Source organism: Homo sapiens, chromosome 2, assembly GCF_000001405.40.
Source record: "Homo sapiens chromosome 2, GRCh38.p14 Primary Assembly".
NCBI lineage: Eukaryota > Metazoa > Chordata > Mammalia > Primates > Hominidae > Homo > Homo sapiens.
Genome location: NC_000002.12, coordinates 53,477,131 through 53,549,219, shown reverse-complemented (window position 1 = coordinate 53,549,219; position 72,089 = coordinate 53,477,131). Strand labels below are relative to the sequence as shown.

General features: G+C 40.3%; 3 annotated features.

The window, feature by feature from the left end:
* Positions 38,539-39,051: an enhancer, noted in NCBI's record as "OCT4-NANOG hESC enhancer chr2:53737307-53737819 (GRCh37/hg19 assembly coordinates)". NCBI's record gives its function as "activates a minimal SCP1, AML or CMV promoter by ChIP-STARR-seq in naive H9 embryonic stem cells {active_cell/tissue: H9 hESC(naive)}" and the evidence as "EXISTENCE:reporter gene assay evidence [ECO:0000049][PMID:30033119]".
* Positions 39,052-39,565: an enhancer, noted in NCBI's record as "OCT4-NANOG-H3K4me1 hESC enhancer chr2:53736793-53737306 (GRCh37/hg19 assembly coordinates)". NCBI's record gives its function as "activates a minimal SCP1, AML or CMV promoter by ChIP-STARR-seq in naive H9 embryonic stem cells {active_cell/tissue: H9 hESC(naive)}" and the evidence as "EXISTENCE:reporter gene assay evidence [ECO:0000049][PMID:30033119]".
* Positions 62,298-63,117: an enhancer, noted in NCBI's record as "H3K27ac-H3K4me1 hESC enhancer chr2:53713241-53714060 (GRCh37/hg19 assembly coordinates)". NCBI's record gives its function as "activates a minimal SCP1, AML or CMV promoter by ChIP-STARR-seq in naive H9 embryonic stem cells {active_cell/tissue: H9 hESC(naive)}" and the evidence as "EXISTENCE:reporter gene assay evidence [ECO:0000049][PMID:30033119]".

Here is a 72,089-nt window from a genome sequence, read left to right as displayed (position 1 = left end):
AATGTGCAGGTGGTGACCAAGGATGGGTCACCTTGCTGTTTTGGAAAGGCCAGATCTGGTCCAACCCACTGGAGAGACCCATTTTATTTTATGGCATATAGCTGGTTGGGGACTGGGAGCTATAAAACTTCAGGCTGTTTTCTCTCCCAAAAGGCACATCACAAGTAATGTAGCAATTATAGACTTAAAGGTACATCATTTTACAAGGAGGCTAAGAAGAATTATATTTAGAGTTGGGAAAAAAACAGACTCCTTTGGAAAGTTTGGTGTCTTGTCTGAGCTTACTGAATTATTTTCTAGGTTCCTGGGACAGGAAAGTCAGAAATGACTATTCTCATTTGAAGTATCAGGATTAAATATATTACCATGTGTCTCAGGGCCAAGTAAAGGACCTGCATAAGAATGTACATGTTTATGGATTAATAATGAATGTGTGAAGGAATGAATAAGTTTCTGTTGTGGAATAACTGATTTCCAGTAGATATTTTCTCTCAATCCCATTAAAGATTCTTAACTAGAGTCTAGAATTCCTTTGGAATCCATAGATGGGTTTCACAGAGCCTGAGACCCCCAGAATTATATTTGAAATTTTCTGTGTATGGATATACATGAAATTTGTCTGGTTAGAGCTGTGCTATACAATATAGTATCCACTAGCTATGTGTGTTACATATACACACACACATATATATATACATATACACACACACACACACACACATATATATATATATATATATATATATAGAGAGAGAGAGAGAGAGAGAGAGAGAGACAGGATCTTGCTCTGGCACCCAGGCTGGAGTGCAGTGGTGCTATCATAGCTCACTGCAGCCTCAATTGCCCAGTCTCAAGTGATCCTCCTGCCTCACCCTGCCATAGTGTTGGGATTACAGGCATGAGCCACTGCACCTGGCCTATGTATGCTATTGAGCACTTGAAATGTGTCTAATGTGAATGAAATAGACACCAGATTTCAAAGATTTACTACAAAAAGGGAATAAAATATCTCCTTAATAATATTTTATACTGATTACATGTTGAAATAACTTAGGTATATACAATATAGTTTTAATATTAATTTAGCTTTTTAAATGCGGCTTCTTGAAAATTTACCATGATATACAACTCACATTATATTTTTATTGTATAACACTGCTGTTTTAGTCTGTTTGTTCTGCTATAACAAAATACCTGTGACTGGGTAATTTACACAAAATGGAAACTTATTTATCACAGTTCTGGAGGCTGGAAGTCCAAGATCAAGGTGCTGGCAGTTTCAGTGTCTGGGACGGCCTCACGTCTTATTACTATCATACTGGTGATTAAGTTTCAACATACGAATTTTGGAGGAGACACAAACATTCAAACCATAGCAACTGTATTAGAAGGTTTATCTCTTTCCTAAGTCTCAAAGGAATCTGTGACCAGATATGATTAAGAGTCATTCTAGGTGGTTTACATCTGACCTAGGATCAAGCCACATCACTAGATGTTCATATAACAGGATCACATTATCTTATCCACTGGAATTACTTCACCATGGGAAACTATTGCACTTGTCATAATAATATTGTTTAGACTATTGTCCGTTTATCCATTCATTCAATAAACTTGCAGATACTGGTATAGGCCCTAGGGTACAGCAATGAACAAAACAGAGGAAAATTCTGGTCTGGGGGAACCTACATTCTAGCTGGTGGTAAGCCAATAAACAAAATAAATATGTGGTATGTTAAAATGATGGTAGATGCTATGCAGAAAAATAAGCCGGAAAAAAGGGGGCAGGAGTGCAGGGATGAGAATGGAGGTTAGCAATTTTAAGTGGGATTGTTGGGAAAGGTCCTATTGAAACAAGGACATTTGAGCTAGGACTTGAGGCAGTGAGGGAGTGAGTTGTGTGAATTACAGGGAACAGAACATTCCAGGCAACAGAACAGTAGCTACAAAGGCCGGAGGCAGGAGCAGTCCAGACATATTAGTGTAACAGCAGGACAAGGCATCCCCTCTGTAAAACCACACATAAATTTTTTTTGTAATACCAGTCCTAATTTAGAACTTGGTTTTTCTGTGGAACTGGGATATTGTATCCTCTCTGGTAACACACATGTATGTGTTGCTGAATAAAGTTTTCTCTTTCTTTTGACTCTCAGGAAGCTTGGAAGAAACTCGATGGGTCATCATGAACTGAATCCAATGTATCTGTATTTTTGTCTTCGCCTTGCTTTGTCTTTCTGCTTTAGTTTGTATTTCCCTTGAATTTCATGCTTTGCCCTCTTATTTATAGTTTACCATGAATTTTGGTATATGCATCATAGGAAGCCATTCCAACTGCTTGAAAGAAAGAGGCAGTGAACATTTTGGGAAGCAAAACCCTGTCAGTGGCAAGATCCATAATTTATCACTGTTAATTCACCCATTCATTCTACAAATTTAGCAAATGCCAGTTAGGTGCTACTGACTGTGGAGTGAAAGTAGCTGCCACATGTAAAAACAAATCCACTTTTAGATCATTGTGACTTTAAAAATGTGTTCAGTTGCTGGCTGGCTCACTCACACATTTGTGGCTTTATATTGTAATACTATTGTGGGTCTGTTGAAGGTTGAAATCTGATTGTAAATCCCTATGTGAAAAAGCTCTGTAAAGTCAGTTTTCTCTCTTGATGTGTTCCCTGATGGCTGCCTGTAGAGCTTCCATAGGCTGCATTCAGCCCTTGGGTTTGGGGCCAGCCATCCTTTCAGATGACCGTCAAATTAATACAATCCACATTTCTCTTTCCAAAGATGTTTGTACATCTTTCATGGAGACACTAGGGACTCCTTATCACATGCTAACACTTTTTAGCATTTTTGAATTTGGTGGCTTTTCTTTGGTAAGTGTAGCAGATGGATTGCTAAGGAGTAAGGCATATTTGTCACAGTGGGTGGATATTTTCTGCGTGGACATTCTGCATTTGAGATTAGTTTGTTTCTTTTACTGTTGTCATCCATGCATTCCCTTCTCCTCTTCCTCAGTAACTTGGGCATATTTTTGTAGACAAAAAGAGAAAAAATGATGACAGTTTTGGGTTTGCAGAATCTCTGAGGTCATTTGTACCCAAAGAGATAAAAAAGTTTATTAAGTGTGCACCTGCTGAGGTACTAAAGGGAAGCAGAAAGTGCTTGTCCTTCATCTTTATTCATGAAGCCCTTGAGGGTGATGGGAAAGGAGACTGGCAATTAGGAGGCCAAGCACACTTGTAGACAGTCAGACTGTGCAGACACATTTGGGTTGGCGAGTCCTGGCTGCTTCTGTTCATGTGCATTCAGCGCTGTGCCAAGCCGTCTACCTTGGTGTGCTCTGCATTATTAATCTTTCATAAGGGCACTTATTTGTATGCTGCAGAGGAGGCCAGGTTGGCACAGTCTCATCTCCACTGAACCCTGCCTGTTCACTGCTGTGACACCAGGGCTCCCAGAATGATGCAGAATTGAGCAAGCACAGCTGAAAGACAGCAGATTGTCTGAAAGTAGGAAAAACATGCGTTTAGTCAATTTTAAATTAAGAGGCTTTGTTTACATTTTCTCAGCTCCTTTTACAGAGTTAGTCAAATTTTAGATTCCCTCCAAAATTAAACAAGTGTCAGGAACAGATGGTGGGTTTATTTTACTTCATTCAACCTGCTCAAAGAGTGTGAACTCAGAAACAGATCAGTGTGACACAACTTTTCATGTTAAATTGTCAAAAGAAAGCTTAATGTATGACTCCCTCAAAGAGAATAATTTATATGCATGTGAGGTGATAGCCTATGGGTTATATTGGTCCTGACCAGACCTGACATTATCCTCTTGTCCTGAGAAGACAGGCTGCTGGCAAAGCCTACTAAATAGGAACGTAGAAAGTCAGGTCTGGGCTTGTATTAATAGTTAGTTCTAGCTTATATTCTATCAGCTTTCACGTTGGGGAAAAGATTTAGTAAATCTCGATATTATGGCTAAAATGAAATGCTTTGATGGTGTCAATGATCTCTGAATTAATGATTCCAAGTTTACTTCCCCTTTCAAGCCAATTTCCGGTGGTCTTTTGGAGTTAACTTTTGTGTATCTTTTACAACTGCTGTGATCTCATTGGCGGGAGCAACGGAGGGAAAGCCAGTCTAATAGAATTTCAAACACGTTGAAAATCTTGTTTTATTCCTTCTCATTTGAGCTTGCATTTGAATTTGGGCAAGGCTGACACTGTGGGAAAACATAAATAATTTGGACAAAGTTTCACTTGTGATTCTATAGAAATACTTCCTCTCTTTTTATAGATATGAGTAATTGTTTTTCAATTACATAATCACATAATCACATTGGAATATTTTCTTTGTTTTGGAGATTCTTGTCATCTAAATGAGGCATTCCATTTGGAAACTAATAGTGGTTAAAACAGAGGTAATGATTTTTTAATGGGTAATTTGAGTCTCCATTCTCTACTTCCCACCCTTTCCCCTTGATAGCATATCATGAGATTTTTAATTATCCAGATAATTACTTCAATGCTCCACTTAATATTGCATTTGCAGAAACATCATAGTACGTCAGGTTTTTAGGTAAATGTCTGAATACTCCAAATCTGCTCCACTTGTTTTACTCTGTTACTAATGTAAAATGACTGTGGAAGTCAATTTCTAATTAAAAATAGAAAAACAGCCAGATCAATAGATGCCCAGTTGCTTGGTGTTTAGTTCAGACTTTTCCTAAACTTTCTGATTTCTCATGGAACCTAATCAGATGATGTTCTTTAGCTACGCAGCAAGCCTTCAGTAATAATTTAACTTAATAAGTTGCCAGATAATTCTTATGTAAGGTGAGTGACTGGTCAGATGTTCAAAGCTTTTCTTAATCTTGTTGTTAGTATCGATAAGCCTGTGACAAGCATCAAAAATATAAAGTTGGACCGGGCACAGTGGCTCATGCCTGTAATCCCAGCACTTTGGGAGGCCAGGGCGGGTGGATCACCTGAGGTCAGGAGCTTGAGACCAGCCTGGCCAACAAGGTGAAACCTTGTCTTTACTGAAAATACAAAAATTAGGTGGGTGTGGTGGCGTGTGCCTGTAATCCCAGCAACATGGGAGGCTGAGGCAGAAGAATCGCTTGAACCTGGGAGGTGGAGGTTGCAGTGAGCCAGGATCGTTGCACTGCACTCCAGCCTGGGAAACAGAGTGATACTCTGTCTAAAAAAAAAAAAAAAAAAAAAAAAAAAAGCAAAGTCCATGCTAAAGAAATATCTTCATTAATAATAATAAAAAGAAAATACTTACTAATATTTTAAAGCATGTATCCAGGGAAATATTCTCATTGGTCATCATCATGGATTTGCTGGGCAATGTATGCATTTTTAGTACTTTGTAGCATGCTAAAGTAAAAAGATGTAAGATAAATGGCTAGTGGAGGATATTCCTCTATGGAAAGACTCACCTGAACATATTAATAAAGTAATTTATCACGGAATGATTATGTGTATTTCTAATTACAACCAGTTGTGTATGGCCTGTCCTCAGTTTGATATTTATTAAGAGTAAAAGAAAATGAATTTCTTAATTCTTTTAAGAAGGAAAAAATAAAGAGCATCAAAAATAATTAGCTGGCTTGTACTTAACTTTGAGGCGAGCCCAAGACATGATATACAAAAGAAGTAGGTGTTTCCTAATTACAGTGGTCCCCGTTATTGGAAGGAAATATGGTCCAGGACCCCCAGTAGATGCCTGAAACTGTGTATAGTACTAAATCCTGTATATACAGTATGGACTATGTATTTTTAATCTGATAACTGGGATGGCTACTAAGTGGCCAATGGGCAGGTAGCATATACAGTGTGGATAGGTTGGGCAAAGGATAATTCATGTCTGGTGGAGGGTGGGGTGGAAGACAGAACAGGATGGTGAGAGATTTTATTATGCTACTCAGAACAGCACAATTTCAAGCATGCAAATTGTTTATATCTGGAATTTTCCATTTATTATTTTAGGACTGCAGTTGAACATGGGTAACTGAAACCTCAGAAAGTGAAACGCTGGATAAAGGGGGATTACTGCATTTGCTTGCCTAATTATGAATCTGGAGTCCATTATCATTAAACAAAACTTGATGTTCAATTCATGGATGTAAATACACTACACTGTGTGTGTTCATAATTGACATTTCATATATTTTAAGCATTTACCCTAAACAAAAGTTAGTAATAACTGCCATTTTCTGAGTTGCTTACTCTGTACAAGATACTGTCTTAAGTGTCTATGGAATCCTCATGGTGGTTGTAGAGACTGTCATTTTATAGGTGAAGAAATCAAGGCTCAGAGCAGCAAAGACACTTGTCCCAAGTCACACTGCTGGTCAGCACATTGAACTCAGTCTGTCTGGTTGTATTATGCTGCCTCATTGGGAGTATAATCCATGATAGAAAACTTACTTTAAATTTGTTTACATAGTAATATAGAGTTTTACTTTTCTTATAGTTAGAAATAGATAGGATATTATTATTGAGTTCTGCTTGTCCCCATTTAAGTTTTTCTGAAAGTGTCAGCCTGTTTTGTCAAAGTTGCTAAGGCATCCAGTAACTTTTCTCAGCTGGTAGAGAAGAGTCAAGGGAGAAGCTAAAACTTCTAACAGGATACTGAAAAATCAAATTAATTATCACAAATATCTAAAAATCCTTAGAAAAAATGGTAAACTAGAATTAAAAAGTGGAAAAACAATAGATGTTGGTGTGGATGTGGCAGAAGGGAACACTTACACTGCTGGTGGGAATGTAAATTAGTACAACCTCTATGGAGAACAGTATGTAGATTCCTAAAGAACTAAAAGTAGATCTACCATTCAATCCAGCAATCTCACTATTGGGTATCTACCCAAAGGAAAGTAAGTCAGTATATGAAAAAGACACAGATACATACACATGTATGTCTATAGCAGCACAATTCACATTTGCAAATATATGGAAGCAACCTAAGTGCCTACTGGCCATCAAGTGGATAAAGAAAATGTGATATATAGAGACCATGGAATACTACTCAGCCATGAAAAAGAATGAAATGTCTTAGACATACAGAGTGATATAATGGACTTTGGGAACTCAGGGTTGGGGGAGGTTGGGAGGTGGTGAGGGACAACAGACTACATATTAGGTATAGTGTACACTGCTCAGGTAATGGGTACACTAGAAGTTGAGAATTCACCACTATAGAATTCATCTATGTAACCACAAACTATGTGTACCTCAAAAGCTATTGAAATTAAAAAAAAATGGCAAACTGAGTTATAAATTTAAAAAATCCAGTAAATTTAAGTGAAGTAAAAGGAATTAAATAATATTTAATTAAAACAGAATTGTTTTTAGACAATTATCAGTTTAAAGATGATTTCTCCTAGCAACTGAAATCTCAAGCATTTTAAAGGGGTTTTAAAATGGTGACTTATAAAAATTACTCCACATACTTAAAAATCTCAGTTTCCTTCTGCAGTTGAGCAGCCTTCATATGACAATTTGCAAATGGGCTCAGATTTTTCCCTATGGATCTTGCTATACATTTGTAGCAAGTTTGTTAGGGAAAGAACAGGATAGAATAACTTTTCACATTATTCTCATGTAGACATCATTTTTTTAAACTACTTTAAACTTATTTGATGTTTTGGAAATGTGAAAGATAAGTAGACAGATTAAGCATGGATATTCAGAACTTTTGGAGGAAGTTTAGTGATGACAGTGATGACAGTGTTAAAATTATATATGTTCTCATCGATAAGATTCAAGATGGAGAGAAGATTGCTTTTGGCATTGTAGAGGTAGCCATGAGGAAAGGAATGATGATTTAGGCAAAATAAAAATATATCAACAAATTTAAGAAAAATTTGGGCAGTTCTTTCACCAGAGATTAACACAAGGAAGGACGTGGTCATGTACAATTGGCTCCAGATTGCAGCAAGCCCTGGAGGTCAGATTGAATCCCATTTTGACTCTGGAAAGTGATTTATTGAACATCTACCATGTGCATCTGTTTTATTTTAGCAGATACTGAGATAAAACAGTAAGGAAAATGTGGAAGTTATGCCCTCAAGGATATTTTAACCCAAAAGCATATGTCAGGATAAGTGTTGAGAAACTGGTATATACACATACTTCCTTTACATGCATGGAAAGGAAGAACAGAAATATGTGGAAGGTCACACATATAGACAAAAAGAAAGAGGAAGAACCAAAATGACCTATCTGGACACTAGGCTTCTGTGGGGACAGAAGCTCTGTCTGGAGTTTTCAGCTCTGTCTGGAGCTTTTAGCTCTGTCTGGAGATGAGCTCAGCTGAAGAAAACTGCCTCCCTCAAAATCATGTTTACTCAGTCACTGACCTCTGTGCAGTAGCCAAGTAACACTTGAGTATAAAGACCTGGCTCTCTTGCTCCAACTTAGGACAACTTAGAAAAGCCATCCCAGCTCCAGAACTACTTGAGGGGTAGGTAGAATTCTTTGTTGGTCCTGCATTGAAGCTTAACTTCTCCCTCTGCCCAAATCCACCTCCTTTCCTATGTTTCTACAAGTGTTAATCCCAACAGCTCTTTTTAGTAAACATACAGGTTGCCAGTCTCCATCTCACCATCTTCTTTGTGGGAAACCCAACCTGTAATAACTTCTTGGGTCTATTAATGACACTGCCCTTCTTTTCAGCTCCTCTGCTTCTCTGTGACTCTCTTTCATCTGCCATTCTCTTTGTTTATTTGTCTTTCCCTTGTCTAGTCACCCTTCTTTTTTTCTCATGCTCCTGTCTTTCACCAAAATGTATGCCTAAAATGTTTGTTTTAATTGTTTAGTAGTGTTTATTGTACTCTATTTTTTAAAATAATTGTTTTCTATTTATTTCTTTCATAGTACACTCTCCTTTCATTCCTTCTAGTTTCTCTTCAAAACAATCTACAATCCAACACACTCTTCATAAAAAAATAAACAAAAAATTAGCCCAAATAAATGACTGAATCTCATTTTTGAAATTACCTATATGGCCCTTAACTAGGGTGACAACATGAGTATATGCTGTTGTCTCAGTACTGTATATTTATTAATAGCACTCCTCTTCACCCTCAAAAGTGTCCTGTTTTAGATAAAAAACTGCTTAGATATTTTATTTACTTTTAATGGAGTTTTGTAGGTTTCTGCTGATTTGCAATTGGAAAAATGCTCCCCTCTTCTAGTTTAGGTGGCACATTTATTTAATAAAATCTTAAGAATGAAGTCAAGGTTTATGTGTCATTATCTCAACCCCCTCCCCCCCCACCCCAGTACCTTTGAATTGATTCAGAAATAAGCCCTTTTGGAATTAAACACTTGAAATGTTGTGTAAAAATTTTGATTTTAAACAGTAACTCAAGAAAGGATGCCAACAGTCTTTTTATTAGTTTGGTACTTTCTCTGAAGATTCATTCCTGTTAACCATACCCACAGATAGGTTCATTGAAGAACTGCTTCACACATTAAGTCCAAAGACAAAATTCATTCATTCAGAAAAAATCCATTGAGTGAGAACGATGGCCAGGTCCTGCTCTTTAGGCGTATAGTGGTACCCTTGCTCAAGCAAATAAATGCATGAGAGCATTTCAGATTATGAACAAAACTATTCATGGGATAGTGAATAGTTGGGATCCCATGGGTGGGATGGATGTTGAGGGAGGGCCTCATGGAGGAGGGGGCATTTCAATCGTGACCTAAATGTCAAAGATCTAAATGTAGAGTGTTCCCAGGAGAGGGAAGAGTGCATACAAAGACCCAGAGGTGGAAATGAATGTTTGATTGGAAGGCAGTGAATAGATGGCATAGTGCAACCAGTGGGCCTGGTAATGTGGAGCCCTTCTTGGATTTTATTTTGAGTAGTTTAGAAAGCCATTGGGATGCTTTAACCAGAGTGTGACATAATGTACTTTACATGTTTAGATCATCATTCTGGCCACTGGGTGGTAGATGGACTGTAGTGGGGCAAGAGTGAAAACTGAGGGACCAGTTGGGCTCTTGCAGGAATCTCAGTGATGACGGTGGCTTGGATCTAGGTTGGGAATGGAGGACATGGAGCCAACATGACTTGCTGCTGGGTTGGAAGTAGGGAAGAAGAAAAACTGAGGCTTGCTTTAGACTTCTGGTTTGAGCAGCTGGTAGGTCAGATAGTGTCATCATAATGAGTTGAGAAAGATTGGAAGAAAGACTAGGTTTTCTTTTCTTTTTTTTTTTTATAAGAGGGGATCTGGTTAAAAAAAAAAGAACTATTTTTGGGCTGTTTAAAATGTTAGATGTTTCTAACCAGATTTTAAATGAGATTTTTCCTATTGTTTTGGGATTTTAACTGAAGCCCAAAGCTGAGGACAGTAGGTGACCATTGCCCCCATTTTAAAAACAGATGTTATACACACCCTCACATGGCATGTTAAAAGGTGGCTGAACTAGACCTGAGCTTGCCTCTAGTATCTGACAGAGAGAAGGATTCTTTAAAGGTGGTCCATGGAAGTAAGATGCCCTTCTCTTTTTATGTGTTTTTTTACCCCACAAGCTGAGAAACAGACTTCAAGACCCCCTTAGAGAGACTGGAGATGTTTGCCAGAAGGAGGGCACTAGCTTGCTCTTTGACCATCAATAAATCAACTTTGCAAGTACTGTATTCCTTCATCTGTCCAAGTATTCTAGGCTGCAGGGTGAGAGGAAATTGGGGACTTGTGCTTGTTGTGTGTTATGTTTATTATCCTACACTTATGTATACATGCATTGCAAGATATATCTTTTACTGACCCTAACAGAAATTTCAGATTGAGTAGGTAAGACAGAAATGCAAATGGTAGGTATTCTTATGTAAAATCAATGGTGGAATCTTAGCATTGATAATTAAACCCAATGTCTTGTCTTTTAAATAAGATAACTGAGGGCCTCAAATGCGAATTGACATGTCCTAGGTTTCAATCCATTAAAAATGCAGCCAGGACCAGAACCCAGATATCCTGACTCTTGGTGATGGTTCTTGCATTAACTCTTTGTTAAGATGGAAACAAAACAAATTTTCACTCTTTTGTGGGGGACTATTTAAACCAATTCTTTTAGAAGTAGGCCAGTAATGTGGGTAAGAACAACTCTTTTTTTTTTTTTTTTTTTTTTTTTTTTTGGTCTTTTGCCTTTTACTCATTGCTGAGAGACACTTCTTCTCTCAAATCTTTAAGTTCAGAAATTCTCTGAGATTTTGGTTTAAGTAGGAAAAAATAGTTGAAATACTACTGATTCACTATTGTGTCTTCCCCTTCCTCCTCATATTTCTCTATGTCCTCTCCCTTACATCCTCATTTTTTTTCCTTTTGTTTTGCTGGCAAGCTGCAGAACCTCACTGTGTTAAATACCTTCTTCCTAAATTATGACTTAGCTGCCCCTTTCATGGAGAAGAGAAGGAAATAGCACGTGTGTTTCACCATTACAGTGACATATTTCCCTTGGCATTGTATTTAATTAGATTATAGTGAATGTCATGCTGTGTGGTGCTGTGTTTTATTAAGGCCAAAACGTGGTTCCATGATAGAACATGCTGTAAATCCTGCAGTGCAGTACAACACAAAATTTGTAGCAACACCTGTGTCTGCTACATCATAGAGGGTAAATACGGGCCAAAATGTCTATGTAAGGGAGGAAAAAGCCAGGGAAGGTGCTATTATCCAAGTAAAAAACATTCTCAGCTTAAGGCATAAAATCTAAGTTTATGATAGAAATTTTCAAACTTTATAATATTATCAGAATGAAGCATTTCATTTTAAGCATGATCGTCTCGTGCAGGCAGTGCTGGAAGATTGAGGTCACTGAAGGATTCGGGTATTCATTTGTTCACTTGTCTATTTGTTCAATACCTATTTGTTGATCATCTGCCTTTTACATAGCACTGAGGGGATACAAAGCTTGTTTCCTTCCTCAATGAGCTTGCCCTGCGGATCCACTTGTGAGCCTTATTTTCCTTATCATTGAAGTGAACCGTGGCTACAATGATACAGCTTTCAAAAAAGGCTCCATTGCAACAAATGTTTGTTGAACACTGGCTGGCTCTATGGAAAGAATTAGACTGGATTCTATCTATGTTCTAGTCAGAGCCTTAGCTGTTTCTTAAAATGAATATTTGCTCCCCCCGCTGCTTATTTTCACATTTTCTTCTTTTGCCAAATATAGGAACTTCTTTGTGTGTGCCATGATTCAAACTAAAGAATAAGTGGACATTTTAAATCTGAGGTTACTTTATCCATTGGCTCTGCTTTATCTCCTTCCTCCAGGCCTAATTTGGTACTCATATGGAAATATGCCAAGAGATAATAAAATGGCATAGGAATAAGCCACTTGTTGGAAATGTATTACGCTCTTCATCCAAGAACATCATACTGATTGCTGGTATCTATGGAGCATACTCTGATTTTATGTAGCTCCTGTTCAGTCCTGGGCTGAGCCTGCCATTCACAAGCCAGATTTGTTTTGTATCTGATGCTATCAAGAAGTCAGGGTGAATGATGCTTATTGCTGTGTGGAAGTTCTCAGTCCAGAGGACAGACTTTCCAGGAGATTTAAAATGAAGCACTGAAAGGCACACAATGTAACCACTATTTCAGGTCTTCTCTATCTGAAACCTTGAAACACATGAAATGGGGTTGGGTTGCTAGGTAGCACCTGTCCTGCCAAAAACTTTAACGGGCTGAGGATTTTTCCAAATGAGATAAAATCTCGTTTCCTTAAAGGGCTGGTTCTGCTCTCCTAGAATGTTTCTGGAAAGGCACCTGGTAGCTCTCTTCAGTGGAAATTATAGGAACTAGACAGTTATCACGACTGTTTAGTGATGAGATGTCATTGCTTAGTTAGTAGGATGACAGAGTTTGAGCTAGCCAAGCAGTGAGTCCCGTTGAGGTTAACCTTGGTAGATAAAGAGTAGAAGTTCTTATATTCATGAGAAGTTCAGACCAGAAGATGATCTATTGCTGCAAGCAGACACCACGAGAAAGAGGAGTTACTGACAGAATATGATAAATAACAGCTAGATTATACATGAGAAGAGGCTTAAATCTTTCACAAACTAATGAATAGATGACAATGATAGCTCAGTCAATGCCGATAAATAATAAAAAGTTGGCTGGATAGTGGAATATGGTACTAATTTGTGCACCACTCAGCATATGAGATTAAAAAAGTCAAAGAGTCAAGTATATGTAACATTAAATATGAATGATTAAAATGAGGATGCAATGAAGTGAAAGTCAAGTCTGTATGTGCCATAAAATATGAACCTACAGCACCCACAGGCATTTTTTTTTTCAGTCTCTTGGAGGATCAAAGTGTACCTGCCTCTGAAAGCAAATGTGTGTATGTTTCTTACATGTGAAAAGAGTCAGTATAAATAAAGAAAATTTAAAAATGGACAGCATATTCAGAAAGAATTGGTAATGTGACTTTTGATTCTGAACATTTGGAACATTGTGAGCAGTATTGATATTTGGCTCTGAGAATGAAAGACAAAGAACCAAAGAACAAAGGGCAGCCTGAGCTGGCAATGGACGAGAGTGGAATAGCAGATAATGAGGAGAGTAGTACAGCTAGACACACAGGGCCTTAGATGTCTGGGAGGATAACGGACGGGAAAGGACACAAGCAGGGCAAAGAAATGTGAAATCATGGCGCCTTTGATGAATCTTTTCCCTATCAGTCTAGGTACTCTGTAAAGCAGACCTAAAGAAATAAAGAAGCATCATCCAAAGGCCTGTCTTTGAGTTTCATTAATGATGACATGACAGAAGACAAAACATCCACATCCATATGCAGACTCTTTGAAAACACTGATGAGTGAGATGTCATTGAATCTTTTAGTGCTTATTAAATTGTATGGAATAGAGTGTTTCTGTTAGATGGAAAAATGTATATCCAGCTGGTTAAGAAATAAAGAGACAAACTAATTTGTATTAATCCAAGGAAAACCACTTGTCTGCAACTAAATGACATGGTGGTTAGAAGGGGTCTTTCTAATTAGTCAAATAAGAGCAGCATTGCCCATGTCTGGATACCCTAGCCTTTCTTCATATGTGTAAATTCCGTCACCTAAAGACAGATGTGAATAAATTTTGTCTTACAAGGATGATCAGAGAAGGCCCTCAGGAGAAAGAAAATGTTTAAGTATGGAGAGATAGGATGCTATTACTGCTATTGCTTAAAAAGTAAAATTCTAGCTAATCAATCATTTCTGTTCCTTGGTTTATCATTAGGTAACCAGTTTGGAAGAGTTTCTTTCTTTTGCCACAAGAAATTGGGTAGTCAGAAGTAATGATGATTTCTGTATACAGTTGACCCTGGAACAATGCAGGTATTAGGGGCATTGACCCCCTGCACAGTCTAAAATCTGTGTATAACTTTTGATGTCTCCCCTAAAACTTAACTACTAATAAGCACTGTTGACCTTAACAATGACATATAGTTGATTATGTTATCTATTTTGTATTTTATATGTATTATGTGCTGTATTCTTACAATAAAGTGTGCTAGATAAATGAAAATATTATTCAGAAAATTATAAGAAAGATAATATATTTACTATTCATTAACTGGAAGTGGATCATAATAAAGGTCTTCATTTTTGTCATCTTCACATTGAGTAGGCTGAGGAGGACGACAAAGAGGAGCATTGGTCTTGCTGTTTCAGGAGTGGCAGAGGCAAAACAAGTGGAGGAGATAGAAGGGGAGGCAGGAGAGGCAGCCACACTCTGTGTAACTTTATGGAAATACATCATAATTTTTCTGACTTTTTGCTTTTTCATTTCTCTAAAAATGTTTCTATAAGGTACTAATCCTTCTTCAATCCTTTGCTTTAGTTTTGGTGCCTGTATCATAGAAAGGTCCATGTTGTACAAGAAGTTAAAATCAGTCTTGAATAATCAGAACCCTTCTGTCAGGTTGTCTGATGTCATCTTCTTTTCTGGCACTGCTTTTATGTCTTTTTCCTCGTTGTCTGGCACTGATTCAGAAATGCTCATCTCCATCAAGTCCTGTTCTGTTAATTTCTCTTGTGTAGTGTCTATTTGCTTTTGAATTTCTCCAACATCCGTATCTTCAAACCTTTTATACCCCACTTTTTTTTTTTTGCCATTTCCACAGTCTCTTTTGTGATTTTCTTCATAGGCACTGTCAGAAAGCCTATGAAGTAATGAACAACATCTGTATATAGTTTTGTCCAGCAGAAAGTTATGGCTTGGGCTTGAAGGATTTAACTTTTTTTTTTCTATAACAACAATGGCATCAAAAGTCCTGGAATCCTTCCAGATTTTTATGGTGTTCTCTCTTTCAGGTTTCTCTTCCATATGCAGAAAACTGAAACTGGACCTCTTCCTTACACCTTATACAAAAATTAGCTCAAGATGGATTAAAGATTTAAATGTAAGACCTAAAACCATAAAAACCCTAGAAGAAAACCTAGGCAATATCATTCAGTACATAGGCATGGGCAAAGACTTCATGACTAAAACACCAAAAGCAATTGCAACAAAAGCCAAAACTGACAAATGGGATCTAATTAAATTAACAAGCTTCTGCACAGCAAAAGAAACTATCATCAGAGTGAACAGGCAACCTACAGAATGGGAGAAAAGTTTCTCAATCTATCCATCTGACAAACGGCTACTATCCAGAATCTACAAGGAACTTAAACAAATTTACAAGAAAAAACAAACAACCCCATCAAAAAGTGGGCAAAGGATATGAACAGACACGAACATCTATGCAGCCAACAGACACATGAAAAAATGGTCATCATCACTGGTCATCAGAGAAATGCAAATCAAAACCACAATGAGATACCATCTCACACCAGTTAGAATGGCAATCATTAAAAAGTCAGGAAACAACAGATGCTGGAGAGGATGTGGAGAAATAGGAATGCTTTTACACTGTTGGTGGGAGTGTAATTACTTCAACCATTGTGGAAGACAGTGTGGCAATTCCTTAAGGATCTAGAACCAGAAATACCATTTGACCCAGCAATCCCATTACTGGGTATATACCCAAAGGATTATAAATCATTCTACTATAAAGACACAAGCACACGTATGTTTACTGAAGCACTATTCACAATAGCAAAGACTTTGAACCAAGCCAAATACCCATTAATGATTGACTGGATAAAGAAAATGTGGCACATATACACCATGGAATACTATGCAGCCATAAAAAAGAATGAGTTCATGTCCTTTGCAGGGACATGGATGAAGCTGGAAACCATCATTCTCAGCAAACTAACACAGGAACAAAAAACCAAACACCGCATGTTCTCACTCATAAGTGGGAGTTGAACAATGAGAATATATGGGCACAGGGAGGGGAACATCACACACTGGGGCCTGTCATTGGGTCGGGGGCAAGGGGAGGGATAGCATTAGGAGAAATACCTAATGTAGATGATGGGTTGATGGGTGCAGCAGACCACCATAGCACATGTATACCTACGTAACAAACCTGCACGTTCTGCACATGTATCCCAGAACTTGAAGTATAGTAAAAAAAAATTTTTTTAAAGAAAAAAAAAAGAATCATTTTCATGCAGTACTGTGTGTAATGAGCCTTAAAGTCGTTAAGAGCCCCCGACCTGAATTAGAGATGTGTTTGGGGGCAAGTATACCACATTTTTTCAGTGTTAAACTCATGGGGTTCTGGGTAGCTGGGGGCATTGTCCAATATCAAAAGAACGTTAAAAAACAGTCCCTTACTGGCAAGGTACTTCCTGACTTCAGGAACAAAGAATTGATGGAACCTATCCAGAGAAAATGTTCTCACTGTATAGCCCTTCTTTTTGTACAACCAAAAGACTAGAAGCTGGTGTTTATCTTTTCCTTTCAAGTCTCAGGGGTTAGCAGCTTTATAGATAAGGGCAGTCCTGTTTTAAACTCAACTGCATTTGCACATAACAGTAGAGTTAGCCAATCTCTTCCTGCCTTTAATCCTGGTGTTTGCTTCTCTCTCTCTCTCTTTTTTCCAGAGTAGAACACTTTTGTCTGCATTAAAAACCTGATCAGGCAAATATCCTTTCTCCTCAATGATTTTCTTAATGGCATCTGGGAACTTGTCTGCTGACTCTTGTTCAGCAGAAGCTGCTTCTCCTGTTATCTTGACATTTTTAAAGCCAAACCTCTTTCAAAAATTATCAAACCATCCTTTGCTGGTGTTAAATTCTCCAACTTTAGATCCTTCATCTTCCTTTTGCTTTCAGTTGTAATATAATGACTTCATTTTCTTCTCAAATCATATTAGAGTCCATAGGCGTGCCTTTCTTATAGCAATCCTGCAACTATATAAAAGCTGAATTTTTAATACGAGATAAAAATGTATGTTGCAAAAAGTACGAGGTTTTCGTGCATGCTGGTATAGCTGCAGTGAAGGTGTCACAAATTTCCTTTTTGTTTTTTACATCGGTCATTATACTGGCTTCATTTATCTCCAATTTGTGAGCATCCACAGCTACAGACCTCAATCTATGGTACATATCAAGCAATTTAACTTTTTCTCGTAATGTCATGACTTTTCTTCTTGGGAGCACTTCCAGCATTACTAGTGGTACTACTTCATTGCAATAGCAAGAGAAGGCCAGGCGCTGTGGCTCACACCTGTAATCCCAGCACTTTGGGAGGCCTAGGTGGGTGGATCATGAGGTCAGGAGTTCGAGACCAGCCTGGCCAACATGGTAAAACCCCATCTCTATTAAAGATACAAAAAATTAGCTGGGCATGGCAGTGTGTTCCTGTAATCGCAGCTACTCGGGAGGCTGGGGCAGGAGAATCCCTTGAATCCAGGAGACGGAGGTTGCAGTGAGCTGAGATCACGCCACTGCCCTCCAGCCTGGGTGACAGGGCAAGACTCCGTCTCAAAAAAAAAAAAAATAGCAAGAGAAGGTAGCTAGGAAATAATTGCAATAATATGAATTGTACTACAGTTACATTCATGCAGTTATGATTTAATACTACACCTTTATGTTTGTTTAAATTTCTCTTGACTGCAAATGGCACCACCATGTATGGTCTGAAGTGTTTGTGTGCATATGTTTTGATAAATTTTAACTTTTTATAATAGATTTGTGTATATTTATGGTAGTAAATGATAGACTAATATCTACATATATTTTATGAATTTATGACTTACCTAACTTTTTCTCAAAAATTTTAAATATTTCTAGGCTACAAGATTCATCTGCAAGTTTTCTCAAATGGTGGTAAATCTCCAAAAATTTTTCAATATTTATTGAACAAATCTGTGTCTAAGTGGTCCTGTGCAGTTCAAACCTGTGTTGTTCAAGGGTCAACTGCACATGATAAAGCATCCAGCAGAGAAGTGATTCAGTTCTTCATCATTTCCCACCTTCTGAGAGAGGACTTGAGTTCAGAATGCCGACTTCTGTCCCCTAGTATTCTTTCAGTAGTTAGTATCTCCCTTTTCTCAGAGGCAGAGATATAGAATGATGGGAAGGTGAAAGGAAATCCTGGCTCAGGGAATACAAATACCTTTTTCACTACTCTTGATAAACCTTAACAACCCATCCTCCTTAGAAAACAAAACAAAATTTCTAGCACTGAGGGTACACAAAAATACCAATATGATGTGTACAGGATAATGCCTCATCCCAATCAGAGGTCCACTTGTTATTGTGTTTGTTAATAACCCTTTATCTCTTAGTGTTATAAACTCTACTTAAAACTGATTAAAGTCTCATTCTTGTCAAAAAAACAAAACAAAACAAAACAAAGAAACAATCAAATAAACTATTTTTGTCATTTGTGCAGGCAGGGGAATCTTTCTCTTTGAAAGAGTGTGTTGGCTGGCATTACCAAGATTTGATTCATCTGGTGTCCCTGGGGAAGCTGGAAGCTTAGATTCTTAGGAATGACAAGAACCACAAAGGGTAGTCTGGTTGCCCTGAGAGAATATATTAAACCATGTATCAGGAACTTAGATTGTCTGTTCATGAATTTGTTTATTCATTCATTTATCTATTCTTGTAGGTGTTAGGGCAATAGTGTTGAGTGAAATCAGATGTGATTCCTGTCCTCATGGAACACTAATTCTAGTTGGGGAGATAACATATGCTAAATAACTAATCACAGATATGAAGTATATGACTATGGTAATAATGAAATGCTCTGAAGGAGGGCACCAAGTTTTGTAAGCACATGCAATGAAGAAGACAAACCTAGACTTGTAGGTTAGGAAAGACTTGATGGAAGGATGAATGAAAGTTAATTTGATGAGGTGGAATGGAGGAGAGTGTTCCAGATGGGAGGAGTCTCATGGGCATCACCCTATGGAAGGGAAAAGATTTTCTTAAAATTCTCCAGACACAATACTCGAAAGAGTAGTTTCTGGGGTTCCCTACTCCATGAAATCCTGGCTTTATTATTCACTAAGTGAACATTGCCAGTTAGTTTCTCTAAGCCTCAATTCCTGAGGAAAAGATTAAAAATGGTAAGAGATAAAAGTATCGACTTCATAGGGTTGCTTTGCATTAAATAAGTGAATGCATGTAAACCAGAAGAATTTGTGGTTCATTCTAACTAATTGTCAGTTATTTTTATTACGTGACAACATTCTAAATTTGCACAGTTTTCAGAGTCGGGAAATTCTTTTTTTGTGAAGTTTAAAATTTTATCAAAGTAATACATATACATATTTGAAGAGTCAGAGTGTTACACAGCTTGTAATGAGAAACAGCTGACCGGTCATCTTACAGCCTGATATTTTGCATTCCCAGGAGGCAACTGTTTTTCACCTCCACGTTTCTAAATAAAATGCTGGTACTACGACTTCTTGAGTTTTTAGTTTTCGACATTAGCTACTAACTTTCTTTTATGTAAGACAAGGATTTAACCTACCACATATGCTGGAAGTAATGACTGTTTCTACATATAAGATACGTAGAAACTTCTCTCCTCTTGCTGTATTTACAATCTTAAACCTATGTTAATGTAAATTCAGTGAGCCAGGTAGTATACTATTATCAATTTTGCTCCCTTTATAAGATTTTGTTTTTCTCAAAGTTAATAATATGTTTTAAACTTATATATTTGCTTATTTTTCTATGTATGAATTGCTGATTCAACCCAAAGCCCTCCTCAGTTGTGCATAGCTTATCTCAATACATTTAAACATATTAGGCCATCTACCAATTTTGTTTTTTTGAAAAAAATCTCCCCTAGAATTTTGGGTCTGCACTGATCTGTACTGCTTGATCTTTAGACCTGAGGCACAGCTGTTATGTTGCATTGCATCTCCCTTAACCATCGTGCCGAGGCTCTCTGTCACTTTCACTATTCTCTGGCTTTCCTTTTTTTTTTTTTTTTTTTGAAACAGAGTCTCGCTCTGTCACCCAGGCTGGAGTGCAGCGGCATGATCTCCGCTCAGTTCAAGCTCCACCTCCCAGGTTCATGCCATTCTCCTGCCTCAACTTCCCGAGTAGGTGGGACTACAGGCGCCTGTCACCACGCCTGGCTAATTTTTTTGTATTTTTAGTAGAGATGGGGTTTCACCGTGTTAGCCAGGATGGTCTCGATCTCCTGACCTCATGATCCGCCCGCCTCACCCTCCCAAAGTGCTGGGATTACAGGCATGAGCCACTGTGCCCAGCCTTCTGGCTTTCCTTTGATTATGTTTATCATCCATTCTTATTTTTCTCTTTCATTTTCATTTCATTTCATATTCCAGTACATTCCTGAGAAAAGGTATGCGAGAATGAAAAATTTTGAAATGTTGAATATCTGAACATGTCTTTATTCTGTCTTCACACTGAATCGATAATTTGGCTGGGTATAGAATTTTAGGTTGGAAATTTTTTTTCCATCGTTATTTTAATGGCATTCCTTCATTATCTTTTACATCTAGGAGATGATGTTAAGAAGTCACTGCCACACTGAATTATTTTATTTTTATTTATTTATTTATTTATTTATTTATTTAGACAGAGTCTTGCTCTGTTTTCGAGACTGGAGTGCAGTGGCAGAATCTTAGATCACTGCAACCTTCACCTCCTGGGTTCAAGTGATTCTCATGCTTCAGCCTCTTGAGTAGCTGGAAATAAAGGCACATGCTACCATGCCTGGCTAATTTTTGGTATTTTAGTAGAGACTGGGATTTCACCATGTTGCCCAGGCTGGTCTCGAACTCCTGAGCTCAGGCAATCTGCCTGCCTCAGCTTCCCAAAGTGCTAGGATTACAGGTGTGAGCCACTGTGCCCAGCCTGATTTTTGATCTTGTGTATGAAAATTGTTTCTTTTCCCTTCTCTGAAGACTTGTAGTATTTTCTCTTTGTCTTCCAGAATCTTCATGATGATATATGTCTGGATGTGTGATAATTTTTATCCCTTTTACTGGATACTTTCAGTCTAGAAAATTCTGTCTTTTAGTCATGAGGGATTTTCTTGAATTATGTTTTTGATTTTCTCTCCTCTGTTTCTCTCTCCTTTCTAGAATTCTTATTATTTGAAAGCTAAAAATCCTGGATTGATATACAAATTTTTATTTATTTTTCTTCCTATTTTCCATCTCTGTTGTATTTCTCTCTTTTGTAACATTTCCTCAAAATTACTTTCCATCCTGTCTGTGAATTTTTCATTTTTGTTATACTTTTAATTTCTAAGAGCTATTTTTTTGTTTTTGATTGCTCCTTTTAAAAATGGAACAATACCTTTCTTGTTTTATGGAGGCAACATATTCTTTTATCTCTCTAACAGTTAATTATAACATTTTTTGAAGTTTTCCTCTTCTTCCTCATAGCCCCCAACCTGCTTTTTTGTTTATTGTAGTCTCTTGTCTTTCATACAGAGCATTCATCAAATATCTGTTAATTCTTGACTGTCTGCTTATACTTAAGTGTGAGGGTGTAGAGAAGACTGGAAACTATGAACAGATGGAGCTTGTCTGCTCTGGCCTCTCAGTATAGGGAGATCTGGCTGGGCTCCCAGATCTTAACGTGGGAAGCCTCTGATACCAGTTATCAGTTTTATTAGGTCTGTTCTCTTGGACTAGTCAGATTTCTGAAGAAAGGTCTTCCTATGTCCTCTGTGTCTGTGTTTATGTTTGTATATGTATCTGGCTGGGAGCATTCTGGCAACCAAGCAGAGGAAAACGTCTGAGGGCCTTAACATTGGTATGTATATATTCACCTAATTTCCCTTATTTTAGTACAGTACCCTTTCCCTCAGCGAGCATAGTGTCTCCTGGTCCAGAAGTCCTCTATTTTACATTCTCAAGAGAATGAAACTTTAGTCCTCTACCAGAGCTGGGGAAGGGCAATCACCCAGTTGTATAGAGTGAAGGAGAGAAATCTTGGGTGTCACCTTATTTTCTCTGAAATAGTTTTTCATCCAGGCATCCTATTTTTAATCCTCACTTTCACCCTTATATCCAAAGATACGTGGCACTACTACTGTCTGAGCCTTTTGGGAGTTTGTGGTATAAATTGATTTGTTTTGTTCTTTTCCTACTGACTTAGATTCAGCTTACTTAGGACCTAGTCAACTATATAACTAACTTACTTGATTTTCTGACTTCCAATTTATAAAAGTATTCTCTTCTTCCCCATTGTTATTTTGAATGTACTCAAACTTAAAATTGTCCTTTTTTGTAATTGTATAGAGCTTAAGGGAAAGAAGAGAATTAAATGCATGTGTTCAATCTGCCATCTTTTGCTGAAAGTGAAAAAGTTAATTGATCTAAATCTTTTCTTAGGTAGAGAGCACTTTACATATTTCGAAGTTTTTTTCTGCCCTTCTCCACCGTAATTTGCATATATTTTCGTCTAAAAAAGATTGTAATATTTCAGTATTACTTATTTTTAATACCATCAACACCAATAACATTTTCTTCTATATGGAATCAATGTGTTGAGACTTCATGAAAAGGCAAGTTCAAATAATATTCTGTATGTTCTTGCTCAATAGTGATTATTGGTTTTAATAAGGCTGTAATTATAGTTAAAAGAATGATAGTTAATTCTCTATTTCTCAGGGACTGATTGCCCAATTTGGGGATTATTTAGATTCCTTGATTTCTATTTTCTTTTTTTACTGTTGCTTTGCTTCTGAGCCCTTCAGTTCTCATTAAGAAGTCTGCTTCCATTAAATTAAAAACAAAAGATAAGAAGTAGAATAAGTTGTACAATTATCATCTTTAGTTCAGCTTAACAAATATTTCTCAAATGTTTATAAGTGTTGTGCTAGACGTTGGAGTTATAAAAATAGGGAATGATCTCTACCCAGCCTGGCTCCATTATTTGCAGTTAGGTATTGAGGAAGTTGAAACTAAAATGGACAAGTATTTCTTTTTGATTATCTGTATAATTTTATTTGATCTAATCTTCCTACTCATTTTAAAAGTATTATAATTTTTTGGTTTAACCTTTTGAACAATGTTGAGATATATGAAGAAAAACTTAGTACTGCCTGCTCCCCAAAACCTTCCCTATTTAATTAACAAATGACCAAAATTCACCATGGAAATGCATATCTTTTGTTCAAGAGTCTGAACGTCATTAAATGTAAAAACACATTGTCTGTATCAAGATTTCAGTACCTGCAGAGTGTCTCCTGTCAGGAGGTTTGGCAGGCTTGGACATGGAGAGAAGATGATGCTGTTGCTCAACAGTAAGAGATGGTAAGGGAAGTGTTGAATGGGATTAAGGGAGAACATCTGAAAAGGAAGCCTGGTGATACAGATACCAGAGAAGATCACAAGTTTCTTGATGTTTTTATTCAGTTTTTGATTCTTTAAAAAATATGGCATCTATATTATTTTATTCTAATTCTAGGAAATTAACAATCCTTGAATGATCTATGTGGCAATGCCAAACTAACTAGCATATTTTATTGACCAGAACATCTTTCCTGCCAACTACCCTGGACCACTGAGGTTTATTGTGGATCATTAGTTCATGGAGGGAGGAGACCATGTGTTTCTTTTGTCCCTTTTATATCCCTTCTCAATACTAACATCTGTCCTCTAGGCAGGAGTGCTGGGACCTCAGTTAAGCCTGTTGATTGACTGACTGAAGATGTCCTGACATACTGCTTCATCAGTCATGTTTCTTCTCGGCTTGAATTATTTTAATGCTATTTTTACCTACTGAATTCTCAAATATGCCCCCTCTCCCATACCAGCTGATTCATCAGACCTTTATTACAGAGAATCTTGCAGTTGGAATTGCTCCCTAGAAGCTGAAAATAGCTCCAATTAATGGTTCATGGGTTACTGGGTAGTTAGACCCTGCCACCTGCATTTATTTACATTATTGAGAGCCTGGATGTCAAAGGCCCTGGGAGGTTTTCTGCACATTATGTTTGGGAAGGTGAAGATCTTATGGTCCCTCATCTTTTCAGAGAAGCAGAACCCCTGAGAAGAATTTTCGGGAGTTGATCCTTTAGTGGAGATTTGTTGAGGGGTGATAGGCTCCGACATGCTGCCCTTTCAAATAACCCATTCTCCCATCTTTCCTTCTTAATTAAAGAAATTATTGCACCAGAGTGGTTAACAACCAGCCTCCAGAGTCATTCTGCTTGGGCTCAAATTTAAGTTTTAGTATTCACTAACTGGTTTTTGCAAAAGTAGCCTTAGCCTTTCTGTACCTCAGTTTTCCCTTTTGCTTACTTGTAAAATAGGGATGATAATATCTACCTTACAAGGTCATTAGGTGGGAATTAAATGAATTAATACAAGTTAAATGTGTAGAAAATAAGTGTCCAATGGATGTTTAGCCATTATTATTATCATCCAGATAATATCATCAAAATGTCTTGAAGAATCCAGGGGATTTGGAGAACCCCTGACCTTCAAGTCCCTCTGAATTGCTTTTCACTGGGAAGAAAATAATGATCTGCTCTATGTAAACCCTCATTGTCACTAGCTCACTAATTAGGTTTCCAACTAATCATAGCCCAGAGGGTAACAGATAAAACTGGAGTATGGAAGAAGGAGTTGTACCTAAAAATAATGAGAAATTTGCTAAAATGTATTGTTGCTATGGAGGCAGCAGGGTATGCAGAAGCAGCAATGGACATGGGAATCAACGGCCTCTGCTTCTGGGCAAACCATTTAACCTCTCTTATCCTCTGATTTCTCGCCTGTAAAATGAAGATAAGAATATCTGCCTGCTTTACAACGAATGTTTGTGTTGCTCTAAAATTCATATGTTGTAGCCTCAATCCCCAGTATGATGGTATTTGGAGGTGGGTTCTTTTGGGGGCCAATTAGGGTTAGATAAGACCATAAGATCATAAGTGTGGGCCCCTCATTATGGGATGAATGCCCTTATGAAAAAAGGTGGAGGTGCAGGATCTCACTCTGTGTGCATGCAACAAAGAAATGCCACATGTGGATGTAACCAGAAGACAGGCATTTGCTAGCCAGCAAGAGAACCCTCACAGTTCTGGGGCATGGGAAGTCCAAGATCAAAGAGCCTGGGGAAGCATGCCTCATAGAACATTTTGAGAATTAATTACATACAAACGTTAATTATATAGGCACACATGCACACGTGCACATGCACACACAAACACAGAGCTAATATTCATTGAGAGGTTAGCACGGTGCCTGGCATGTAATACATGTTTTAATAAATGTTAGTTATTTTTCTTATTATGCTGCACTATGAATAGGTGCTTGGCTTTCTTCCTGAGTCTGGTCTAATCATCTCTTATATGAAGATCAGTGTGTTTGTGCTCCTGAAACCATGAGAATTCAAAGAGCAATTAAGGCAAAGCCATGAAGAATGCCCCAGAATTGTGTGGCTATGGCCTGTGAGCATAAGTAGACATGGAGGCCTCATCTGATACGTTAATATGGCAGAATAGCCCCTTTGGGCCATCTATTCCTTAGATGGAATGTATGTAACTATTGATTTTAGGGTGATCCTGAGTACCCAGACAGAGTATAACAAAAGAAATAGTCCCCGAAGTTTTGCTTTCCAATTGTCTATTTTCTTTGGGCAATTGAATTATCTCTAATGATCATTTTTTTCTGGCTTTGTCCTATGCTATTAGCCATCCCCCTAGCTTAAAAACCTTCCCCCTTGCCCTTCTTGACACCTTATCTTCCACAATGTCTTCTCTTTCTATAATGGCGTCTTCTCAGTCCCTCCATGAGTTCCTTGTCCGTTGCTTATCTCTCAAATGTTGATGACCATCAAGGATCCGCTGTCACCCCTCTTCTCTTCTCTCCTTATACATCTGTGTCAGGGAGAGCTACTTGTTTACCTCTACATCTAATTTCTCCTTTATTCTTAGTAACAGAACCTCATGTTAGATGGGCACATGCCTACTTGGGATAAAGATGATAATTCCCAGACTCCCTTGCAGCCATGTAATAAAGAAAAGGTTATTTTGTATGGGACTTCAAGGAAGAATTTTCTTCTGCCTGTCATCTTCCTTCTGATCTGCAATGAGGGTATGATGGTGAAGCTCAAGCAGCTCCCTTGGGGCATGAGCTGACTTTGAGAGTGAAAGCCATGTTCTAGGGTGGTGGGGTAGAAAAAGAAGGTCCTTTTCAGAAAATGTCATATCAGCTCTCGGTTGCTCACCTACAGACTTGTTTTGTACGAGATAGATAGATCCCCATGTTGTTCAAGCTACTGCTATTTTGGGTTTTCCTGTTACATGCTTGGCACAGGTGAACTTCAAGTAGGATGCAGGCATGGACAACGATTGGTGGAGAGGACGATGGGCTGAAGAGTAGAGGTCATACTTTGTTTTGTGTGTACCATTTAAAGTTCTGAAATTATCGTGCAGCTGTAGGGATGTGAAAGACACTCTGTTATTGATTGACATAAAACTTTCTGCCAAATTGGAGGCTCAAAGTTAGATCCAACTGGTGAAGAAAAGAGGTATTTATTGCATACATGGGTTAGTGGAGTAGGGTTCATCTTGCTATACACATAGATGACATTTTGTATAAAACATTCTTTAACCTTCTTTATTTTCCGCTTAATATATTGAGGACCCTTTCCATGTTGATAAATACATATGTATATCATTATTTAAAATGTGCACATCATAGTCTGCTGGAATATATTTGACCACCCCCTTTCCTTCTTTACCAGCCCTTGCCAGCCAGTATCTCAGAAGGTGTATTGGACACTGATGCTTGCTATCACTTGTACATACATTGTGTGACTTTTTCCCAAACTTGGCTCCTCCCTGGTGGTTTTCAGACTAGTTTGGCAACTTACTTATAATCCTTCACTAGCTTTTAGTAGGCATTCTTCTGATCCTCATGTAAGCTTTGCTGGTCTCATGCTGGTACAGGCTCTCTGAAATGACCCTACCCTCTTTGTGGTTCAAGGCCTCAATATCCCTGCATGACCTCCATTTTATCAATCTTTGAAGGCCCAGCTCATATACCATCAACTGCTTAAAGTCTCTTCTTACCCACGCTACCAAATGGAAGTCATCTCTCCCTTATCTTTTTTTTTTTTTGAGACAGGGTTTTGCTCTTGTTGTCCAGGCTGGAGTGCAATGGCACCATTTTGGCTAACTGCAACCTCCGCCCCCCGGGTTCAAGCGATTTTCCTGCCTCAGCCTCCTGAGTACCTGGGATTACAGGCACCCGCCACCATGCCTGGCTAATTTTTGGATTTTTAGTAGAGACAGGGTTTCACCATGTTGTCCAGGCTGGTCTCGAACTCCTGACCTCAGGTGATCCACCCGCCTCTGCCTCCCAAAGTGCTGGGATTACAGGCATGAGCCACCATGCCTGGCCCCTGTCCCTTATCGTAACAGTTTAGCCACTTACCTGTGCTTCCTGTGTGACCTTGACATTTCTAACCATCTCCTTAGGCTCATAGCTCACCCTATCACCTCTCACCAGGCCTTTATCCTTAATGAAAGGATTGATGTCTGACTTACCTCCCAACTCCAGTGATTTTTTTCATAGCCAGGGCTTGGGAGATGTTTGTCGGATAAGTGGCATCTCTGTTGATTTTCCTCATAGTAATGTACTGTTCATGATATCCTAGAATGTCAATACCATTTAGAGATTTGTCATTGCAGTAAATCTCAAGGCCTTAGAGGTAAATTTTGTGTCTGAAAATCCACCTACTATGCTGCAGAAGCAGGTAGCAGGAAAGCAGAGTTATATAAATGACCTGGCTGGATTGTTCTGTGTTGTTTTGACCCTTCAAAAGATACAATGAAAGCAAGAAAAGTGGCTTTCCCAGTGCCTCAGCAGTTGGAGACTGTCTCAGGTTGCTCTTGCCCTGACCTCATTCACCTGTTGAGATCGTTAGCCCTAAAATGCTTAATCAAACGTGTAATGTCTTAAAATTATCAGGCAGGTCAGACTGACCCCGGCCAAATCCTTTCAACTGGCTGACACACTAGGAATCTAGGGCACCGATTTCAGATATATTCACTGGTATGTGGGGCTTCAAAGAGGTCGAGGAGAAATGGATTGTTTCTTTGCTGGGTGGGGATGTCTACAATGCTTAACGAGGCCATTTCTGGGCTTTGCAGCCTGCTGGTGGGAGGCCTGGTGTGACAGGCAGTGAATGTTTAAGGACAATGAACTGTCTTGCTGTGTGATCACTGAAAGATGGTCTTTTATAGTCTCATTGATGAGTCATCCTCTCTGGGCAATCAATTTTTAGCTTGCTATACTTTCTGCTTTCCCTATGAATAAGTTTATTTATAATCTTCAAATCCTCTATTCCTGCTCGGTCTCTTGTTTTGAACTTTGGCTGGGCACTGGCTGGGAAACTTCAGGCTGTTCAGGCTTAGGGTATGTATTTCAAAGTCAAATTGTCTAGACGTCTGTTACAGAAGTTGGTGCGGCTCTGCTGAGCTTGTCACTTGGGAGATGAATTTCTTTATGGCTGGCCTGGCATCGTTAATTTTAGTAAAAAGTTTTTGCATAGTAGTTTTATACACTAATAGTCTGGAAGTGCTCTGCATTACTAATCCCACAGGCCTGGGAAAATGAAAGCCTCTGACAGAGTCTGTCACGGGAAAATATCACCAGCTCCAACACCTGATTACTCCTTGATGTTTCCAATGAATCTGCCAATGTCTGAGCCATCTGCTCCACCTAGGCATTTTTTCTCACTTAATATGAGAATGTAAATATGCCAGTAATGCTGAAGAGCATAACAACAACAGTGATGACGGTGATAGTGGTGATGGCCACCATTTATCAAATAGCAACTACAGACCAGCTGCTGGGCCAGGTGCTCTGTGTACGTCTGTGGTTCCTACCCCCCACTGCATGTTAGAATCACCTGGGGAATATATACAGCAGTCTCACCCCATAGCAATTAAATCAGAATTTTTTTTCCAATATTACTTCCCAGAGCTCCTTTTCATAAACTCTTTTCAAAATTACCATGTAATTTCCCATGATTATTAAAGTAATGAATAATCCTGTTAGAGTATGTTGATAATAAAGAGAATAACAAAATTAAAATCATATATGATTCCAACACACAGAAATGCTCTGTTAACATTTTTTAACAACTTCATTGAGTTCTAATTGACATGCAGTTAGCCGCACATATTTGAAATGGACAGATTGAAAAGTTTTGACATTCTATTAGCATTTTAATATATTTCTTCTGATCTCGTTTTTTGTTTGTCTTTTGAGACAGAGTCTTGCTCTGTCACCCAGGCTAGAGTGCAGTGGCACAATCCCAGCTCACTGCAACCTCCACCTCCCAGGTTCAAGCGATTCTCCTCCTCAGCCTCCTGAGTAACTGGGATTACAGGCGCCTGCCACTGCGCCTGGCGAATTTTTGTATTTTTAGTAGAGACGGTGTTTCACCATCTTTGCGAGGCTGGTCTCGAACTCCTGACCTCGTGATGCACCCGCCTCAGCCTCCCAAAGTGCTGGAATTACAGGCGTGAGCCACGGTGTCCGGCCTCTTCTGATCTCTTTTCCTCCTTCCCTCCTTTTGTCTCTCCCTCCTCCTTCACTCCCTGTCCCTCCCGCTTTCTCTAATACACATTTTGTATTCTGTTCTTTTTAAGTTAACATTTATGATAAAAATTTTTCTGTACAATTTTATTTTTTTAATACATGAGTGTAATGGCTATACAATATTCTGTTGTATGGCTGTCATAGTTAATTTAACATTCATTTAATTTTGGACAGTTATATAATTTCTACCTTTTTACTATCAGAAACAAAAGTATAATGAACTGTTATAAATTGTCCTTGTCAATTTAGACTATTATATATAGAATTTTGGTTGAGTAAAAAAAAAAAACTTTTTGCCTCAGTTTTCCCATATGCAAATGGGGTGCATGTTGATACCTACCATATAAGGATGTTTGATGAATAAATGAAATATTACTTTTGCATAGCAATATTTAGTGCAGCACTCAGCATTTTATTTTTTATTTTTGAGATGGAGTCTTGCTCTTGTCACCCAGGCTGGAGTGCAGTGGCATGATCTTGGCTCACTGCAACCTCTGCCTCCCGGGTTCAGGCGATTCTCCTGCCTCAGCCTCCCAAATAGCTGGGACTACAGGTGACCACCACCACGCCTGGCTAAGTTTTTGTATTTTTAGTAGAGATGGGGTTTCACTATGTTGGCCAGGCTGGTCTTGAACTGCTGACCTCAGGTGATCCACCCCCGCCTCGGACTCCCAAAGTGCTAGGATTACAGGCATGAGCCACCGTACCCGGCCTCACCACTCAGCATTTTATAAGTGTTCAATTTATATTAGCTGTTGTCTTTATTATTTTTGGCATTTAGCTATATGTGTGTATAGCCTTTCTCCCATATTAAGTGGAACCCCTTTGAAGACTAAAAACTTGTGTTATGCTTTTTGTCTCCTTCAGAGGTGACCCCACAGTGGTAAGCACATGGCCAAGCTTATACAATTTTTGAATAAAGTCACTGAATCGATCCATTAGTCAATCAACCAATTCAACCTTTTAAAATGGGTTTTCAACTACCGTAGGCTCTCACAGCTTTCCTCCAGCCTGGAAATTTGGCATGGGCTTTGCCCGTATTTTCTCCTTGCCTCCTGTCATGCTCATTCCCTTTTGAAGCATTTTGCATACAGGGAGCCGGGGTTACAAGTGCCTGCAGTAGGGGTGCTCAGGAGGATTCCATGGCCTCTCACACTGAGCATCTCATATAGTTGCCCTAGGGAGGACTGAGACTCATCAGAAGTGGGTGGGGCTGGAGATTGGAAGGAAAAAGAATGGATGCTTTTTCCCGTGAGAGATGAGATGCAGGAAAATAAGGCAAGGGAAGAGCTGAGATGTGGGTAGGGTTCAGGTCATGGTGAGCTCCGGTCTGATAGGAGTAGGAGTGAAGTTATTTTGCTGGCAGGGGTGGTGTTGGGGGACAATGGCTAGATGATGTGCTTCTCTCCTCATGTGGCTAATCTATGTAAGTTACAGAAGCTTTCCCACAGTTCCATGTTATTGCATGACTCTGGATCTACTGACGGATGGGAGGCAGCCACAAGCAGCAGGCAGCCCCCACTTGCCATTGGATTTGGGGTGTGTGCCGGGGCCAGGATTGGAGGAGAAGCTCAGGGTGATGAATGTTACCTCTTCCGGCATTTTGGATTTTTCATCACTGTGGCAGGATAATTAATTCGACTGCCAATTAATGTTTGTTCTCTATTTTTTCTTCTCCCTTGAAAGCAGGTTGCTAGGGCCTTAGCACGCCTTGGAATCAGAGATTCCGAGGTTTTTAAGTATGTGAAAAATAGAAGCTTCTGGGAGCCAATTTCTCCTTCTTCGTTTGGAACAACTAAACTGAAAAACAAGATTATACTTGCTTTTTTTTTTTTTTTCTTGAAAAGGGAGGGAGAGGGGAGAGGGAGGCTTCCAGCAATTATGGTGCCTCACTTTAATCATGAATCCACACCTGGCTTCAGAGCAGCACCCTAGAAGGCTGCAGTAGCTCAGAGGGGATGGCCATGTAGTCAGCCTGTGAAGGTGAGAATCTAGGCGCCAGGGGTCCCACCCTAAGCAAAGATTCTTGGGCCCCATGTGTGGCATGGACACAGAAGGCCACCATATCTCAAGGGATCACAATGGGCTTGATAGATGAGGATAGCGTCAGTAGTCACAATGGACTAATAGTCCCTGCTGCCATTCCTGGTACCACATAAGGCTTCTCAATTCTGGTGCATCTTTAGGAGGAGACCCATTGCCAGGATGTCTGACTGAAATTCCCTCCGGCCTGGTGAGATGGAGATTTGGAGTTAAGTTTACTACAACAAATTAGAGAAAGGTGTATTTCTTGCAAGCATACGTTTTCATGCCCACTGAGATTTCATTCACTCTGCGTCTCAAAACTGAAGATGGCATTTCCCCTTCTTACATGGAAGAGTTATAGTCAGAATGAAAGTAAAAGTGGGGAAATAGTAAAAGTGTTGTAAATTCTGTGAGGGCAGGGATATACCCGGCGTCTACACGGAAAGCCTTCAATAAGTGTTTGTTGAGTAAATGATGAATAAATAAGTAAGCAAAATGTAAGCGGTTATTTTCACTTGATAGGTTTAGGAAGGGAAACTGGGACACACACTGGCTGAATTTCTCAACTTCTTTGGCCCCTCTAATCTTGAGTGTTACATTCAACTCACTCATTTGACAAAGGCAAGCACGTGGCAGCACCAGAGGCCGGTAAATATCTTCTGAGGTCCCCGTAATAACTGGCTGCCCTGAACATCGGAGAATAGGAGTCGAGAAAGGCAGAAAAGTTCAATTAATTTTCTCTACGCCCACCGACTTGTCATTAGGTCTATTGCCTAATTTTCTTTCACCTGCTCCAGGTTCTTCTAGATGCACAATCTGGGAGACGTGCCTGCCTGATATCCTCCAGTGGCAGAAAAGGTCACATCTGTGTCCTGAACCTATCACAGGGGACCCAGTGTGTCTTGGACCCAGAACTCTGTGGCTGGCACAAAAGCAGGCTTCTGTTTCTTGTTGACCACTCTCATTTTCCAAACTGCCTGGTACATAAAGCCCTGACTCAAGCCATTTTCCCCATTAGCTCTACCTGTGCATGAATGCCTCATTGCATTTCAAATGTCAAACTCTAATGGAATAATAGGCCTTAACCTAGAGCAGACAGTGAGGCTGATCAGGTGTTAAAAAAGCATTATTAATGAAAATGAGAAAAATGACATATTTAAGAGAGTGTCAGATGAAGAGAACAGTGGGCCGGGATAACGGCTTTGCTGTTCACGGGAAGCAGCTGCAAAGGCACAGGTCTGCTTCAAAACAGACGCAGGGATGCTGTGTCTCAGGGAGTGATGGAGATTGCACCTTTCATCACAGGAGGGCAGCACATTGCCTGAACATTAGCTCCTTGCTTCTCCCTGTGTGCCTGAGACAGATTTCACAGAGGGTGGGGAGAGATAGGCAGGAAGCTGTGTTTTCAAACCAACAGGAGTGGGGGCTGCAAGGCGAAGTGGAAAATGAGGGTGATGCAAGTTGCTTTGGGACCAGAAAAGGCCCAGGATAGACTCAGACCCATGAGAGTTGAGTTGAGCAGAAAAAGCCCCAGTGAAGCACCAGAAGCAGGAAGTGAGTTTGTTCATCTGCCTGAGCTTCCAGGGTGATGTAAGGAAAGTTCCTTGACCTTTCTGGCCCCAGTTTTACAGAGACAATAATATCTGTTCTGCCTCTTCCGGTAATTGTTGTGCTGTGGTAATAGATGTGAAAGTGATCTCAAAATATAAGTATATTTTAAATATATTACATTCAAAGTATAAGTATATAAGTGTATTTCACCCAGCAAGTATTTCTCTAACAATTTATCTAAGAATTTTACATCCATAATACCGGAGGCACTGTGTTACATGCAAAGATAAACATGTAAGAAAACATGACTTTTGAATCTAGATGACCACAGGGTAAGGCAAGTGATGATAAATCCCGAAAGTACAAGGTAAATTAAGAGCTATGAGACTTTACAGGAACAAGAAAGGGCTCATTTCTGGCTTGAGGCCCAATGGAAAGCTGCCTGTGGATACAGGTGGCAGGAAAGTGAAGACCATAGTCTGGGCAGATAGGGCGAGGCAGCGTTCTAAGTGTGGGGAATAGAGAAAGACATGGAATGGAAAGGCCTAGTGGTGTTCACGGAGTGCAGCGTACTTGGTTGTTAGGAATGAAGGGTGCCCATGGAAGTCACTGAAAGATGAAGCTCAAATATGAAGAAGCAGCATGATTATGAGGGTCATGAAAGCTGGGATGAGAAGCGGGAACTGTATTCGTTGCTAATAGAGACCTCTGTAGGAAGAATCTTTTTTTTCGCTTTTTAAAGTTTTTTTTAATCAAGATAAATGCTGTTTGCCTTTTTTTCTTTTTAAGACAGAGTCTTGCCCTGTTGCCCAGGCTGGAGTGCAGTGGTGCGATCACAGCTCCACTGCAGCCTCGACCTCCTAGGCTCTAGTGATCCTCCTGCCTCAGCCTCCCGAGTAGCAAGGACTACAGGTGCATGCCACCACACCCAGCTAATTTTTTGTAGAGATGGGGTTTCACCATGTTGCCCAGGCTAGTCTCAAAGTCCCGGGCTCCAGTGATCTGCCCACCTTGGCCTCCCAAAGTGCTGCGATTACAGGCGTGAGTCACTGAATTTGGCTGGGATTTTTCAAGTAATTTAATTCGGTTGGACAGTATAGTGTGGACTAAAGAAAGATGGGAAGCCCCTGTTAGGAGGCTCTTGGAATAGTCCAGATGTAATAGACTAAAGGCTGGACTGGGATAATGATAAGAGAACAAAAAAGAAGGAATAAAGGCAAGAAATGGGAAAAAGGAAAAATCATCAAGTGCCCATTAGATATAAGGATCCAGGGAGAGAAGGTTGAGATTAGGAAGGAGAGGGGCCAAGAATGAGCCTGAGGAGATAAGGTGCAGTTGGACTCAGAAGAAGCTTTTGGGCCACTCTAAGGTGTCTGACTCCCGTCAGTAGCTACGTGGAATCCACGGAGCTTCTAACTGACACAAGGATGCCATCCAAGTTTTCTTTTGGGAGGATCCCATCTAGAATGGAGTCAGCAAAAGTGGTGGCAGAGAGAACTGTCAGAAAACATTATTATCTATTATTTAGATTTTAAAAACTTGATGAGGGCCGGGCACAGTGGCCTGTGCCTGTAATCCCAGCATTTTGGGAAGCCGAGGCGGGCTGATTGCTTGAGCCTAGTACTTTGAGACTAGCTTGGGCAACATAATGAGACCGCCATCTCTACAAAAAATACAAAAATTAGCCAGGTGTGGTGGTATGCTTCTGTGGTCCCAGATACTCTGGAGGCAGAGGTGGGAGCATGGCTTGAACTCGGGAAGTCAAGGCTGTAGTGAGCTGTGATTGCTCCTCTACACTCCAGCCTGGGTGACAGAACAAAACTCTCTCACAAAAAGAGACAGAGAGAAAAAAAAAAGCTGATGGGATGTGATGATCATGTGATGAAAGGCAAAAGAGGCAAAATTATTTTTGAGTTGGAACTTAGAAGGGAAAAAAAGGAGTTGAAGATGACTCAGTTTTCTACCTGTGGAAAGTAGGTGTATGGTGACGTCTATTACTGGGAACCAGGAACACAGGCAGAGGAATGACTTTGTGGAGAACAGAAATTAATTCAGTTTTGGACATGCTGAGTTTTAAGTGCTGTTAAAGATCCAGGTGAAGATGTTTAGGAAGTAGCTAGAAATAAAGACCAAGAGCTCTTTGGAGACACAGGGGATGAAAACAGCAATGAGATTCAGCAGCACAGAGGTATAAATAGAAACAGATCTTGAACAGCACCAAAAACAGCACCAAGCATAGGCTCCTCAGGAACTCAGCCTTTACGAGGCATTTTATAGTCTATACAGAGCTTTAACAACCATTATGTCTTTTGATCCTTAGAACCCTGTAGGGTAGGTAGCGAAGGCTTCGTTATAGGCTAGGTCTCTTGGCAAGACAAATGTATGAACATGGGGAGATCCAGTGGCCTGATATCATAGTGATATTCGAACTTACTTTGCAGAGGAAATTCACCCATTTTTCTTGATCATTTCTTTATTGCTTTGGGCCTTTGGAGGAAAAAATTTCCTCCTTTCTCTTTGAGTTAAACTCTTCATAAAGATCACTAGGAGAGAAATTTCTATAAGACAAAATAGATAGGATATTGTTATATCAGTCAAGATGTTGTTATATCAGTCAGGAATGCTTTTAGCTGCAGGTAACTAACAAAAGTTGAACATAGGGGTTTGTTTTCTTATATGAGAACCAGTCTGGAGATAGATAGGGAACTGAAGATGTTGATTCAGCAGTTCAATGAGAACTAACTTTCTTGGCCTTTCAAGTTATTAGATGACTTCCATGCTCTAAGCATCATGTCCTTCGGTGCAGGAAAAAGAGAGGATGCCATTTACATTGATTTCTTTTTCATTAGCAAAGAATAAACCTGATCAGAAATGCTGCAGAAGACTCTTTCTTACTTATTGGTCAGAACTATGTCATGTGGTTACCCCTAGCTGTCTGTGTGTTTAGGAAAGTGAGACTGTAGCTTTTCCATTCTCTGTAATGAAGCCAGACAAGGAAGAAGAAAGAGTCTGGCAATGGACGTTTGGTTGGCCAACCAGCAGTGCTTGCTATGCAGATTACCTAATCATGTCTCATTGCCTCAGTCATAACATTTACTGTTATTGTTAAAAACTGCAACCATAAACATCATAAGGCAATGGAAATAATCCCTGATCATTATCACAGATTGTTTTACTTTTTAAAGGTTTTTTTTTCCACATTTTTTCACATTTACAAAAATCTGCTTTCTTTCCTTACTGCAATCTTTTGAGGCAGAGGTTCTCTGATAGACGAGGAAACTGCGTGCAGGAGTGGCTGAGTGACTTGCCTAAAGTTGTGAAGTTGGTTAGTAGCAGAGCTGGAATGACCTGATTCTAATAACTGCTCCTGTGTGGCCGGGGCATGAGTAAGTCATGACAAAGCTCTCAGCCCAGACCTCTTTCTATTGGACCACAAGGCTTTTTGTCCAAATGCTAAAATGGTTACTCTTCCAAGTCCTGGGGCCTTGGCATCTTGACAGATGAGTTAGAATGTGTGATCTGGGTGCAGCATGTCCTTCAGGCTTCCCATACTGCCTCTGGTCATAGGTGAGTAGGGACAGTAAGGTGCTGGAGAAGGACAAGCCCCCTGCAGAGGTCCTTTCCCCATTATTAGAATTCTTCCCAAACCACCCCTCCTTGCAAGTGGATAGATGCTGTAGACTGAGAGACAAAAACAACTTTACTGCTCCATACATGTAATAAGGCATCTAGGAAACTTGCTAAATAGAAAAGAGGTATTCATTTGTGAGCAAACAACGACATCATAGGTGTAACGAAGCCACAGATGGAACTGTGGCCCAATTGCTGAGATTCTCCAGGTGACCAGGCTCAACCTGTTACATTTGTCTGTAATCCCCAGACTACAAGTAGTGGGACACCTAGTGTCCCGCTTCACATCTCTGGGAATTCCTGGGGAAGGGGCATATATTTTCCCAGTGATTTTTTGTTCTGGCTTTTCTCTCTTTGTTTAATTATTTCAGTTTATGATTCATATTACCAAATTAAGTATATACCAAACAGTATATAATCCTATTATAAATCTTATCACTTGGTGCTGGTTACTGCTCTAATTCTTTCTCGCTCTCAAAATATTGCCTCCACAGGGCTGTGTGTATTTCAGACTTTACCTAAGCTTTGAGGCCCGGCGGGGGATGACCCAGCTAGGACCAGGGTGAGGCAAGTACCGTACAACCTTAAGAGTGAGCACCTCCTAAAATTTTGCAGCCTAGGTACTACTCTTTTTTTTTTTTTTTGAGACATAGTTTCGCTCTTGTTGCCCATGCTGGCATGCAGTGGTGTGATCTTGGCTCACTGCAACCTCCACCTCCCGGGTTCAAGCAATTCTCCTGCCTCAGCCTCCCAAGTAGTTGAGATTATAGGCGCCTACCACCATGCCTGGATAATTTTTGTATTTTTTTTGTGGGGACAGGGTTTCGCCATGTTGGCCAGGCTGGTCTCCAACTCCTGACCTCAAGTGATCCACCTGCCTCGGCCTCCCAAAGCGCTGGGATTACAGGCATGAGCCACCGTGCCTGGCCCCTAGGCACCTCTCTTACCTTACCATAGTCTGGTGCTGGGGATAGTATCCCATCACAGAAAAGCAAACAACTTAAAACTGATTAATATCTGTTCTTTAAATCTCTAAGCTATTCTCACCCCAATAGCGTTTATTTATCCTCTGCTGCACGGAGGCTGAACTATCTTTCTCTCAGCTCTTCTCTCTGGGGCTCGTTTTGTATTATGTGTTTGGATATTGAATCCTACCTTTCTTCTCTTCTCCTTTCCTTAGTTCCTTTCAGCTCAGCCAGAGCATGCTCCCTGGGCATCCATCCTTCATTTGTGAGAGTCCATCAAGATTTTTCACTAAACAAAAATGAGCTCTTTGTTCTACCTATGAAGAACATTGGTGCAGTCCCATAACTGCAGGCTATCGATCTCTAGAGAAGTGGCAGATCAGTGTATCTGGACCGTGTCTCTAAAGATGCTCAAAATCTGGAGACAGCTGACTGTACTCAGCAGGGGGCCTTTTTGCTGGGAAGCAGTGCAACGAGGTGAACAGAGCACTGGCTTTGAAGCTGGCCAGCCTGGGGCTGTGGAGCTGGCTGGGTGCATGCTGGCAACTTACAAGTTGTGTGGGTTTGGGCCAGTCTCTTCACCATCTTGAGTCTCAGTTTACTCATCTGTAAAATGGTGTTGAAATTATATAAGATCGTATGTATGAAGTTCTTTGTAAACTGTATAGTACTTTAAATGCTCTTGTTATTATAATATAACAACAATAACAACAACGAACCCAAGGACAGGCTCCAGAGTATTTGTTAAAGCAAGTTTCTTATTGTGCAGGCATGGCTTGTGTGGCCGGGGTAGGATGACCTGGACTAAGGTAAGAGTACTGGAGATGCAGCGGCAGGAAAACAGGACGCCATGTTTTCTACTGAATGACCCACTGCAGGAAGTCACCTGCTTCGCCCACTTGTCCCCACAGAGCTCCTCTCTCAGGAGTAGCAATTAAGAAGGGTCTGAAGTGGCAACTCCAATTAATGACTAATTGCTAAAAGTGCTAGAGGAATTTTAACAAGGCTCCTAATGATCACTTAAGAGACCATTAGGTGCATGCCTGAGGCAGTGGCGTAGCCGGAGGAAAACAAACAAAAACCTCTGATCTCTTGGTGGGGGGTCTCTCCTTCAAGGGCATTTTAAAAGCATCTCTCAATTGGAAGTCCGCTGAGATGTGGCTGCAGAAATAATGCCTAGGACTCCGTCTGTTTGTGTTCTGTCTGTGGATTTCATTTTCAGTGTCAGCAAAAGGAACAGAGTGGAATTTTGTGCAGTATTAAGTGCAAATTTAGAGCTGGGAAATTGACACTTGGCTTTGTTATTTCTCGTCTATTTATATGTGAGTATCAACATATTTTAAAACAATGCTTTGACTACTGCAGCATGTCTTCCTTACTGGCCGATGGGAAACATGGAAAATTCTAGGTAAAAAATTATCTCCCTTGTATTTTCAATGAGAAGCGCTGTATTACAAGAGGCCGAGCGCGCTGGCTCACGCCTGTAATCCCAGCACTTTGGGAGGCCGAGGCGGGCGTATCACGACGTCGGGAGATCGAGACCACGCTGGCTAACACAGTGAAACCCCGTCTCTACTAAACAAAAAATACAAAAATATTAGCCAGGCGTGGTGGCGGGCGCCTGTATTCCCAGCTACTTGGGAGGCTGAGGCAGGAGAATGGCGTGAACCCGGGAGGCGGAGCTTGCAGTGAGCCGAGATCACGCCACTGCACTCCAGCCAGGGCTACAGAGCAAGACTCCATCTCAAATAAAAAAAAAAAAAAAAAGGGGGGGGCTGTATTACAAGAAATTAATCCTAATGAATGAACCAAACATTTGCTACCTTTGTTGGGAGTAGGGTGGGAGCGTGGCTTCTTGGGTATGGGGATATTCTTTAGAGCAGCCCATTTTAGGATCTTTGGTGATGTGGTTTGGCTCTGTGTCCTCACCTAAATGTCATCTCGAGTTGTAATCCCCCCGAGTCGAGGGAGGAAAGTGATTGGATTATGGGGGTGGTTTCCCCCATGCTATTCTCGTGATAGTGAGTCTCACTAGATCTGATGGGTTTAAAAGTGGCAGTTTTTCCTGTACTCACATTTATTCTCTTTCCTGCCTCCTTGTGAAGAAGGTGCCTGCTTCCCTTTCTGCCATGATTGTAAGTTTCCTGAGGCCTTCCTGGAGCTTCCTGTTAAGCGTGTGGAACTGAGTCAGTTAAACCTCTTTCCTTTCTAATGACCCAGTCTCACCACAGGGGAGTCTCAGTGAGCAGTGGCTTGCTGAAATGAGGAAGAGACTTTCCCACTGTTCTCATTTTACTTTGGAGGCTTCTAATTAGAAAGGACTGGGAATATTGTTTCTGGAATTTTTTAAAAAGCCACATATTTAGTTCATGGTAAATGGGAAAAGTGAAATTAATAGAATCCCGAGATAAGAAAGTGAGACTTAGAATATTAACCTTCTTGTTTTAATTCCATGTTTCTTAACAGTGATATTTAAGAATTAACTTCTTTATTTTGTTTTTATTAATGCAGAAATTTTTTTTTCTGCCCTTCGGAAAACCTACTGGCCTATTTGCAAAGAAAAGTACTTACTGACACTAGCTCTAAATACGCCCTGGTCGAAATGTAATAAGGAGGCATATTCCTGTTTGTGGTTCAGGACTTAATACATGAGGCAAATTCCTTTATCATCCATGGGGGATTGAAGTGTATTTATTTTTGAGACAGTCTCATTCTGTCACCCAAGCTGGAGTGCAGTGGTGCAATCTTGGCTCACTGCAACCTCCACCTCCTGGGTTCGAGCTTCTTATGTCTCAGCCTCCCAAGTAGCTGGGACTACAGGCACATGCTACCACGCCTGGCTAATTTTTGTATTTTTAGTAGAGACAGGGTTTCACCATGTTGGCCAGGCTGGTCTTGAACTCCTGGCCTCAAGTGATCTGCCTGCCTCGGCCTCCCAAAGTGTTGGGATTCCAGGCATGAGCCACCATGCCTGGCCTGAAGTGTAAATTTGTTTAAAACTACAGTAGCAAAAGAGTCCGATGCCTTTTCCATGGTCAGCCCTGCTTTATAATTAGGGATGCTGTGCATTAGTTACATTACATTTTCAGTAAGTGGGACTGAATTTTAGAGAACTGATAGAAGCTATCAGAAGGTATTTGAAGCTGTGATTCAGTAAAATGCCTGCACATAGAGGAATTACAAATGTGGCTAGAACCAAGTCCTGGTGACTTGAGAATATTATAACATGTTTTACTGTAAATGTTGATGTCAGTGTGTTACAGTGTCTGTAATTCACTTTACATACTTTAGTGTAGATTGGATAACAGTAAGAATGTGTGTGAGTTTAAGCTGTATGTTTGGGGGAAACCAGTGGCCCTAATCAGAAGTTCATGCTCCAGGAGTGTCCGGCTAACAATTAATCAGAAAAAGCCATACTCCAGATGGGGCTACTGGGGACTTCTGCTATACTTATTTTTGATCAACCCTAGAGGATTTGCTGATTAGAATAATAGATGTTAGGAATGAGGTATAACAGGTGAAATTAGTGACTTGTTTATTAGCCTAATTGACGTATGTAAAGGGCTCTTTTTGGTGAAATTAGTGTTATTAAAGAAGTATGAATCAGTTAAAATTCTTTAAAGATACTCTGTACCCTTTTACAAATAAGGTATAACAATCTAGCGAGCCCTCTAGGGAGATCTCATTATCTGATGCCTCATCACCTGTGACCAGAGACAGTGTGGGAAGCCTGAAGGACATGCTGGACCCAGATCACACATTCTAACTCATCTGTCAAGATGCCAAGGCCCCAGGACTTGGAAGAGTAACCATTTTAGCATTTGGACAAAAAGCCAATAGAAAGAGGTCTGGGCTGAGAGCTTTGTCGTGACTTACTCATGCCCCGGCCACACAGGAGCAGTTATTAGAATCAGGTCATTCCAGCTCTGCTACTAACCAACTTCACAACTTTAGGCAAGTCACTCAGCCACTCCTGCACTCAGTTTCCTCATCTATCAGAGAACCTCTGCCTCAAAAGATTGCAGTAAGGAAAGAAAGCAGATTTTTGTAAATGTGGAAAAAAAAACCTTTTTAAAAGTAAAACTATGCTGTGTAATGATCAGGAATTATTTCCATTGCCTTATGATGTTTATGGTTGCAGTTTTTAACAATAACAATAAATGCGATTGAGACAAGGTGGGATGATTAGGTGATCTGTGTAGCAAGCATTGCTGGTTGGCCAACCAAATGTCCATTCCCGGTCCCTTCTTTTACTAGAATGTACAAGATTGCAGTCTTTTTCAATAAGGGATAGGATAGTTAATATTTTATGCTGTGCCAGTCAAATGGTCTCTTTTCCAATTACTCAATTCTGCCTTGTCCCATGAAAGCAGCCATGGACAATATGTACAGGCAGGGCTGGTCTTTGGTTCATGGATAGAAGTTTGTCAACCCCTGCAGATAAGTGTTTCATTCATAACAGGTGAATCTTTCAAGCCACATTGGATTACCTAAAATGATGAACCCACGGGATGTCAGTGAGCAGATAGAGCAGAGTGTGTGGAAGATTTTGTGATTACTTGATGATAAATGTTAGTATGCGTGTGGCCAAATTTATCGAGAGACTTGCTTCCATCATATGTTTGTAACAGAAAATAAGCCTCATATATCTGAAAAATGTTGGTGAATACTTACCTAACGACTTCATGGTTGTATGTACTGAATTGATGTAGGCCATGACCTTGAACACCTTGGTCACGATCAGGATGCTTCTCTTAGATGGCGGCCCCACTCCTGCAGTGATTCATGATTATGCTGGTACATGGTAGGTGCTAAATGCAGATTTGCTGAATTAATGAATGGCTTGACCTTTTTCCCTTGGCAATTCAGTTTGAGGTGGTTGTATGGCAGATGCACCTGACAGCAATAATTTAACTTAAGGTCATGGCCTACGCCAATTCAGTATATAACTTAAGCCTACGCTGAGAATGACCCTTTATGGCAGACACACTGGAATGTGTGTTTAGAGTTTTGAGCTGAGGAATCCAGGAGTGGCTAACCCAGAGGGTCATTCTTTACTGATGAGGAACGCCTAAGCCTTTGGACAGTCCTGTGGAATGTGGGCTGTACAGGGGATTGAGGCCTTTTGTTTTTGGGTAAATGAAAATTGCCAGGTGGAGGTTGTTAGGGGAGGGTGTTAAGTAAAAATGCTATATAATCTGCATGTTTTCTGCAGAATGGCAGTTCTCCTGTCCAGCCTACCACCTCTGGGCCATTCCCATATGTAAGTTTCCCTCAATAAACCCCATGCCTTGTTTGCTGGCTCTTGGTCTCCTATTTGTCCTTTTGAAACTGGTGCCATCCCTATTGAAGTTAGTAGGGGTCCAGCACAACCATGGGCTGTTTCCTGGGGTCCTGATGTACTTAGTATTTAACCATCCGTGTGAGCATGAGAATTAGGTAAACATATGGATTAAAATTGTGCACACTTACAGTATTGACTTAGATATGTTCACTCATAAACATCATCTGATGGTTAAAGTCCTGCTTAATATCAGGTTGCATGGAGTAGGACAATGAGCTTTGTACACAAAACAAAAAAACGAACTTTGTAAACAGGCTATTTTTATGCCTCATATGTCTTAATTTGGTCAACATGATTTGGAGATGAAATTTTAATTTTTGAAATGAGTGAATCCTCATTGTGCATAATCTAGAGATAATTGAGGTAATTGCTGACTATAACTGGGAGAATGGGGGTGGCACCTTCTTTTTTTCTTATTTAGCTTTTTTCTCTCTTCCTCTATAGCTGCCTCCCATTGCAATGAGACTTTTCTTGTTTTAATATGTCTCATAATTTGCAAACTGAGCAAATCTTTATTAAGCAACTCTCATGTGCATATCACTGTGCTAGTTGCCCCAAAGGCACAAAGATTAAAAAAGGTAGTCCTCGATCTTAAGGTCAAGTGGAAAAAAGGAGGTAACACTTTTTCCACTGGGGGGAAAAAGCTTAGAAGGCTTCATTTAATCTGGACCTTCAAGGACAGGTAGGGTTTTGACGGATGGTAAGGGCTTGCTGGTAGAGAGAACTGGGTGGGAAGACTTAGAGTTGGGAAAGTGTTTGCATGCAGGTAAATAGTCCAAAGTCAGGCCTGGAGATGGGGGTTCTTTTTCATGTATATCTTGGGAACCTGGGGGTTGTGAGGGAGGATAAGAAAGCTTGGCAGGGAGAATACTATTGTGCTAAAGGAAGTGTTTGATGCAGCTTGAGCTTTAACATCTGCTGGTCTATTCTAAGTGGACAAGAGCCAGGATATGCACGGTTCTGAGTGGTTATCCAGAGTGAAGAGAAAGCTGTACCTGTAAAGGTGGCCCTCTCTAGAATTGAGGGGCTTGAGAGAGCCTGAGGAGACAGTGAGCTGGGACGCTGGTAGGCTGCTGGGACTTGGTCTCTGTTCCCTGCCTCCCTCCCATTCCTCACCATCTGAGGCTGATGAGGCGTAGCCAGCTTCCTTGGCAATGTTTTTTTTTTGTTTGTTTGTTTGTTTTTTTTCTGGCTGCATAAGAATTGTCTGGGGTTCTTTTAAAAACTCGAGACTGCTCAGGTCCACTCTAAATCTAAATCAGTGAACGTCTGAAGTCCACTGAGTTTAGGTGTATGCAATTTAATCCTTTGCTGAGTTTGAGTGTATGCAGCTTAATCCTTGCAATGATATTGCGGCAGAGCTACATTACATGACTTCAGGGGGCTCAAAATAAGTAAGTGGTCTGAGAAAATGGCAAAGCCAAGGCCTAGCACTAAGATAATTAGCTCCCAGGCCCCTGCTTTTTCTATTACACCAGTGCTGTCTCAACAACAAGACCGGCTCTCCTCAAAGCCAACTGTAAATGTTTTCAAATCATGGCATGTTCTGGCCTTGTTTTGTATGAAGACATTAGTCCCTGGGGAATATTTCAAAGCAAAGTCTTCTTTTCAGCATGCGTAGTTGGGCACTTGTCATTTAAGTTTCAAGAGAGAGGAGAGGGTATATATATCAAGTATTCCCTGGCTTCTGTTAAAATTACCTTGGGTTTTGGAAGATTTTGTTCATGTTTTAAACCTTTTGTTCCTGAGGTGCTATTCTGGATGGTCAGGTGATGAGCAGGTTTCAAAAGAAAGAATGATACATTTCAAGTTGTCTGCTTAATGATGTTCAAAAGAAGCCGGTGTAGGTGATTGGAGTGTGAACCCATGGGCAGGGTATGTTTTAATTTCCATTTAAAGTGGGGCGCAAGCCTGTGGGGAGCCAGCCTGACCTCATTTAACTGGCAAAAGGTAGATATGTGCATAGCTAATAAGAAAGCATTTTATATTTGTAAAAGGCTTTATGCTTTGAAAGTTCTTTGACACATTTTATTATACTTTTGATTCCTCTAATAGTCCCAAGAGGAGGTCAGTATTATTATAACCTCTTTGGCTATATGGAAAATGAGATGTAAAAAAATGTAGCAGTGTGCCCAATGTCACCTATAATCCCACAATCACATTGGCACAATTACAGTTCTAGAGATCATGTCTGATGCTGTTTCTGTTACAGTAAAAGCAACCACGAGACAGGGTACACTCTCCCCTTTTAAATTAAAGTGAGATCACTGTATTACTAGGTATCACTTCTGACTGTGTGGATTCATTGATCAATCAGGCAAAAAACTTCATTCCTTTGGACTCTAAAATCCTCTTTTGAATAAATGAGGATGACAAAGGAGCCCTAAGTCTCCTTGATATCTTAAAATTGTGTTTTTCTTCTAGTGGTTTACTTTCCGTGGAACATTACATGCTTCCTTACCCCACTTCCAGGGAAGGTCAAGTGTATTTTAGCCTGCTTCCCAGGATTGGATTGGATATTTTGGATTTCGTAAGCATGTCTAAAAACCCTTAAGACTGCTTTTTTTTACCCCAAGAATTGAAGTGGGGGAGGTAGGGAATCAACTCAGCTAATGAGGTCCATCTTTTCCCTTAATGTGCATAAAGTATAGCTATGCTATGATATCATTAAAAATTCTTTCAGAGCTATTTGGTAGAGATACTTGTAGAAAAAAATAGAAAGATGGAAGGAAGACAGAAGAAAAACCCAGCCTGTTCTGGCAGAAGGCTGTTCTGATAATTCTAAAATGCAAAACATAGGTGTTGGAAAAGAAAAGGCATCAACAGGGTGAAGAAGCAGAGAGCATTAGTTAAGAGGCCTTTAGAATCCATAATGCCAGCCTCCTCATTTTATAGATATGGAGCTTATGCTTGAGAGAGGTACATACCTTACCCAAAGTCATATGGCAGGCAATGGCAACGCCAGGCTGGAAAGAAGGGTGCCAATTTTTGAATGTCTATTTTGTCAGGGGCTTTAAAAATCCCCCAATTTCTATGAGTTCATGTCCTTTGTAGGGACATGGATGAAGCTGGAAATCATCATTCTCAGCAAACTATCGCAAGGACAAAAAACCAAACACCCCATGTTCTCACTTATAGGTGGGAATTGAACAATGAGGACACATGGACACAGGAAGGGGAACATCACACACCGGGGCCTGTTGTGGTGTCGGGGGAGGGGGGAGGGATAGCTTTAGGAGATATACCTAATGTAAATGAGAAGTTAATGGGTGCAGCACACCAACATGGCACATGTATACATATGTAACAAACCTGCACGTTGTGCACATGTACCCTAAAACTTAAAGTATAATAATAATAAAAAAAAAACTCCCGATTTCATGGGTTGAAGTATGTTTCTCTCAGTTTCCCATTTTCCCAGTCCCAATTCATATGTTGACATCCTTACCCCAGTACCTTGGAATATGACTTTATTTGGAGATAGTCTTCATGAGGTTAAGAGGTAAGTCAAGTTAAAAAGAGGTCATTGGGTGGACTCTAATCCAATGTGACTGGTGTCCTTATAAAATGGGGAGATTTAGATACCCATGAGCTTACAGAAACAACACCATGTGGGCTGGGTGCAGTGGCTCACGTCTGTAATCCCAGCACTTTGAGAGGCCGAGGTGGGTGGATCACGAGGTCAGGAGTTTAAGACCAGCCTGGCCAACATGGTGAAACCCCATCTCTACCAAAAATATAAAAATTAGCTGGACATGGTGGCACGCATCTGTAGTCCCAGCTACTTTGGTGGCTGAGGCAGGAGAATCACTTGAACGTGGGAGGCGTAGGTTGCAGTGAGCTGAGATTGCACCACTGCACTCCAGCCTGGGCGACAGAGCGAGACTCCATCACACACACAGAAAAAAGAACACCATGTGAACATGAAGATGGACATTTACAAACCAAAGAGAAAGACCTGGAACACAGCCTCCTCGAACAGCCCACAGGAATAACCAACCTGTCCACACCTGGATCTCAGACTTTCAGCCTCCAGAACTGGGAGACAATAAATCTGTTGTTTAAGTCACCCAGTTTGTGGTACCTTGTTAGGGCGGCTCTAGGAGATGGTTACCCCCAACAACTTCTTTGGTGGGTATTGTTTTTCTTGTAATATTTAATAGTTGAGGAGGCCGAAAAGTTGTTAAGCAGGGGAGTTATGTTAGATTTCAAAGTCCATGCAGCTTTTGCCATGTGATGTGGCTCTGCTGGGAGGAAGAGCTACGAGTTAAATAGGTCTTTCCTCTCCTCCTTTACCCTACATTATTTAGGTGTGAAACTGTCATGGAAGCCCTCAGTGCATTTAGTGACCACCCAGCTTTACAGTTGAATCATGAAGTTTTTTTTTTTTTTCCCCCTCAAGAGAGGGTTTTTCCTCAAGTGTTTTCAACTGTGAGAATTGGTAGGCCACAGGTCTAGGTGGATAAGCTCTTAGCTTTAGCAGTTGGAGAATTTAAACTCTTCAGTATATCAAGTGGTTTGTTTCACTTTAAACCCAAACGTCTACAGCTGCAAGTAGAAATAGTACAACCAGTCAAATGTCAGGTCACAATTATGCAGAAATTAAGATGCAGTGTTTCTTTTCAACACCAGGAAGCCCACTGTGAACGGGGCTAAAATGTGAGGTTAGGAAGCCCACTGGAGTGATTGCTATTAAGCAGTCTTAAAAGCTACTTAGGTTGAGAAGATGTGTGGTTGTTTCATTTTTTTAAACAGTTCCAAAAAAATGGTTTCTCTCAGTGTTGGCCTGTAAACTCTAATAGTTTGTTTTGCAAATCAAGGTAACTGTTTTGTAGAAAAATTATGTTTTATAGAATCATGTTTTGTAGAAAAAGCATATTTAAGTAATTTTTGTTTTTGTCTTGAAAAATCTCGAAACTTCAGCTTCCTTAGCTATGAAATGTGGTAAGATCTGCTTCATGAGATTTTTGTGGGTGTGAAATGAAGTGTGTGTTAGGAATTTTGGGAAGGTAGAAAGTCGTACACCAAAGTAAATAGTAGTTTTAATTAGACTGTCAGTTTACCCAGGTAAACGTTAAAATAGCCTTAGAATCCATTCATTCAGAAGTGAAAGCCAAGGCTCCCTTCTCCTATTTTTGAAGACCAGAGTGAGTATATTTGTGTATGGCATACGACAATACTTTGGGGCAAAACGTAAGTGAATTCAAGGTCTTGATATTATTAACTGACATGTTCCTCCTCTCACTCTTGATAAATGGCTTACAGCTACATCTAAAGGTTTTCACTCTATTTGTTCTTGTATTTCTGGCTCTACTGAGTCAGGCATGGTTTGCACTGGCCACGGTCCAAGGTCTGAGTTTTTAAAAAAGTGAAGAAGACAAGCAGCTGTGTTGTACCCATAGCACCAAACCCAGTCACATAACACAACCTCACTGTTCCCTCTTATAGCCATCTAGGTGGGTTTATGGCAATCAGGGGCAAAGAAAAGGAAAAAGGTATATGCAGTTCCGGGAGATTTGCTGGGAGGAGGTGGCAGAAGGTGCATGCAGAAGTGGGGAGTGTGGGATTGGAGCGCAAGGGGGCCATGTAGAAGCGTGCCTCTGGAGACTTCCTTGGTTTGAATTCCAGCAGTTTCCCATCTATGCCAAAGTTTTCTCATTTATAAAATGTGAATGATGAAAGTCTGGTGATAAAACAAGTTATATATGTAGGCCAGCACATGGCAGCACTCGATGCTGGCCATTGTTACTCTCTTATTTTGATGATCTGTTTGTGTGTCCTCTTCCCCTGTTAGACTGGGAGCTCCTTGAGGATGTCTTGTTCATCTTTCTGTCTGCTAATATGAATATTGTTGAAGGAATGAACCAAAAGGACTACAGGAGTCTTGTTTACCTTCAACGTCTCTCTTAGCCTCATCTATCATTATTCTTGAGGATAACATGAAAGTAAGTTGGAGGGGTTTGGTTACCCAGCAGTTGGCAGGGATGGGGTGAGAAATCTCTCCATTTTTTTTGAAACCATTTGGTTCTGGTTGTAGACAAGACATACGAATACTATGGCTCACTGATAGCCCCTCAGTGTCGACAGCAGCAATTTTAAAAGTTAAGGGTCAAAAGAGGCATTGGAGGTTTGTTGTTACTTAGAATGTGCAAGCAAGCGTCTGCCTAGAACAAAGTGGCTGAATATAAAATTTGCCTTGAATGAGCAGCATCAAGGATAAGGTCATTTCTTTACTGATATTGAGTGGCTCATTTGTTATCACAGTCCTCTGCTGTCCTGTCTCTGCCTTTCTTTCTGGCTTTGCAGGGCCTTGCCTGCCCTTCCCTCCTGTCTTTGCTCTCCTCTGCTGTCAGCGTTGTTTGTGTAGAGGCCAATCCCCATCCTAAGAGAGCGGGTGACTCAAGGGAAGAACCGCATGTCCTTACATTTCCCACCTTTCACCGCTTCCTCATCCCACATTGATCAAGACAAAAGTAAGCACTCAATAAATGTTGGCCGGATTTCTTCCTGCCTCCCTCTCTTTTCCCCGAAGCCAAACAGGCCAAACTTGGCTACACATAGCTTTGAGGCTCATACAATTGAACACATTTTCTAGGGTCACAACTGAACAACTAGATCAGCTCACATGCTGTTAGGAATAGTAAGTAGCAGGTAATTCAGTGGGTTTAACACCCAGAATGGATTTCACTTTTCCCAGCTCTCAGTTTTGAAGCCTTACTGATGTGTAGCAGGAAACATAGCACTGTTATTGTAAATCCAGTAGAATACAGGGTCCTGCAAGTCCTGTATAGTGGCCTTATCACTGTGAACACCAGCATAGTCATGGGGAAGTTGGTCTGGGTAGCAGAGGGTTTTGGCCTGTTTATGGGGGCAGTCTCCTCTTCTGCTGTCACTGTTAGATCACATGTTGGGGTCCCTTGTGAAGCCCATGTTCTGTGGATTCCATGTCTGCCCCTTATTTTAGTCATACCGGATTTGTGAAAATGGTTTTTTAGAGGGTAATAGTCTGGCTGTCCTTTAGAAATTATATATTTTAAGTGGATGGTTGCGAGAGACTTGGAGTTTTCTAGAAGATTTACTTCAATTAAATTGTGTGTGAGGTATGTGTGTTAGGGGTGCGTGTCAGGGAGGTCCCAGGAAAGCTTTAGAACCAGCTGGGCCATTTCAATGTTCAGAATGAAAACAGAAAAGAAAAGTTTACCTTTGTATCCTGGAAGGGGTAGATGGGAAACATGTATTCCATACTTTTGGAGTTTATTTTGGCAGCAGGACATAGCCTATTTCTTTGGCACACTGTGTCTAGTGGATTACATCATGGGCATTTGTTTATTCTGCCTTGTGGAAAAGATCTCTCAAAGGCAGAGCTGTGTCCAAACAGAATCTAGTCAGCTGTGTGAATTCTTGCACAAACCAGGGGACTATGGGTAGTCACTTTATATGATCCATGTATGAATGAATGCAACATTGATGAACAGTATAGCACCATGTAAGGCAGCAATCAGTTTCTAACTGTAGATGAGGGAATATTTATTATGAGATGGAAAAAGAATTCATAAACCAGCATTTCCCCATGTGAGTTCCATGGAAGACTAGTCCCTAAATATGATCCACAAAACGATGGTTGAGTGGAGCTCTGTGGTTTAATATGTTTGGGAAACTCTGCGAACCATATACTCCTTAGAAATTCATGATGTGGATTAACTTGTTAATGACTCTGAGAAGTCCTCCAGTAAAAATACCAGAGTTTGTTTAGCCCAATGTTTCCCAAACATATTTTAGTTTGGACCACTTTTTTGTGCATAATACCAATGAATATCCTGGATAGTGGTGTTGTAACATGCTTGGAAATCTCTGTAATAAAGCGCAAGCCTTTGGACTAGTGGGGAGGGAATTGTTTTAAACTGTACTCATTCTGGAAAAGTTATTTTCTTCCCGTCGGAACCTAGAGAAACCTACACAGTGCCCTGTACTCAGTAATGCACAGAAGGTGTTATTTTCTAGTAGGCATTTTTGCAGAATGAGTGTTAGGGAAGAAATGCATCTCAGTATCTCTGCAATGGTTCTGAATCTGTGTGGAAGTAAATAGAACAAGAACTATTAATAGCTAGATTTGCTGAATGATAGTACAGGCTGAACACTGAGTTGCTGCATAAGTAGAAGACGAGGTTTCTCTCTATTCGTTTGTAAGTATTTGTTACCCACTGGCTTCTAGCATCATGCTACACTTCAAGGATATAACTCTGAAAAAGACATAGCCCCTACTTTCAAGGACTAGTGAGGAAGACCTAAAAGTACACAGGCCATGACACTTCAGTGTGAAGCATGCTATGATCAGGGAAGATCAGGGAGGACCCACCAGGGAGAAACACCCAATCAAGCCTTGTTGGATAACAGCAAAGTTTGTTAAAAGGAGGTGACAGCCAAGCAGAGGTATGAAGGGTGGAGAGTGGGGATTGGGAAGAATGTCCTGGGCAGAGTAACAGCCTGGGCAAAGGCTGGGAGGAGAGCAAGTGTGGCACGTTTGGAGGACTTAGAGATGAGTGGGCTGGAACACCATGTCTTAGGTGTGGGAGTGGCTGGAGAGGGGAGATGCTGAACAGGGGTTGCTAGATTGTGAAGAGCCCTGCCTACCATGCTGAAGGGTGTCTTTTCTCTCCTTGATAAGCATAAGGAACTGGTACAAAAAGGTGAGGAGCCTGGATTAGTGGATGAGCAGTCTGCTCAGGGACAGAAACTGGATTAGTGGATGACCTGGGATCAGATAATAAGAGAAAAAGTTCTGGGGAGAAGTATCCTCCCAAAGCTGCCAGTCTATGCATTCCACCAACACACCACTGAGGAGAAATCGGCAATTAGGCCAGAAACACACAGGAGTCGCACGTTTGTATGACTGGTGGTTTCCTTGAGTGGATAGTATGTACACCTCTTTAGTGTCCATATTATTCGTTAGCCGACTGCATGTTATTTATTACAGAGTTTGCATTAATGTACTCTCAGCTACTCCTTGTTTATTCTCACTTACTCTACAAGTATTTATTGTGCTTTTGGCAGTGCCAGGTGCTAAAGATATAATACATGACACAATAGTTACAGTCTGCCCTACAGTCTGGAGTGGGAGACTGACATTATTCAACAATCATACTAATAAACGTAAAATTACAACTTTGATAAGGGCCATTAGGGAAAGTACATGGTGTTATGTGATCATAGTCTTGAGGGGCAGGAAAAGCCTCCCTGAGAAGGTGGGCTTTAGGCCAACAGCAGAAGAATGAACAGGAGTTAACTAAGTAGGCTGAGGGCAGGGGACAGTGAATAGCACCTGCAGCAAATGAGGGTCTGGTTCATTTAAGGAACTGAAAGGAGCTGGTGTGACTGGAGCCCATGGAGCAATGGGGAGTGGAGCAATAGGGATTGGGGAATTAAAAGATTTTAGACTCTACAGAGCCTTATAGATGTGTTGAATTTGCTTTTGTTCCAAGAGTGGGAAAACCAGTGGAGAGTTTTAAATAAGAGGTTATATCTCCAGATTTGTGCTTTGAAAAGATTATGCTGGTCACATCATGGAGAGTATATCGGAGGCAGCCAGAGTGGGTATGTAGACCTGGCTGCTGTGGGACTGTGGGTGGTGCCTTGGACTAGGGTGGTAGCAGTGGAGGTGGGGAGGAAATAATTCAAAAACCACTTAGGAAGTAAGCTTTACAGATACGTGATGCGTTGTGTATGGAGCAGGGAGAGAGAAGTAGGTCTCCTAGACTGTGTGCAACCTAGGTAGAGACTACTGGGTCAGATTTTAGGGGAAGGATAATGCAATGAGTGTTGGTCATATGGCTATGAAGCTGGGAGGAGGGTTATGGACTGAGATATAAGTTGGCAGAATTGGCATTTAGGGAGTGATTGATGCTATGGTGTGAGGAGTCTTAGGGAGACGGTAAAGACTGAGGAGAAATTGAGCTAAGGAAAGCCTGGAGGTGGTCCAGGCAGAGGAAGATGTGCCTTTAGAGAAGCAGTACAGAGACCAGCCAGAGAAGTTAGGAGAGAAAGTAGCAACATGAGATATGAAAGGCAAAGGGAGAAATTATTCCAAGAGGAAAGTTGTGGTCATTAGTGATTGCTATGAAAACATCAAATAAGATGGGCAATGAAAAAATGAAAATTGGATTTAGTAACATGGAACTGATCACTGGCCTTCATGAGAATTGTTTTGTTAGAGAAAAGGAAGAGCCTGAATGGAATGCCTTTTATAGAGTTGGTAGTACGGACTCACTCCTTCATGTAATGTAATGCAGAGGCAAGTAAACTGAGTGGGTTCAGCACCTGTGTGTATTCACAAGCCTGATGCTCAGAGTGAGAGAGGTAAACAGTTTTTTATAGAATGGTGTGGAAATAGCTGTTTCCTGTGGGCTACATGTTATAGACATACACACATAATATGCTAACACACATACATACACTAACACACACGCATACACTAATACACACACTCTGAATGTACTTTATTTTAAGTACCCTGAGGGTAAGGTCATGTCTATCTTGTGACTATTTGATTTTTGTAAATAGAGAGTAATCAATAAAAAGTTGTTAAATCAGTATGCTTAAAAGTCTTTTAAAGTACATTAAAAATTGAGACTGCTTCACCAGTTTTTTTTTTTTCTGTTGATGGAGCAAAATGAAAGAATTATATGACCTTATGTTAAAAAAATGTCTACTTGATAGTCATCCCATGGCGAGCCTGAAAAAGAAATAGACATGATCAATTTTTTTTCCCAGAAGGCTGTAGCTGACTAGCTTTGGTAGATATCGAATGCCATCAAAATTCTGCTAAGGTCGAAATCCGCGAATGTAATTTATCCTTTGTTTATCCTCTTGGGCAATGAGAATAAGCATTTGTCTCAAACTTATATTATCCCCACTTTATTGAACCACTTTGCAAAAAACTGAAGCATGATTTATGGTAATGTTTCATAACAGCTGGTATTAATAAAATGGGTAAAGGTTTTGCAGGCTTTTCAGGATGAGGCTCTAAATTTTTAGAGAAAAAGGATATTATGAATTACAATTTACAAAGTAGCTTGGTTCAATTCAGAGCTTTCAGGTTGCTTATATTTCAACCAGTTGGTAAGGAACACTGTGTAAAAAAAATGTTGACTACTTCTTGCTTATTTAAAGGCCATTTTAATCTTATGTGGCCATTGATAGGTTGCTTTGTAGGATGCTGTGGAATTTAAAAAGAAACATCTATAGAGTCTCATTCTATAGGGCAATAATTCTCACACTGTGGTCCTGGAACCAGCAGCAGCAACGTCACCTGGGAACTTGGTAGGATGTAAGTTTTTCTGTGGCCCTGCCCTGAGATGCAGAATCAGAAGCTCTAGGGTTAGGGCCCAGTCATCTTGTTTGAACAAGCCCTGCAGGTGGTGCTGATACACATTCAAGTTTGAGTACCCCTGCTCTTAGGGTAGCATTATCTTGGACTGTGTACATGTATGCATGTATGTGCTCACACTGGAATATTACACTCCCAAATAAACATCAAAAAGTCTTGAATGTAGAACAAAGTAATACTTTACCTACTCTGTAAATGTATGCCCAGCTCACTTCTGGCTCTGCACAGCTTCAGGGGCCTGGGCTTTCCCTAAACAGCTGGTCTGAACTGTCCCTTAAATTTGTTGGTAGCGTTAATGATTCAGTCTTTGCTACACTAGCTGTGAAGCTTTGAAGGTCACTTATTTTAAGACACCAGTTAAAGAACAATTACCACAAGCTAGGTACTGTGCTAAGAACTTTGCTTTCAATATCTTTTTAACCCTCAAAACAACTGTATGAGTAGGTGTTTTAATCTTCATATCACGTGAGGAAACTGTAGCTCAGAGAGGCTTAAAGAATTACTTAAGGTCGCTCAGATGATAAATAGCAAAGACAGGATTTAAACCCGTGTTTTTACCTATTATATGCTACCTATGGTTGCTGGTCACCATTAGCAAAAAGGCTTTCCCATTGGCTGTTCCTGTCACCTATGTCCTGGAAGCCTGGAGCGCCAGGTTTCTTTCCCCAACAATGGTTTACTTGGAGTTTGGATCTGACAATTCCATATGCTCAGGTAAAGAAGCATTAGCAGGATACAAAAAGGTGTTTTTGAGAATTCTGAAGAATCAAAAAAGGATGAACATGAGGAACATGTTATTGGAAAGTGGAGGAAAGGGAATCCTTGTTATATAGCAGCAAAAACTTAGATTATCCTACAGCTTTGGGGAAAGCAGATTTTGTAAGTGATAAAACTGTACATAGCTGAGTAGCTTTGGGAGCAAAATGTTGAAGATGTAGATTGGTTTCCTTCCTCTCTGCTTCTTTCCTCCCCTGCTCCATCTGTTCTTGTCTTAGTCTGCTCAGGCTGCTATAATAGAATACCATAGACCTAGTGAGGAATAAACAATAGAAATTTATTTCTAACAGTTATGGAGGCTGTGAAGTCTAAGATCAAGGTGCTGGTAGGTTTGGGGTCTGGTGAGGGCCTGCTTTCTGGTTTTTGCTGTAAACTCACATGGGAGAAGGGGCAAGGGAGCTCTCCAGAACCTCTTTTATAAGGGTACTAATCCTACTCATGAAGGCTCTACCCACATTCTGTAATCACCTTGCCAAAGCCCCACCTCCAAATACAATCACTTTGGAGGTTAGGATTTCAACACATGAATTTGGTGGGGCAGAGACACAATATTTAGTCTGTGGCACTTCTCCTCTCCTCCCCTCCCCTCTTCTTTATCCCCTGCCCTGACTCACTACTCTGGATTTGGACATGTATTTCCTTATTTACAAGCAACTTGAAGTTCACAGTATTTTTCAGTCATTTCAGCTTTTACTTTAGATTCAGGGGTGTATTATTCTGTTCTCACTGCTATGAAGAAATACCTGAGACTAGGTAATTTATAAAGCAAAGAGGTTTAATTGACTCCCAGTTCCACATTGCTAGGGGGAGCCTCAGGAAACTTACAATCATGGCAGAAGGCAAAGGAGAAGCAGGCACCTTCTTCACACGGTGGCAGGATGGAGTGAGTGCCAGTAGGGGAAATGCCAGACGCTTATAAAACCATCAGATCTCATGAGAAGTCACTCACTATCACAAGAATATCATGGGGCAACTGCCCCATGATCCAATTACCTCCACTTGGTCCCACCCTTGACCTGTGGGGATTTTGAGGATTATAATTCAAAGTGAGATTTGGGTGGGGACATAGAGCCAAACCATATCAAGGGGGCACATGTGCTGGTTTGTTACATGAGTATATTGCATGATGCTGAGATTTGGGGTATAGATCCCATCACCCAGATAGTGAGCATAGTACCCAATAGGTAGTTTTTCAATCTGTGCTCCCTCTACTTTCCCCCTTCTAGTAGTCTGCAGTATCTGTTCTCATCTTTATGTCCATGTGTATTCAATGTTTAGCTCCCATTTATAAGTGAGAACATGCAGTATTTGGTTTTCTCTTCCTGCATTAGTTAGCTTAGGATAATGGCCTCCGGCTCCATCCATATTGCTGCAAAGCACATGATTTCATTATTTTTATGGCTGTAGTATTCCATGGTATATATGTACCACATTTTCTTTATGCAATCCACCACTGATGGTCACCTAGGTTTGTTTATTCCTTATCTTTCTTTTGTAAATAGCACCATGATGAACATATGAGTGCATTTGTCTTTTTGGTAGAATTATTTATTTACCTTTGGGTATATACCCAGTAATGGGATTGCTGGGTTGATTGGTAGCTCTGAGTTATTTGAGAAATCTCTAAACAGCTTTCCACAGTGGCCGAACTAATTTACATTCCCACTAACAGTGTATAAGCATTCCCTTTTCTTTGTAGCCTTGCCAGCATCTGTTATTTTTTGACTTTTTAATAATAGCCATTCTGACTGGTGTGAGATGATATGTCATTGTAATTTTGATTTGCATTTCTCTAATGATTAGTGAAATGGAACATTTTTTGTTGGGCTGTTGTATGTCTTCTTTTGAGAAGGCTCATAGTATTTTTTGTACCCCAATTTATGTTGTTGGTTTGTATTATGTGCAATTTTATTCATTCTCCTTGTTCACTTGTGAATATTTTTAGGAGGTGGGGAAATTCATATTTGGGTGGCTGCATTGTCTTATGATGAGATTTCTAATCCTTGATATTCTTGACATTTTTGGCCAGATAATTTCTTTGTTGTGGGGGACTGCCCTGTACATTGTAGGATGTTTAGCAGCACTCCTGGCCCCTACTCACTAGAGGACGGACGGTAATAGCTATTTATCCCTCCACCCCGCATCTTGAATCGTGACAACCAAAAATGTCTTTAGAAATTGCTAAATGACTCCTGGGATGTAAAAATCACTCCCTAGTTGAGCACTGCTGTTTTATAGGAATCTTCCCATCTCTTTTTGCTCTACTTCTACACTTTACTTGGGAATTTCCTCAGCTTTATCTTTCATTTCTGTCAGCATGACTTAATATTTGTTGTTGTTCTCATACTGTTTCTTTAAAAAAATTAAAATAACATCCTTTTCTTCTTCTATAAATGTGATGTTTTTTCTTTCCTTTGACTACATTATTTATAGTTATTAGCTTATTGTTTTGATTTTTCCTCTCTTACCTTTGTTTCTGCTAAGTACTTTTATCCCATTGGTTTGTTTTACATTTTGTCTTTGTAAGGAAAATGGATGTGCTTCAATCAAGACTAGGCTGAGGTAAAAATCTGGTGCAGCATGACACAACAGGATTAGAGCACAGGCACACAATCCCGTGCATTATATAATCACAGTTGTGTAACCATGTCACGGGTGGGCTCATCACCTGGCTCTGACCCACGGTTGTCTATGAGTAATATAACTGCACTGCTAACTCTGTGAGAGGGAGCCAGCTGCTTTGCAGGCAGACAGAGGGGAGCCAGAAAGCGGTGAGTGCACCAGGGAGTGCAGCTGCAGGCGTGGGGGTGGCAGGAGCTGTGGAGCTTGTGCTGAGAGGGAGTGAGGCTGGAGTGGGCAGCTGAGACAAAGACTGTTGGAGAGAGAGAGAATAAAACCATATCCCACTGCCTATGATCCCTTGAGTGTTCTTTCAACTACCCGTCACTCATCTACCAGCTCCCCTTGGACCCCAGCTTGGGCTGGAACCTGACAGTCTTCATGTTAGATGGATTTTCTAAACTGATCACTATTGGTTAAAATTCATATTTATGAGTGAGACACTACAATACTGATTGGAAACCCTTTGTATGCATGTGGGACATATTTGTTGGTCTTCAGTGTAGGGTAACTGGATAGTAATCCCATCATTTCATGGGGGAATCCCTAATGTCAGTGTCTATGTGTCTTTTCTCTTGGCTTGATTAGTTCCACCAAAGAGGAAGCCTCTAATTTTCCACTTGTTAGTTGGCATTTTGGGAGAGGCTCAAGGGAAGAGGCCAGGGCAGTAGGATAGGGTAGGACAGGTGAAACCCACACTTTCCTTGTCTGTTCTGTCTTTTTCATAAACGCACTCCCTAAGCTTTTCCAGGTTCCTCTGCTACCAAATCCTTCATATTTTAATCTCTTCAAATAATAAACATGTGGTTTTCTGCTAGGGCATAGAAGGAGATCAGGGGCTTAGCTGTTTCTTTTAAAGACTTTGAACCAATTCTCCTACTTTCAGTTTTATGCCTTACTATTTTCTTAAAGATACCTGATACCTGCAATTCTTGGGCATTTGCATATTGCTGTTTGATGCCTCCTGTCCCCAAACAGCACTTAGCTTTTTGTGTTTATTTTTTAGGTCAATTGCCTCTTACTGATTTGTTTTCCAGTTCCTAAAACTTGCTGTATTATGGGAGAGAGTTGAGATAAATGCAAATACTCAGAAGTATTTTGTGCAAATAAATTAATATATTCAGTCAATTGTATTCAACTGGAGCTCCAACATGGTCTTTATCTTAGCGTGCTGGTTCTCAAAGTCTTTTCAGACCAGCAGCCTCAGCATTACCTTGAATACAAGGTATTCAAGGTAATACCTTGTTAGAAATACAAATTCTTGGCCAGGCGCGGTGGCTCACGCCTATAATCCCAGCACTTTGGGAGGCCTAGGCGGGCGGATCACAACGTCAGGAGATTGAGACCATCCTGGCTAACACGGTGAAACGCCGTCTCTACTAAAAATACAAAACATTAGCCGGGCACTGTGGCGGGTGCCTGTAGTCCCAGCTACTCGGGAGGCTGAGGCAGGAGAATGATGTGAACCTGGGAGGCAGAGGTTGCAGTGAGCCGAGATCGCACCACTGTACTCCAGACTGGGCAACAGAGCGAGACTCCGTCTCAAAAGAAAAAAAAGAAAAGAAATACAAATTATTGGCTGGGCACAGTGGCTCATGTCTGTAATCCCAGCACTTTGGGATGCCCAGGATGGAGGACTGTTTGAAGCCAGGAGTTTGAGATCAGCCTGGGCAACACAGTGAGACCCTATCACTAAAAAAAAAGAAAAACAATTAGCTGGGTGTGGTGGTGTATACCTGTGGTCCCAGCTATGTGGGAGGCTGAGGCAGGAGGATTGCTTGAGCCCAGGAGGTTGAGGCTGCAGTGAACCATGATTGCACCACTGCACCCAGTCTGGATGACAGAGCAGGAACACCCTACCTCAAAAAACAAAAAAAAGCAAATTCTGTTTTTTGTTGTTGTTTGTACAGATGGAGTCTTTCTTTATTGCCCAGGTTGGTCTTGAACTAGCCTCAATCAACCCACCTCGGCCTTCCAGAGCACTGGGATTACAGATGTGAGCCACTATGCCTAGGTAGAAATGCAAATTTTTGAGCTTGATTCCAGACCTCAGAAATCAGAAAACCTGGGAGTGAGGCCTAGCAATTTGTGGTTAGCAGCCTTCAGGTAATTCTGATGCACATTAAAGTTTGCCAACTACTGTAATAGAAGAAAACTAGAAGTTTCTAAAAATCCAGACATCTGCCTAATCATCTAAGACTGAATGTTCTTTTAATCTTTGCCTTTTTTTCTATTTCAGGAAATTATTTTAGTGTTTCAGAATTTTAGCTCTCATGAGCTCATTGCTGAGACATCTGAGAACTAAAAGGGCATTTTAATTTAAAATATAATATTTAACTTCACACATGTACTATTTTTGTAATGTCTGCTTATTTTTAATAAATATTTCAGTATTTCCTAAAAGCCTGCTTATATTTTTAGAATCATTTTTGTTTTTTTTCTATACCCTATTTAACTATGCTGCCCTCTATAGCCCTTTAAATTGAATTCAAATGCATTTCAATTATTTCCATTTCAACTTTTTGGGGGAATAGTTTTCATTTTTATAGTTATTTCTTCAGTACATTATAGAGCTCTAATTAAAATTCCTTGCTTACTCCTGTTTCCTCTGAACTCATTTTCTGAATGTCAATGTCTTCAGCTTTTCTTTCCTCAATTTTAGCTGGCTAACAAGAATAAATATCGAGATTTTTTTTTTTCCTAACCCAGAATACTTGTCATTACTTTTAGAGTTATGGAAAATAGAATGGATTAGAGAATATTTTCTCTGACTCATACTTAATATTTATCTTTCCTTGTCTTCAGCTGTCAACAACTTGAGGCAATAAACAAAAACAAATCAGGGGCTTGGGGATCCACAGCTTTGTAGTGTAGCAAATAGCAACCTCTGACTCTTAGTGACAACAGGGGACGTTCAGTGCTCCCTGCCATCATATCTGGCTCAGATATAAAAGGGAAACATTTTTCATAATAAAGTATCATACTGATTAAATTTGTATAACCCTTTGTAGTTTTCAAAAATATCACAATTCACCTCCACAACTCTCTGTAGGCAGGGTCAGTTGTTTCTGTTTTACAGGTGAGACAACAAGCGAAGTAGGTAACCAGGCCAGGGTAATTGGGTTAGTTTGCCAGGGCTACCCATAACAAAATACCACAGATTGGGCACTTAAACAACAAACTTGTTTATTCACAGTTCTGGAGGCTAGCAGTCCAAGACAAAATTATTGGCAGGTCTGGTTTTTCTGAGGCCTCACCCTTTGGCTTGCAGAGGGCTGTCTTTCTACTGTGTCCCCACCGTCTCTTTTATCTCTGGGTGTGGCTCCCTGCGTCCAAATTTCCTCTTCTTGTAAGAACACCAGTTGGATTTGATTAGGATCCACCCTAAAGGCCTAGTTTTAACTTAGTTGCCTCTTAATAACCTTATATCCAAATACAGTCATATTCTAAGGTACCGTGTCCGGAATTGGTGGGTTCTTGGTCTCACTGACTTCAAGAATGAAGCTGCGGACCCTCGCGGTGAGTGTTACAGTTCTTAAAGATGGTGTGTCCGGAGCTTGTTCCTTCAGATGTTCAGATGTGTCCGGAGTTTCTTCCTTCTGGTGGGTTCGTGGTCTCGCTGACTTCAGGAGTGAAGCTGCAGACCTTCACAGTGAGTGTTACAGCTCTTAAAGGCGGCGTGTCTGGAGTTGTTTGTTCCTTCTGGTGGGTTCGTGGTCTCGCTGGCCTCAGGAGTGAAGCTGCAGACTTTCGTGGTGTGTGTTACAGCTCATAAAGGCGGCATGGACCCAAAGAGTGAACAGCAGCAAGATTTATTGCAAAGAGCAAAAGAACAAAGCTTCCACAGTGTGGAAGGGGACCAGAGCAGGTTATCGCTGCTGGCTCGGATGGCCTGCTTTTATTCCTTTATCTGGCCCCACCGGCATCCTACTTATTGGTCCGTTTTACAGAGAGCTTTTTGGTGCGTTTACAATTCTTTAGCTAGACACAAAAGTTCTCCAAGTCCCCACCAGATTAGCTAGACGCAGAGCGCTGATTGGTGCATTTACGAACTTTTAGCTAGACACAGAGTGCTGATTGGTGCGTTTACAAACCTCTAGCTAGACACACAGTGCTGACTGGTGCATTTACAATTCTTTAGCTAGACACAAAAGTTCTCCAAGCTCTTACTAGGTTAGCTAGACACAGAGCACTGATTGGTGCATTTACAAACCTTGAGGTAGACACAGAGTGCTGATTGGTGCATTTACAATCCTTTAGCTAGACACAAAAGTTCTCCAAGGCCCCACTAGATTAGTTAGACACAGAGCACTGATTGGTGCATTTACAAACCTTGAGCTAGACACAGATTGCTGATTGGTGCATTTACAAACCTTGAGCTAGACACAAAGTGCTGATTGGTGCATTTACAATCCTTTAGCTAGACAGAAAAGTTCTCCAGGTCCCCAGCAATTCAGAAGCCCAGCCGGCCTCACCTAGTGGATCCTGCACTGGGGCCACGGGCAGAGCTGCCCGCCAGTCCCCTGCTGCGCCTGGCACTCCTCAGCCCTCGGGCGGTTGATGGACAGGGCGCTGTGGAGCAGGAAGTGGCGCCCCTCGTGGTGGGGAGGGGGGCTTGGGCCACGCGGGAGCCTTCCGGGGGCTTGGGCATGGGGATGGAAGTCAACAACAGTACTGGCAGTGGAAGGGATCCCTGCGGTCCAAAAAAAACCCCAAGATGGACAAAATATTGGAACCAAGCACACTCCCGCAACCCAGTGTGGCATCTGGGTTTGAACCAGCAATGGAGGTCATTTTGCTTCACCTCTCAGTACTAGGGGTTAGGTTTTAACATGTGATTTTTTGAGAGGGACACATTTCAGCACACAACAATAATAGTAATCAGGTGTTTTTCTGGTCCCAGGCTCAGCTCTTTCTAGTTGACCAAAATAGAGAACAAAGTGCGAGATAATGACAGCCACAATGAAGAAGTAGGAAAACTAAAGATAAAAAATCCTTATTAGAGCAAGTGCCAACTAAGAAGGCTAAAGCTACTCTCCAAAGAAACTTATCTTTGTCTCAGCCTTTCTGGATTTTTTCTACTTTTTTTTTTTTCTTTACTTCTTTTTTAAACCTTGTTCTCACCTAGGAGATATTTGTACTTCCCTTTTTAGCTTTATTGAAAAGCTTCTAGTACTGTTCTCTAGCTCAGCTTGGGCCTTTGTAAGTGTAGACACAAAGTTACTCTTTCAAACTCAAGCAAATCCTCATTTATCTATTTTTAGGATGTCTGTTTCCTAAAAGCAACACAGAACTTGAAAAAATCTCATCCTGGCTTTCGGGTGCTGGAAAGGCATGAATTCCACAAAAAAGAACACTCATCTCCCTGAAGTACTCCCTATCCTTGTGTTGGATTGCTAAAACACTTCAGGGCTTGTGAATTAACATAGTATCAGACACACTCTCACTTCGAATTCCCAGCCAGTTTTCTTATTTTAATAAAATAAGGTCCTTCTCTCACTGGGGACAGTGAGAAATTGCCCTCCCTTTTCCCAAAGTGCATGATAGAATTTAAGAATGACAGATTCACTAAGCCTCTGTACAAATACACTTCTGGTCACATTTTGCAGAATGAGGCATTTTTAAAACTTTATGTGCTTTACTGAAGAAGCAGCACAGATGTGCCAAGAGACTCGGGTTTATTCTTTGGAAATAACATTTTTGGAAACTGTCTCATTATATCTCTTTCCCTTGACTACAGGGTTCTCTGGAGAAATAGAATCAATAGGATATATATGAGATTTATTATGGGAATTGGCTCACAAGATTATGGAGGCTGAGAAGCCCCACAATCTGCCATCTGCAAACTGGAGAACCAGGAGGGCTGGTGGTGTAATTCAGTCCAAGTCTAAAAGCCTGAGAACCAGGGGAGCCAGTGCTGTAACTCCCAGTCTGAGGCCAAAGGTCTGAGAATGAGGTGGGGGACAGAGTACATGTTGGAGGAAAATGGAGGTGTTCGTATAAGTTTGAGTCCAAAGCCCTGAAAGCCTTGAGCTCTGACGTCCCAGGGCAGGAGAAGATGGATATCCTAGCTCCAGAAGAGTGTGCCCTCCCCCGCCATATTTTTGTTCTACTCAGGCCCTCACTGAATTGGATGATAGCTGTCCACATTGATGAGGGTGGGTCTTCTTTACTCTACTGATTCAGATGCTAATCTCTTCTGGGAACGCCTTCGCAGACACACCCAGAAATAATGTTTTACCAGCCATCTGGCCACTCCTTAATTTAGTCAAGGTGACACATAAAATTAACTGTAACACCCTTTCTTAAACTATGTCCATGTGTCATTTTGGGATCAAATTTAGTGTGTGGTACATTAGAGCCCATGTTTCAAATCAGAGTTTCTAAGAGCATTGTCCTAGCCACATCAGAATCCCTTGGTTCTTGCATCAAAGTCAGTTGGAGATTGTTACAAATGTATGTATTTGGGGCCCACCCTAGACCTCCTGATTCAAACCGAGAATCTGCATTTTAACAAGCACTCAGCCATTCTTCCACAATCTAAGTGTTAAGAAGTACTGCTTTAAATGAAAGCCAATGAAAAAAATCCTTCATAATGTTATCGAAAAGGGGTCCTGATCCAGACCCCAAGAGAGGGTTCTTGGATCTTGTGCAAGAAAGAACTTGGGTTGAGTCCACAGAGTAGAGTGTAAGAAAGCTTATTAAGAACGTTTATTAAGAAAGTAAGAAGCAAAGGAATGGCTACTCCATAGGCAGAGCAGCCTTGAGGGCTGCTGGTTAGCTATTTTTATGGTTATTTCTTGATTATATGCTAAACAAAGGTTGATTATTCATGAGTTTTCTGGGGAAGGGGTGGAGATTTCCCAGAACTGAGGGTTCTTCATCTTTTTAGACCATATAGGGCAACTTCTGGATGTTGCCTTGGCCTTCGTAAACTGTCATGGTGCTGGGGGGAGTGTCTTTTAGCATGTTAATGCATTATAATTAGTACATAATGAACAGTGAGGACACTAGAGGTCACTTTTGTCACCATCTTGGTTTTGGCAGATTTTAGCTCGCTTCTTTAATGCATCCTGTCTTATCAGCGGGGTCTTTATGACCTATATCTTGTGCTGACCTCATACCTCATCCCTTGACTAAGAATGCCTAACTTTGTGGATATCCAGCCCAGTAAGTCTCAGCTTCATTTTACCCAGCCCCTATTCCAGATGGAGTCATTCTGGTTTGAATGCCTCTGACAACAATGTCCCCTTTCTGGTCTCAGACGAAAATCTGGTTTTTATTTTGGCACACAGATGTAGTAGAATTAATCCAGTCCGTTGTGTATCTAAAGTTTACACTGGAGCATGCAATTAATGTCTGCTTGACGTTCAGTAAGTGCTAAGTGTGTGCCTGATTGCGTATCCACATGTGTGTAACCCAAGGAGTGTAATGGTTTAGTTTAATAGAAGGAAATTCAGGCTTTATCACATCTTGGTTTTTTCTTTTGAGAACCTGATTTTTCTTGGATAAACCTTCTGTGCATAAATAAAGCTACAGACCAATGGCTCTTTGAAGGCCTGTGGACACCTCTGAGGGCCAGTCAAAATGAGTAACTCTCCACTCAGGGATCTGCTGACCCAATAATGATAATGAAGCATGTCCTACTTCTGCTTGTTCTAAGACCATTTGAGCCCACAATACTTATTGGCATGTACTGGCAATTATATTAGCATGTAATTCAGCTATACCTTCTCAAATTAGAGGCCTACTTACAAAAGGCTGCTGATTCAGTTTTCCAAAATTTAATTGTCTTTATGATCTCTGCTCTTACAAGGAAGAGCTGAAAGCGTACTTTTCTTTTCTTTCTTTCTTTTTTTTTTTTTTTTTTTTGAGATGGAGTCTCACTCTGTCACCCAGGCTGGAGTGCGGTGGCGCGATCTCGGCTCACTGCAACCTCTGCCTCCCGGGTTCAAGCAATTCTGCCTCAGCTTCCCGAGTAGCTGGGACTACAGGCACGTGCCACCAGGCCTGGCTAATTTTTTGTATTTTTAGTAGTGGCAGGGTTTCACTGTGTTAGCCAGGATGGTCTCGATCTCCTGACCTCGTGATCTGCCTGCTTCGGCCTCCCAAAGTGCTGGGATTACAGGCATGAGCCACTGTGCCAGGCAGAAAGCTTACTTTTTCTTTCCTACTCCGAAGTGCGTAATAGGTCTCAGGAGCATCTGGACCACAGAGATTCTATAGACAAAGGAAAAGGGAGCCCTTGGGGAATAGTGAACTGATTTTACTGAACGTGATAGGACAGATCATTGAAAGAATAGTAAAAGGTGAATCCCACCTAGATTGAGTCATGCTACAAGTGGAATGTGGGTAAGTTTTGTGGAGGAAACACCCAGGAGGAGCTATCCAACAGGCTGGTAGGAGAGGCGGGCACTGACACAGGATTTGGTGAAGATGGGCCTGCAAGAGATAGGAAAGGCTTGTAACGCCTGTGGAGAGGAATGGAACGGGAAGTTTCACTGACAAAATAAAATGACTTTTGTCCTTGTGATAGTTTGCTGAGAATGATGGTTTCCAGCTTCATCCATGTCCCTACAAAGGACATGAACTCATCATTTTTTATGGCTGCATAGTATTCCATGGTGTATATGTGCCACATTTTCTTAATCCAGTCTATCGTTGTTGGACATTTGGGTTTGTTCCAAGTCTTTGCTATTGCGAATAGTGCTGCAATAAACATACGTGTGCATGTGTCTTTATAGCAGCATGTTTTATAATCCTTTGGGTATATACCCATTAATGGGATGGCTGGGTCAAATGGTATTTCTAGTTCTAGATCCCTGAGGAATCGCCACACTGACTTCCACAAGGGTTGAACTAGTTTACATTCCCACCAACAGTGTAAAAGTGTTCCTATTTCTCCACATCCTCTCCAGCACCTGTTGTTTCCTGACTTTTTAATGATCGCCATTCTAACTGGTGTGAGATGGTGGGGGGAGGGGGGAGGGATAGGATTAGGAGATATACCTAATGTTAAATGAAGAGTTAATGGTTGCAGTACGCCAACATGGCACATGTATACATATGTAACAAACCTACACATTGTGCACATGTACCCTAAACCTTAAAGTATAATAAAAAAATAAAAACAAGCAAACAAAAAAACCAAAATAAAATGACTAAAGAATTGTTAGCCCTATTGTGGGCTTCACTGGTTTTGGAGTGCAGGCAACAGAATAACCATAGAACTTTCTCTTGGGATACTACAGGGCCAGACATGTGAAATATGATTGTCAAAAAACTTTTACCTCTTGGTTATTGTCAAACCGAAGCTATTGATTCTAGTCATAGTGGTTCCAGGTTTTTAATCTATTATGAATAACAGTCTGTTGGAATAGCAATGAATAGAAATGAAGAAGCCTTGGATATAGTTGGTAATAAAAATTACTATAGATTACTACTCTAAATTTTTAGAGTAAGTGACTACATGAACTCAAATGGAATAAAATAATTAAAAAATTGAAGAAAAAAACATAAATAAAACAGTATTAGCATTTCCTAGGCTACTCAAAGGAACAAATAGTTCAAGTTTGGCCCCTTCTACAGTGAGAAAACAGCAAAGAATATATACTTTTTTCTAAGATCAAAAGATAATGACTAGTTGACAGATTTATTATTTAGAAATATGTTTACTCTGAATTAATACACAGGGTTGGTCCTATATTGTCTAGATCAGTGCTTTATAATAAAATATAATGTGAGTCACATCTGTAATCTTAAATTTTCTAGTGGTTTCATTTAAAAAATGAAAAAGGTGAAATTAATATCAGCTAAATTTTATTTATGCCAATATATCCCAAACATTGTCATTTCAACATGTAATCAATATAAACAAATTGAGATATTTTACATTCCCTTTTTTCATACTAAGTTCCTGAATCTGATATTTATTTTATAGTTACAGCACATCTTAATTTGGACTTTCAGTGTTTGAAGTACTCAGTAGCCACATGTGGCTATTGGTTACACAGTATTGGACAGCTCAGATCTAGAAGACTGTGTATTTCATATTAATGTAAAACATTATGAGTTTAGAAACCTGTCTCCACAGTTTGGAAATATACTTTGGGATTTTTCTCAGCCAATATCTCTTTGAAGTTTGTCTAATTAGAAGCATCTAAGTTACAACGTTTTACCTTGAGGGATTTTTGGGATGGAGTCAAACCATTTTTTTACTGAAATGGCATCCCTTTGTGGAAGACAGGAAAATCTCAAGTGTTTGAATAAATGGGTTTGTTTTTCTTTCTGTTTGATTTTAGAGACAGTAAATTTTGAGTTCTGGTTTAACATTTGCATGGTGTTTTTTTTTCTCATGAAACAGAAAAACGTTGGCATTCTTTGAAGACATGGGGGGATTACAGCTAGAATAATTGCCCCATGTTGGATATGTTTATATAATTATGACTTGCATTAGTGTGTTGGGTATGAATACAGCCTCCCAGGGATTTTCTCCATCCTTACTGGACATGGAAGTAGGATCATTCCTTTGCTCTCAAGAGTGAGTAGTAGCAGAGAGATCCACTGGACTGATGGGACTATTCGAACAGGTATGAGGGATATCTCATGCTTGGATGGCAGACTGAGTCAGGGCCAGGTAGGGGCCTCAGCAGACGCCTTCATGACAGGAAGGTATTTATTATTTATTTAACAAATATTTCTACAGTGCTTACCAAGCACTAAAGGCTGTCCAAGCGCTTTATGAATGTTAACTTGCTTAATCCACATGATAACCCTGTGACATAGGTGATAACCCAGTTCACAGATGAGAAAACTGAGGCACAGAAGGTTAAGTGACTCACCCATGGTCTCATAGCTAGTGACTGGCAGAGCCAATGAAACCCAGTCAATCTGGCTCTGTACACTCTTAACTACTTGCTCCTCTCAGCTGCTCCAACCATGACAGACCCTCCTCCTGGCCCCCTTGGCAAATGTATGTGCCCCACTCTCCTGAAATCATGGGTCACCTTGGGAAAGAGGTCATTAAGATGATGTTTTCTCCACTCCTTCAGAATGGCAGGTTGAAATAGGAATTTTAAGTGGTCAAAAATAAAAATGCCATATTTTTTAACATATGAGTTTCAAACATGAGTTTAATACCTGCTATACAAATGTAACTTGTTACCATCAGTAATTGGCCTCTGGAGTCTGTTTATACGCAGACTTCTCAGTTCTTGGGAATTCCGAAGAATAATGTGTTACATGATGCTGCAAGAAAGGATTGAGAGAATCTTCTGGGCTTAGGGTAGAGATAAAACCCCTCTGCTATCACCACAAATATTGCCTAAAGTTGAGTGGCAACTCTTTCTTGCTTTCCTTGTCAAAGGATAAAGACACAAGTCAGGCAGTGCCTTAAGGGAAGCTACTTCTATTGAATATATTTTTGGAAGAGCTATGATTGAGTTCAGTGTGAGAACAAGTGTTGGATATGGGCTAGTTCAAGAGGGCAGGGACAAAAGGTTTAAAAACTTCTGCAACAAGGTCAAAAGACACCGAAACAGTTTTTAAAAGAAGCCTTTTGTGTGAGCTCAAAACAGAAACACATGCTAAGTCACCTCTGTATTATTTTTAACTGTGAACACTTAGGTCTGTAGTTGTCTAATTCAGAGCATGATTATTCATTTGGCCTTTGTTTTGTGTAAGGAGCTGGTTGCCCTCACACTAAATTATTTTGTACAAAAATCCAATTGCAATGAAGTATTCTATGGAGTTTTCACATGTTAGGGAGGGTTGCTGGTCACCTTGACCAAGCTTCTCTATGCTATAGTATTTTTCTCTGAAATATTTGAATTCAGCATTACTAATAGCTTTACACTTGTTTCCATAGAAAAATTGAAAGGACTGTATTTATGGGAACATTTATATTTATTTTCTGACTGCCTCTAGCTGTATGGAACAGTTGATTTTAGATACATGAGAAATATTATAATTTATATCTGGGGTAGATTGTGGGAGCAGGAATGGTTAAATTTGAGTGTATATAGAACAAGAAATGTATTAATATAACTAGATTTGAGTAATAGTAACTAATTTATTGAGCACTTCCACATGACAGGCGTTACCCTGATTTCTTTACATTTATGTTTTTAAAGCTTTACCTGAAACTCTTATCAACTAGGCACATTATTATTCTCTTTTAAAGACCAGGAAGTTGATACTCAGAGAAGCAAAGTAACTTGCATAAAGTCACGTAGCAAATCATGTCAAAGCTTGGGTTTGAACTCAAGTTTGTTTAATTTCATGCTTCTAACCATTATCCTCCACTAATAGGACCTAGAATTAACCTTAGGGTAGGAGACAAGAATATTTGTGTGTGTGTGTGTATGTGTGTGTGTGTTGAGAAAGAGTTGATCTAGAACAGGATTTGGCAAGCTTTTTTTTTTAAGTGAAAAAAAGCAGATAGTAAATATTTTAGGTTTTGTGGGCCATGCATAGTCTTTGTTGCATAACTTTTGTTTTTCTAATATTTAAAAAATCTAAAACCCATCATTTTAGCTCTCTATTTATAAAAAAAAAAGTAACAGGCTGAATTTGGCCTGTGGGCTATACTTTGCTGATCCTTGTTTTAGAAACTTTTTATATTCATGTATAATAACAATGAGTGTGAGTTTTGAAAGGAGGTTTGAAGACCAGAAATTGTTATATATACATCTGTTTATCTCTCTATGTATGTATAGCATCTTCTAACTTCAAGTTCTGTGGTAGTAGAAAAACATTGCTGCATTCTTGGAAAGTGTGACTATTTCATTAAAATTGATAAAGTGCAAATAACTCAGATGATTATAGACATATCTTCATATATTTAATGCACATATATATGTGTAAGCATGAATTGATACATATGAATTGATTTCTTAATCAGTACCCAATGTATTCTGTAGATTATATATTGAAATAAACCAAAGCAGTTATGGAATAAGAGTTTGATGTATATTATAGGATTTTGGTGTAGGAAGAGCTAATAAATTACACTCTCATTTCCTGTCTCAAGTTTTAATCCAATCAAGAAAGGAGTCTAATGAAGATCAAAATGTTGGTTTTGTTGCTGATATGGCTATATGAAAAAGCTTAGGTCTGAGCTTCTAACTATTGAACCCTGGAATCAGAATTACTCACCTAATCTTAGGCTGCATTGGATGACTGCAGTCCTTTCCACGTGGGGCAGAGTGTTTCCTGCTGTGTGCCATATACCTCAAGGGTGGTGGACCAGGGAAATGTCTTTGCTGGGAGTCAGATGTGGAAGAGAGGAGGAATAAGCTCAGCATGTCCACATCACTTCCTCATCTCAAACTCAATTATCACCCCTAGATAGTCCAAATTTGCCTTAAAAGATATCAAAAGATACTAGCTTTGTGGTCCAAAGTAGAGACCCCAAAGGAGAAATTGGTGCTCAATTGTGAAGGTACGCTGATAGCAATTTTTTTTCTTTTGAGATGGAGTCTTGCTCTGTTGCCCAGGCTGGAGTGCAGTGGCACGATCTCAGTTCACTGCAACTTCTGCCTCCCAGGTTTGAGCAATTTTCTGCCTCAGCCTCCTGAGTAGCTAGGATTACAGGCTCCCACCACCATGCCCGGCTAATTTTTTTTGTATTTTTTAGTAGAGATGGGGTTTCACCATCTTGGCTAGGCTGGTCTTTGAACTCCTGACCTCGTGATTCACCTGCCTTGGCCTCCCGACGTGCTGGGATTACAGACATGCGTCACTGCGCCCGGCCGGTACACTGATAGCTATTTTATTTGTTATCATTTTATATAAAACTAGATGGAAAACAGATATTAT